The sequence below is a fragment of the Vitis riparia genome, chromosome 14, assembly GCF_004353265.1.
Source record: "Vitis riparia cultivar Riparia Gloire de Montpellier isolate 1030 chromosome 14, EGFV_Vit.rip_1.0, whole genome shotgun sequence".
NCBI lineage: Eukaryota > Viridiplantae > Streptophyta > Magnoliopsida > Vitales > Vitaceae > Vitis > Vitis riparia.
This window is the reverse complement of record NC_048444.1, coordinates 8,819,014-8,891,102: the sequence shown is the minus strand read 5'-3', so window position 1 is coordinate 8,891,102 and position 72,089 is coordinate 8,819,014. Positions and strand designations below refer to the sequence as shown.

Sequence of the window (72,089 nt, the reverse complement as noted above, 5' to 3'; positions counted from 1 at the left end):
TTGGGGCTTCTTAATGTAGAAGAAATACACACTAAAACCTACCAAAAAAGAAAATAACATTTCAAGCTATGTGCAGTCATATCCTTATCCACAAAAAATACACACAAACCCCCAACCCCAACCACACACACACATTCGATTTCCCTCTCCACCTCTGTCTCACACATTTCCTGGTTCTTTTCCACGCCAAAAGTTTGACTGCCCACAAAATTTGTGTACCATAAAAACAACAAACATTGTAGAGGTTTATGTCCACATGCATCCATCCATTGACCATAAACACAATGAACATATATGAATCACAAGGTCCCATGGACTCACTCTTTCTCTAGCACAAAGCTTTTCTTCCAATTCAAGTAATTCCTTCTCTTTAATCTCTAAACTCTGTCTCACAGCATCAGTTTCCTGCACCAGAATAATCAGCTATATTAAAAACATGACTACAGATTCTGAGACAACTGAGCTTGGTTGATTGAGAGAAAAAAATTGCCTTCTCTTTTAGAGTTAGGTTTGATAGCCTGCCACTTATATCATCTTCTTTCTTTTTCAAAGTTAAATGAGTCATTTCATTCTTCTTCTGTGCCTCTTCAAGGTCCTTCTCTTTCTGCTTAAAGATCTTATCATTTTCATTTGCCCTCTCCTCCCTTTGATTGAGGATTCTCCGACCTTCGCCCAGCCTCTCTTCTTCCTCTTGTAATTTCTTTTCCCATTCTCGTAAGTCTTCCCTCTGTTTAGATAAAGTAGTCTCATGTGCTTCTCGCCTGAAATAAAAGGAACAAAATTCGCAAGTTAAGAAATGATACTTAAAATGTTGTAATACTCCTAAAAAAACTTAGAGCAAATATATTGTCAGAGTACATAAATTCAGGGATGTTAAGGCCAAGAGATTAAAGTCCTTGAGCATACTCTGCATTGAAGGATAACCGTTCCCTTCTAAGTGCATTTTCTCGAGCATCCACCTCTTGTGATTTTCTCTCAATCTCAGAACTCTTTCTGCTCACCTCTGCAAGCTTAGCATCAGCAGCATGTAACTTTGCTTCTACCTCAAAAGATCTCTCCTCAATGCTAGTCACCAAAGCATTTGCTTCAGCCAACTTTGAATCAGATGTAAACTTAATTTCTGCATACTCTGAACGCATCTCATGCAAGGCCTTCTCTAGCTGCATCAACCACAATATTGTTTGTGAACACAAGTACACGCTAACCACAAAAAATTTCTAGGGACAGTTTTCACAAACTTAAAAAGTATATGCTAACCCACCCACAAGAGAAATAACTTTACAAAAGAAGTTACATGAATGAAATTTCCACAGGCATACACAGAACAATTAAGAGAATCAGAATAGCAAATTTCAGCAGAAAATCCAACAATAAGTGATGCCTATAGATATGTCATATATTTCAAAAAGAATTAGGACAACTTTTTTTAAGTGTATCTGGTTTACACATACACTAAAGTAGAAGCTTTTGCAGCCTAAAAACTCATTTCAGCAAAGGTGGGAGCTAGAAGATTTTGCAGAAGAATTACAAGAAAGAAGATTCAGAATTGAAATTTTTCCACACATTAGATAGAAATCTCTTCTTCATGAAGATCTTCTCAGAGCACTTTACAACTGCACTAAATTGCTTTTAATCACACCTTTCTTGTGGATATCATGCCACCACCACACCAATGATAGGACAGGTTCATTCCAGATGAAACAAGTCTTCTAGAACAATTTACTGCTGCAGCAGGATTGGAAAACCTGCACAACATTCTTCAGTTATTTAAATACATTTGGGATTCCATTCAAGTTTCAGGATATAGGCTTATTGGATACTTCAAATTAATCATCTTCTTTTTTTTTTTCCTTTTTTTTTTTATAGAGTTACTACAAATTAACCACAAACACTTCCATACTACTAAATATTTTACAGACATTCTGAAATCTGCATGTTGGGAATGCTACTTTGAGATCATCACTTTACTAGAAGTCCTGAAAAGGGCGGCTTCAATAGATAATAATAACCTTAAGATGGTGGGGGATTCAGAAACTGTTATAGCTGGGGTTTAGAGTCACAAGAGATATGATCAGTGGCTGCATCAGATTGTTGATGTCTTCCATAATTTGGGATATTCTTTCAATTGGAAGCCTAGATTGGCTGAGCATGAAGCTGACAGAATGGTCAAGAGGACGCCACCTTCACCATTAAGCCCCTAATAAACCCACAAAAAGGGAATTTTAGTATAATCTAGGTGTACGGGTGATGGCTTTTCTTTCTTGATGTTGGGAGGCGCATTATTTTCTTAAAATCTTGCATCCCTGCTTTGTTTCACTGGAAAGATCTCTCATCCTTGCTGGTATAATCTTCTACATTTTAATAATATTTCAGTTTCCTATTCAAGAGTTGAATCTTTTACAAATTTCTGGACAATGTTTTTCTACAGAAGTATCATTTAAGTTTTGAGATGAAGCAATCAGTTAAGAAAGCAGGTCCCAGATAATTTCTAAATCAAGATTTTTATAAAAAAAAAAATGAAAAAAAAGGCAAATTTATTCATAATTATATCAAATTTGAACATTTCCAATTCTTCAAATATGACAAAAATGGGCTAACTAATAATTACCATAATGGCTTGCAGAACATTCTTTCTAGAAGATGTTTCCAAATGCATGCTTAGAGAATCTAGGCCTCAAGGACCCACTTGAGAGTAGAAATGAATCTAGTCTTTTCACTTTCAAATCCATTTTGAAAGTTAAGGCACAGCGTTTTTTTAAAATGCAAAAAAAACAGCACTTTGACATTTTCTGAAAATGGTGCATTGGCTGAAAACATTTATTTTGGTATCAGATATGACCAATTCATTAAACTGAATCAATACAATGAATGAAAAATTATCCTTCACATTGGAACAAAATCTGACCAAAAAGGAAGAAGCAAGCCAATGAGTGATCCTTCACATCAATATAAAATCTCACCAAAAAGGAAAAATATAGGCAAGATCTCCCAACCAAAGCTAAAAAAATAGACCCAAAAAGAAAAGGAAGAAACATATACACACACTAGAAGAAGCCAAGGCTACAAACTCAACCAGAAGAAAATCCAACACTTAGGCACTGTACTTAGCCAGCTTAACCTGTCTGATTAATTAAGCAAGAACAGAGCCAGAAACTTTTATTAGGAGGGGGCAATCTTTGAAAAAGGAGGGGCAATCCTTTTTTTTTATATAAGTAAATTTTTGTCCCCATTGGGACTTGAACTTAGAACCTCCCACAAATCCTCCCCCATCCCTTTACCACTTGAGCCAGGCCTCAAGAGCACAAAAGGAGGGGCAATCCTTGAAATTAATACTCTAAAAAATAGTCAATTAATAAGTGATATGGATGGGTTTTCATATTTGGGATGCAACACATGGTCATTATTAATGAATCAACTAAATTTTGAAAGGTTAAAAAATATATATATAAATGCATCACACCACAAGTAATGCCAATAGCATGTTATATACTGTACACATGACCTAATGATCATGTGTACAGTATATAACATGCTATTGGCATTACTTGTGGTGTGATAAAAATGAATCTTTAAAGGAAATTTTAAAAATAAATTTAAAAGGATCTAGTGAGAAATTTTCTTAAAAAATTTCAACAATTTCATTAATTTTTTGTACCGAAACTAAATTTTTTTAATTTTTTCTCAATTAACTGAATATGAACAAATGAGCTGTGAGAGATTAAAATTTTAAGTTAGGAATTACCCTCAGCATGCTAATTTTGCAAACTAAAATAATTATTTTTATCTTCTCAAACAATTAACAAAATGGTTCATTAGTAAGAACTTTGATGATGGTATTTAAAATATAAAAAATAAAAAACAAAAACTCCTATTTAGCTTTCTTTTTTGAAAATTTTCAACTAAACTTGGGTTATTTATTTATTTTTCTATGAGAGAATCATATAACATATTTTTTTTACAGGTGAGAGAACCATATAAAAAATACTTGTCTTCCAAGGTTGATGTTTTTCAAACAACTAAATATAATTATTCTTGCCTCCTCAAACAATTACAATCAATCTTTTTTTTTTTTTCTGATAGGAAACCACGCATGAATATATTGATAGAAAAAGAAGTACAAAAGGAGGATGAGGAATCCTCCCGCCAAAAGTAAAACTAAACAACAACAATTACAATCAATCTTTGGTTCATTAGTAATAACTTTGATAATGGCCCTTTGCCCATGTTGGACTTTATTGATTGGTGGAGCTTTAGGTAGTGGGTGGCAGTGTTTTTCAGCATTTACCATGATCTCATGGCGCCTTTTGAGCATGATTCAAAATCACGGTATTGGTCATTCACTCAAAGGGTCTTGAGGCACATCGGTCTTAGCGTTTTGGCTCGATATCAGGCGATTCACAAATTTATAAGTTAAAAGATTCAAAAAATTATAAAATTTAAAAAAATAATAATAAGTATAATTAAATAAAACAAAATTGTGATATAAAACAAAATTGTGATATAAAATGGTGCAATTGTCATCAAATTGATGAAAAATAAATATGAAATTGTCTCCGAGTTTCAATTCCAACATCATCAGCCTATATGGTAAATCAATATAATTCATATCACATATTTTAATATAAAATAATAAATCATCATCATATAAATATAATTCATATCAAACATAATCATTTAAAATAATAAATTATTCTTTCTTTTTTTTCTTTTTTTCTTTTTTTATAACCGAGGAACCTTCCATGGTCGAGCCCTTAGGACTCTCCATGGGGCCTCAAACCTCAGGATGTTGACCGCCCCACAACAACGAACACCGGGTAAATTCAGGAAAATCTACAACATCCTCTCATATCCCATCATCCAACCCTGAATCAGAAAATGAAAATACTCATTCTAGTGTCTATAATGATTTGTATTGGCCCATTGCATTGAGGAAAGGCACTAGAAAATGCACTCAGCATCCTATTTCAAATTTTACCTCATTACATCATTTATCATCTACATACCGAGGCTTTATTACACAAATGTCTTCTGTTGAGATTCCAAACACAATCCAAGAGGCACCCAGAGATGAGAATTGAAGGAAAGCAATTAATGAGGAGATGCAAGCTTTGAAAAAAAACAAATGAGACTTGGGATATAGTTGAGCTTCCCAATGGGAAGAAACAGTAGGTTGTAAGTGGATTTTCACAATTAAATACAAGGCTAATGGGACAATAAAAAGGTATAAGGCTAGATTGGTAGCTAAAGGATTTACCCAAACTTATAGCATTGACTACCAAGAGGCCTTTGCACCAGTGGCAAAAATGAACACTATTCGTATTCTATTGTCTTTAGTTGCTAATCTTGATTGGCCTTTGTAGCAATTTGATGTGAAGAATACTTTCTTACATGGCAACTTAGAAGAAGAGGTATACATGGACACTCCATCAGGGTTTGGTGACAAGGCTTGGAAGAACAAAGTCTGCAAGCCTAAGAAGTCTCTTTATGGACCTAAACAACCTCCAAGAGCATGGTTTGGGAGATTTACAAAATCAATGATAAGAATGAACTACCATAAAAGCCAAGGAGACCACACATTGTTTATCAAACATAACTCATCTGGTAAGTTGATTGTCTTGATAGTTTATATGGATAACATTATTGTTACTGGAAATGACGAGGGGGAAATTCAAAGACTAAAAACTTATTTGTCTAATGAATTTGAGATCAAGGATCTAAGGCGTCTAAAATATTTCCTCGGGATTGAAGTGGCACGTTTAAAAGGGGGAATATTAATTTTCCAACAAAAATATATCCCCGATTTGCCAAGGGAGATAGGGATGTTAGGATGCAAACCAACAGACTCCAGTTGAGCAAAATCATAAATTAGGAGGAAAAATAAAGGATGATATGGTAGACCATGGCCTCTATCAAAGATTGATGGGGAAATTAATTTATTTATCTCACACTCAACCACACATTGCATATGTTGTCAGTGTGGTAAACCAATTCATGCATTCACCACATGAAATACTCTATCTTGCTCCATTATCTTCTTCAATCATTTAGCAACTACCATTTCTATGTGTTGGTAATGATCTAATTCCAGTCATAAGCTTCGCAATTTATTGTAATATTTAGTGACAAACTAGCTTCCTTGTTTTGTAGCATGAAATCGACAATTCAACTCATATACTTGTGTTGTTATTCCACTCTTGGAATACGTTTGACTAATGGCATCCAAAATCTCTTTGGCAGTGGAGAGAAACAAGTATGTTTGGCTAATCTTCAGTTGCATGAAGTGTAGTAGCCAAGACATCACCATGGAATTTTCCTCATCCCATAATTTATATCGTGGATCATTGGAGTCGGGTTTGATTTGGCACTCGTGACATAGCCCATCTTCCCTTAACTTTTAATGAAAAGTTTGGCTAATTGGGACCATTGTAGGAAATTCTGGCCATTGAGTTTTTGAGTGGTGATTTGGAGTGTAGGGCTATCACTATGATGGGTAGATAAAGGTGATAAGGTTCGGAGTGTAGAGGAGGGATTGAAGGGTAGGGTTGTTTGAGAGGACATTTTTAGGGAAAAAACAACAAGGTTTCTGGCTTTTTTTTTTTTTTTTTTTTGGAGTAAACAAGTAATGACCTTGAGGGAATTACAATGGGAACTAAGGAACCAACAACCAAGGCTAGTTAAAAGAGGGAACAAGCTACAACAATGAAGGTTGTATGTGACCTTGGCAGAGTCAAACTTTTGGCTCTAATACCATGATGAAAAAAATCTCCTGTGTATCTTTACATTCTGATTTACAATACATATATACAAAGGATGAGATCACCTAAATTAGGCTACTTACAAAAAAAATCACTAAAATCAAGCAATCCAATTGCAAGAATCCTATATGGAAATTTACCTTAGGTTCCTATGTAGAAGTTACCCAGATTCTTGGTACAAGAATCATGGGTCAGCTTTTACAAGAAAGGAAAAATATGGTAGGAGAAATTAGATATATATGGAGATAAAAAATTGCTGATTTCTTGGCTTATTCTTCTAACAATTTCAAATCTCAGTTAACCAAACAAAAGGAGCAGAATGCCAATACAAATGAGTCACATGAAAAAAAAATGGGACAAAGAAGGACAACTAGATTTTTTTTTTATAGACAAAAGAAGGACAACTAGATAGCATATGCTAAATCAGAACCATGCAGACAAGTCAACAAATAATGTTAATCAGTGAACATCACAGATGAGAATTAAACATCTATGCTAAGTCTGACAAAATATCAAATCAAAAGATGTGGTAAAGGATATCCACACTTTAAACATCTTCCACGATTACAACAGAAAAGCAAAGTAACTAGGGGGAAATGAAATCACTTCATTTGACAAGATCAACCAGAAGACAATTCAAAAATATCAATTTAGAACCTAGCTATTTGATCAGCTTATAGCAAAGAGGCACATAAACATACCTTTTATTTTATCAGAACACATAAACATACTCATAAGGGAGGAAAAACAACAACCCCACTAAAGCGTTAGTCATGCCATCCAGAGTATTTTCCAAAATGGAAGTGAAAAATATAAAGAAAATATGAAACAGTGGGAAGAAAACGTACATCAAGCACACACTGCTTCTCAATTCCCAAGGCTTTCCTCAAATTCTCCTCACGCTTCTCAACTTCAGACATTGCAACCAAATGTGCATCTTGTTCTCGTTTGAGGGCATCTTTTACATCTACCAATGCTTGCCTGAGTTCATCATACTTAGAAGTCCACTCCTTTTTCTCAATGAGAAGAAGCCCCATATTGTATTGGTATTCAAAAATCTGTTCACAAAACAAGTCGTGATAAGATTAATGTATTTTTTTTAATATCAAAACCAAAATTTGATCACTTAGCAGGAACTGAAACGTTGAGAATAAATGAAAAAGAAAAACATCGAATGGCTTATGGAATAGATAGTAAAACAAACATAAAATGACCAGAGTTCTCCACACTCTAGGCACTGGTCTGCTTTGGGCACAAAAGAAAAAAGGAAAACAAGCCTAACAGGTTACAAAATTAAAATAGTGGCTAAGTGAAAGAACAAGATCAAGCCAGAAAAGATGAAAATTAATAAGATAATTTAAAACCACCCTAGAAAGATTATCAGAAAAAAGGAAAGAAAGAAAGAAAAAGGTTATTTGGACACATGCTAAAATAACTGTCAAATTGCAAAAATGACCTCCCTCTCTAATCTTGTTGAAAGATGACACTTTTCGGACACTTGTATCCTTTTACATTTTGTTTCCCTCCAAAAACATATCTTCCCACCTATTTTAATCATTTAATCATTTCTCTAAACTCATTTATCTCTCAAACTTAATTTTTTCCCTTTCCCACCTGAACTTTGATACTAGCAAAGTTCGTTTCACTGCTAGGTCTTAATCTTTAAGTGTGACTTCAAACTTTCTTTCATTATTGCCTCATGTTGTTAACTTCATTTTTCTCTCTCTTCGCAACGTTTTGAGAAAAATCTTTCTCATCTCATAATGTGCCCATTCTCTTATCTTTCACACAACTCATTTTCGTTCGAGGTGTTCACCTAAATTGTGTCGAGATTAAGTTCTATTTATAAAAAACTTAACTAGGGTTAAGTCCTATATCATAATGGTCACTTGAACTGCACTATGGTTAGGTTTGATTTACAACTTACTTAATTATGGTTAAGTTTTCATTTAAGATTTTTACATGAAGTATAGCAAGATTAAGTTTCATTTACAACAAACTTAATATGAGTTTACTCATGCTCCAAAAGCCATTGCAATATAATTAGATCCCTAAATATTGCTAGAAATTTAAAATGAAAAACACTTGCATTTTCAACATATTCTTTAATATTCTTTATTGAAAGTTCAAAGTCGTGTCTTCCTACAATTAAAACTTCATTTCATGTTAACCACTTTCAAATAACAAAGAAATGAATGAAATTTTAGTTGAAAGAAGGATGATAGTGGGTTTCAACTAAGAGATAGAAAAGAGCAACAAGAGAGGTGAGTTGAACGTTGTTACAAAGAAGTGGAGTTACACAAAGAAATGAGTGGAGGCAATGAAGAAAGAGAGAAAGAAAGAGATTTGAAAGACAATGGAAAGATAGGAGAAGAAAGACATTTGATTTCACAGGTTTTTGGTAGGTTTTCTTTTCTATGTGGTTTAAGGGTAATTTAGTTCAAAAAGGGTTATGTATCAGCAAAAAGATTGAGGAGGGTTATTTTGCAAATTAGGGGTTATTTTGCCCCTTTTGACCAAATATTCCAAAGAAAAATGGAAATACCAAACAATAACAATCATGGAAAGAATCACTCAACCCATCCCCACTCTCGTCATAGCTGAGAAACTCCAAACCTAGGAAATAGAAGAGACCAAGATGCTGCCCACAACACAGAAGAATAGGGTGTGCCAGCCCCTCTTCCTTTTTGAATTAACACCAACAGATCACAAGATGAGCAACTCTACACCTCAACTAGCCTAAGGAGGGGAACTTTCTGGAACTATTTTCACATGAAGAAGCGTGACATAGGCAGCCCACAAGAAGCCTAGACAGCTGAAGCTAGAAAATTCTAGAATGGCCTAGGTAAGAGCATGCCAGTATGGAGAAGAAAAAGGAGACCACAAAGCTAGCTCTTATTCAACAATTTCCAACAAGGACCATCTAACTTCTCCACATTAGCTCACTCCCATGGTTTTAAGCACACCTAGGCCCCAGGTGTAACCACTCCCTAGTTATAACGTCTTGCTTGCCAAAGCATGTGCCTTGTTGAAAAAGTGTGCCTCGCATGCTTTCCTTTTTTATACAACTTTATTCTTGAAATTTGTAACTACATCTTAAAATTTATATAATTTCATTACTTTTTTTATTGAATGTTTCTTTTAAATGTTTAGAATATTAAATTTTTTATTGATTGGATTAGATTTGTATTTTATACAATTAATATGCATCCTCGTTCACATTTCACTTGGCTCAAGCGCACGCCTTGTGTTGTGTCTTAGTCCTAAGCTGTAAAGACTTTTGTACCTTAGGTGCGCCTTGCGCCTTTTAAAACTATGCTCGCTCCTCATAGAATCCATGCCAAAAAAGCTGTCAACCCAATTCCCAGTCATGCAAACTCCTTCTAAAGATCAAATACAATGGCTAAGGCTCCCTTCCCCATACCAATTAGCCAGCTACCCAAGTTCCTCTCACAACTGCTAAGACATACACCATTAATGCCCGGAGGCAGGACAAGGGGTTTTTAGTATGGCCCAATTACAACTGAATATTCTTCATGAATGCCAGAAAGCAATACAAAGCAGTCAAGGAGTTCACAAATTTAACTGTCATGTTACCATTACTAATTATTAAGAGTTAAACAAGGAGGCCGCCCTCCAATGAAAAATAAAAATACTTAAGAAAATAAGGAAGGCCACCTAATTTCAGGATTACTACTTTGCTAGTAGAGAAAATCACAAATGTCCTTAACAATTACAAAGTAATCAACTCCTTAATTCATTTCTCACTTTCTTATTTATTTGAGTTCATGAAAGATGGAAAACTATTATCACCAACTCATCAATGTCATTACCCATAAGTTTAAATTCTCATCCCAATCAGCGGAAGGTGGACAGCCTCCCAATTAAACTGTTCCTCTATCATCTCTAATTCTCAGGAGGAAACATGGCAACTATTGCATTACTTGGGCCAACATAATCCATAGAGAGGAACATAAATGTTCTCGATGATTTGTGACTCAACCAAAACCTTCACTTATTATATGCTTGTTTCATCATAAACCCAAAATAAAAACCACATTTATATACCTTTACAAGGCATCAAACAAATTATACGTTAAAAACCATAAATACACATGTTCCCTTTCCAAACTTCAAATTGATGCTTCAACTCTAATCCCTCAAACGTCAAAGAACGATTTTGATCTTCAGCTCATCGCAATCAAGTAAAATTAAGAAAATTTAAAAAATTCAACAAAAAGACAAGGCACCATAATTGGCCTTAATAAATCACCAATTTCAAATAATTACCGTATCCAACATAAAAACAGGCAAGAGTCAAAAAAATTTACCAACCTCGCTCTCAAGCTTTGAAACCTTTGCAACCAATGCTTCAAGGTCCGACGAGACCTCGCCCGGCCGCTCCACCATATTCCCACCATTCTCGCCCGGCGTCACCGGTTCAACAAAAGCTGCACTCTTTCCCTTCGAAACACTTCCATCGCCGACTCCGCCATTTCTAGGGCTCAAATTCGAACCCGACCCAGCAGCGTTCTTCTGGGCATCGCTCCTGGGCGTGAGAGACCAACCCGACCACACCTTTCTCTGCGGCGTAAACATCACTACAATTTCCACAACCTGCCCTCACCAAGCCCCGAAATCACAGATCGTGGGCTCAACTTCATAAGCACAATGAATTCGAACTCAACGGTCGGAAAAAAAAAAAAAAAAAAGGAATAAAAAAACCCTAAAGATCGGCGAAAAAGCAAACCCTAAGTGTTGGAGATGCAGAGTGAAGAGAAAGATGGAACAGAAACCCTAGACGGACGTGAACGGAGTTCCTAAATTCCGGCGAGTTCGGAATTTGAAATCCGGTAACGTCTCGAAACCAACCTCCCCCTGTTTCTCTCTCTTCCTTCTCTCTCCTCTTTCTCTCTCTGACTCCCTCCCTATCTTTTTAGCCCACCTTTCGTGCTTTTGCGCGGATCACTCACGTTCCTTACTTTTTTTTTATTTCCGACAGCAATTCCATATGTTGAAATTACTATAATACCCTTGACTTAGGTTTATTTTTGGTGCGGTTGGTAGGGTCTTTTGGGAATTTAGTCCGATGGCTTTTATGATTGGAACGTAGGCGTCTGACGTGAGGACTGAATTGGCCTTTGGCCTCTGGCAGCAATGTGACTGGGCGAGTGGAAATTGTGTAAAAAAATAGGGGTATTTAGGTAAATTAGGATTTAGAAGGGAATGAGAATATAGGAGGAGCTTAAAAATGCCACGGTGTTAAGGAGCTGTTAACTTGGGAATGAGGCTATTCGGATTTTAGAAGATAAGCATCTCTTTTGCCCCATGTGTTCTCCTCACCTCTCTCCTGACTTTCCTTTTTGGAATTTTCTTTCTTTTTCTTTTCTTTTTTTTTTCTTTTTCCCCTAACAAAAGCAGCCAGAAAAAAGTAGTATATTAAAAATAAGGCTATATTTAACTATTTAAGAAGTGTTTTTTAAATCAATTTTTTGTTTTTTAAAAATTATTAATTTTTTAAAAAAATAATAATTATATAAACATGTAAAATGATTAAAAATAAAATATTAAATATAAAAATTATATTTAAAATATTAAAAACAATTTAAGTTTTTTAAAAATTTTTGAAAATAGTTTTTAAAAACTATTTTTAAAACCAGTTACAGGTCTTAAACATTCCACTTTCGAAATCATTACTCAAAAGAAAATAATAAAAAGCAACAGTTTTAAATCAATCTTATGATTTTATTTATGGTTAAAAAAGTTGAAAATTATTGGTTGATAATTAATAATTAATTTTATAACTGCTATTGTGATGCACAAGTTTCTGGTGACGCATTGGTGGAGCCCACCAAAGCCCATCACAACATTTTTTCATAGGGTGTAGTCATTTATTTGTGGAATTTATAGTAGTTGGTGGGAATATTTCTTGGTGACTCAGAAGACTAATTATCAGTATCAGAAGACTAATTATTATTATTATTATTTTATCCTCAAGATTAGTAATAATTATACACGTGACATTATATCAATCCCACATAATTTTTTTCTTATATCTAATTATCTGATTAAATATTTTTAAAAGGTTAAAGAAAATAAAATATTAAAAATATAACTAAAACAAATATATATATATATATATATATATATATAAAAGATTAATTCCTATTAAGAATTAATCTCACTCCTTTGTTTATCTTTTTATCTTTTTTTTTAATATCTATCTATTTGTTTTGTTGTTTTAAAAGGTAGAAAAAGTGAAATTGGATAATATTTCATTTTTTTAAAGTTATTTATTGTTTTAAAAATAATAATAAAATTGAAAAGTGAAATTAAAAATAAATTTATGTAAAACTTTATGAAAAGACTTATGTGCCCTAGTAATACGAGAGGAAGTAAATGGGTGATTTTTAAATATTATAATATAAGAATTAAATTATATTAACCCAATTTAAATCAAGTGAAAATAGGAATAATCAAAACAATCAAATATTAAAGTAATGAAAAAAAATCAAAGACAGAGAAATTTTAAAACCTTTAATACTGTGAAGATAGAAAAATTATGGGATTTAAGATTTCTAATTTATAATCTACTATTTGAAATCAAAATACACAAATTTATTTGATCGGTCTACGATCCACGTTCTTTAGAATATTTTTTTGAGGCGTGATAGTGCAAATTAGGTTGAGTCTCTCAATGGTTTTCATGAAACACATTTAGGTGGTAAGATATGTATAGGAGAAAACCTAGCGAAATTGGAATTGATTTATAAATTATATTTTATTAAAAACAATTTACAAGCCTGATAGTTTTAAAAGGATTTTGAAGGATTTCATACTTTTAATTAAAAAATTATGACTTTTATTTTAAATTCTTTATTTTCAATTCTTTTCCAAATTATTTTTATTATTTTGAAATATTTTTCTTTTTAAAGCCTTAATTTAAAATTCTTTCAAAATGAACTAAGACATTTTAACTCATTTGAAACTTCTTATTCAATTCTACCTTATCAGAAAAACTAACTTGTCTTTACTCAAGGTATGATAAAACGTAACCTTTAATATTTAATGGAGGGTAAGTAATTATTTAAGAAAATTTGTAAACAAAAATGAAAATGAACGAAATTGCTAACAAATAAAGTACAGGACTCATTGTCCCAACACTTTAACTTTCACATAAAATATACTATTTATGTATACTTATCTTAAATTTTTTCATATAGTTTTTTTTTTAATTTATCAATTCATTGTCGTAATTTTATTTATTTAAATAAATTTTATTTTATATTAAAGATTCCGTGGGGACATGAAATTGATATCATAGCCAAAAGAAGATTTTATATAAAATATTTTGATATATTACTATAATATTAAATTTCTTTATAGAATAAGAAAAATTATTAAAACATTGAGCGAAAAATTTATAAGATAGAAACGAGTTTATAAAGATTATATGATATAAATAGATATGTGAGGAATAATGAGACATAATTGATGTCTCACTGAGGCTCATGGTTTGGACATGAGATGTTTTGGGAATCTAATTATATTTAATTTTTGTACTTTATAATATTTTCTATGGTATAATGAAATGATTCTCTTAACCTAATTGTATCCAATTTTTTATAGTTTGTAATATTTTATATAATATAGTAGAATAATCATCTCTCATATGTAAATATAAATAATTTAATTGAACCAAATTAAAATCTCGTATATCTTTGTGTGAATTATCATATTCTTGTTTGAAAACTAACATTGTTTGCATTAAAGTATCTATTGGTTAAATTAATAAAGTAACAAAATTTAAATTATCATATTATTTTCTCATGGATGATCTCACATATTATAAAAAAAAATTAAATAAAAATACACTCGCCATTATTATTACATGAAGGGAATTATCATTTACATTTAACTTCCATCATCAAATAAAAATAAAAATACCTAATACCACTATAATTTACTAACGAGGTAGAGGCACTACAAATATATATCATTCATATCAAAGTATTTTGGGGGTAAGAAATCAATATTTTATTTTTGCATTATTAATTATTTTTTAATATTTTATTTTTATTTTATCCTTGAGGGTGAGTAATGACATTTTTCTTTCGTTTTAATGCTAACAAACAAGAAAATAGGTGTTTTAATAAAGAATATTGGATTCATATAATGTCAAGTATAATAAATCAATAAAGATTTTTCCACTTATAAGAAGAGGATTTATGCTCATTCAATAAAATTTCATAAAGATAGTTCTTTTAGATAATATTTGAGACATATTTAAAGCCTACTACATGATGTTAATTTTATAAAGAAAATGGTTTTATATTTAACATTATAGAAAGAAAATATAAATTACAAACACGTAAAAATTATTTATAATAGGATGTTTAAAAAAAAAGTAGGGATAACAATGAGGCTGATTTTTTTAGTACTCTGTCCCGCTTCTAATGCAACGAGTTTGAAATTCAAATAAATGTGTTAAGGATAGATTTATGATTTTTTTCTAAAACCTAAGATGGGTTTAAGGTGGGTTCGGGTATTGTCTTGTCCCACCCCACCCTACCCTACCCCAACTTACCCCAATTATATATAAAATTAATTTAATTTAAAATTAAAATAGTTTTTAATAAAATAAGTTGTAAAAAATTATAATATGTTAATTATTCATAAATATATATTTATTTTAATATAATTTCTTTTTTTTTTTTTTAAGAAAAAAAAGTTAGTAGAAATGAGAATTATTTTGAATAAACAAGACATAGTTAGTATTGGGTAAGCTGTCTCAAACATGCTCCGTTACCATCCTTAAAATAAAAGAAATATTTATAAGACGTATTTGTATCTTTGTTTTATTTTAATTTTTATTTGCTTTTATACAATCAAAGTAGGATGCCCATACTTTTTAATCTTTTAATATATAAGATGAAATCCCTTTTTCTTTTCTTTTTTTAACATACACGTAACATAAAAGGACAAATTATATACTTTTTATGATTGAATCATCATTTTAAAAGCATGTTAGATAATTATTGAGGACAAATTATCACCAATCATCATATCAAACTTGTAGTACAATTTATCGTGGGTGAAATTTCATGTCATATAACATTATTACACCAATAATAAAAAAAAATTATCTCAAAAAAAAATATAACAAAGTGTAAGTTTAAATAAACTTGAGTTGTATGAATTATTCAAATATAAACATTTTACAATTTTTTTAATTAGTAAATTGTTATTTTGAAGATATTTTTCACGTAATTTAATAACATAATAAATAAGATAAAAAGTAATTAAATATATTTTATTAAAATAATAATATTATTTACATTCCTTTATTTAGTTAATACATCTTCTTTGGTGCCTTAATATTTTCTTCACATATTTCTAATGTGATGACATTGTTTCTAATGATTTCATAATTTTTATAACCTAATATCTTTGTTAAATTTTTCCCGAGATTATAATTTTTAAAATTTAATATGTTTATTATATTTTTATACCCCAATCGCATTCTTTATATCTTAATCTCATTTTTTTGTACATTTGTCTTATTTTTCATACGTACCATAATTATATTCTTAATACCTTGATAACATTTTAATATTTTAGTCACATTTTTGTTCCTAAATTATGTTTTTTATCACATGATCTTATTTTTATATGCAGATTATATTTTTCATTCCTAAGTCACAATTTTCGTACCTTAGTACATTTGTCCTATTTTTTGTATGTTAATTAATTCCTCTTATTTTTACTCACATATTAGTATTTTTTTGTTTCAAAAACAAAAAATAAAAAATAATAATAACATGTATATTAAATGTGGGAATTCTTATATATATATTCTTATAATCATTTTTAAAATTTGAAGTAGTAAAATTTTTTGATGTCTTAAATTTTTAATTAACTTTCTAAAAATCATTATCATAAATTTCTAAGAGTTTGTATACTCTATTAAAGTTATTATTATTTTTTATTTTTAATAGTAGAAAAGAAAAAGTGTGTCCAAACAACTTTTAAGATATGTTCTTTTAAATTTTTGTAATTTTGAATGAAATTTAAGTACAAATATAATGTTTTAATCCATTTTTATCACTCGTTACATTGAAAAAAAAAATAAAGAAATAAAATATTAGATTATTGCTTTAATGCGTTGGACAATAGTTTTTTTAAAATATTTTTAATATTTTTAACACTCAACAATTTTTAACTTTTAATCGGTGTCAATTAAATTATACTTGTGAAATCTTTATAATATTAGAAAGCTCTCTCTTTTGTATCTTCATTTCTTCCTTCAATAGCTCCACTAGTAACAATGGCAGGTGGCAGCTGCCTGTGTCCCAAAGATGATGGTGGCAATCATCCAAGCAAGTGAACTCCATATTATGCATGAGTCTATTGCATTTGACACATAAATTAAAATTTCTAAAATAGGTAAAATATCATTTAAAACAAAAATATATATATTATGTAAATAAAATATTATATAAAACAAAAAATGGATTTATAGTAAAAAAATCTCAATAAATAAAAATTTGATAAAGTAATCATCTTACTTAAATAATAAAATCTTCTACTCCCAATTCAGACTAATGTACTAAATTAATAACTCCACTAAATATATAATATAATAATACTTTTAGAAATCCTTAAAAAATAAGGAAATAGAAATAAATAAATAATACTCTTTATAAATTAATAAAATTTTATTTATGAGTAAATTTATAAATTATTATTCATTTATCAATAAATCAATAACTCCATTAAGTTAATAATTTTTCTTGGTTTCAAAAAGTATTGATGTAGAAGGTTATATTGAAACTTATAGCACAACTTAGTTCATATTTGTATCAATTATGAAGGAAAAGTATTAACTCGATGTTAGAACACTTTTAGTGTGGTATATATTAACTTACTTTCCTCAACCTTATGAGTTTGTGGAAAGGTAAGAGGGGAGTCTCGCTCGAGCTCGAGCCCATTTGAAAGGGAATTAAGGTGGCATGGGTTAAAAACCTTTAATCCGTAACATGTTTGCACGTACATTCTAATTAAATTTTTATAACTTAATATCTTTGTTGAAAAAATTTTGAGATTATAATTTTTAAAATTTAATATTTTTATTATATTTTTGTACCTCCATCATATTCCTTATATATTAATATCTTTTTTTTTTTTTTTTACATTCATCTCATATCTTCATATCTTATTTATAATTTTTGTACCTTAATCATATTCTTAATACCTTGATAATAATTTAATAGTTTAATCACATCTTTTATACCCTAATTATGTCTTTAATACTCGTGGTTACATTTTTATATTTTGATTATATTTTTCATACCTAAGTCACATTTTTCATACTTTAGTACAGTCAAATTCTTCCTATTTTTGCTTACATATTTGTAGCTTCATCTATTTATTTTATAAAATAACTAAGTAATTATTTGGATAAACTTATTATATTTTATTTTAAAAGGAGAAAATAGAAATAACTTGTGTAAAAAATATAGGAACCCTTATATAAATATATTATTAAAATATTTTTAAAAAAATTTAAAATTTGAGGTATTAAACTATTTTTGATACCTTAAATTTTTAAACACTTTTTTAAAATTCATTACCTTTTAAAGATAATTATATAAGACTTCTTATTCTTTATATTAAAATTATTACTATTTTTTAAATTTTTTATTTTTAAAACAAAAGTCTATCCAAACCACATTTTTAAGATATGTATTTTAAAATTTTTGTAATTTTGAATGAAATTTAGGTACTAATTAATGTATAATAATGCATTAATATATTTTTTAGATCCTATTTATAAATAGATAATCACGTTACATTGAAAAAAAAAAACAAATAGAATATTACATTCATTAGTTGAAGCATTTGTAAAGACAAACAAAGATGATTTATTTTAGATTTTATTTTTTCTAAGATGTTTTTGTAGAGCCTCTTTGTTTATTTAAATTCATTTTATTTTTACAAAATTATTTAATTAGTCGGTGAATTTTAATTTTTTGGTAGGGATGACAATAGAACGAAAAAACCCCATACCACCCCTAACTATACTATACGGGTGAAATTTAAATAAACGAGTTAGAAATGGGTTTGAAATTTTTTTAAAACTAAGGATGATGTTTGGATTATATATAAACTTAATTTTAAAAAGTAATTTAATGTAATTTTTATTTTCCTATTTTTATAATAATAACAATTTTTAATAAAATAAGTTATAAAAAATTATAATATTTTAATTATTTGTAAAACATATTTATTTTAATGTAATTATTTAAAAAAAATTAAAAAATTTCAAGGCGGAAATGTAAATTATTTTGAATAAACATAGTAGCGTTGAGATGGGAGCAACCCGTCCCAAATCTGCCCCCTATTTTTGGGGCATTATTCGGGTGTTTAAAAAAAACAATTTTTATTAATTTAATCCAAATTAATAAATTTCAAATTAATAAATTTTAAATTAATTCATCAATAATAAATTAGCTCAAATTTCATACTATTAAAATAAAAGAAAATAACAATGACAATAATAATCACAGTAACAATAAAAATAATAATAATAATAAGCTGCGAGTAGCAGGCTCGCCGCAGCAATGGGAGATGGGTGCGAAGTCGGGTATGATGGAGGAAGGGAAAGAAAAAAAAAATTGGTGGGAAAAAGATTGGAAGAAAAATGGGTAGGAGAAAATGAGAAAAAAAAAATGGGGGAAGAAGTGGGGGGTTCCTAGCCGTCCAGAGTGTTGCGGGAGGAAGAAAACAAAAAAGAAAAAGAAAAAAAAAAACGAGGCTGTGAAGAGGAAAGAACAAAAAAAAATGGAAGCTCCATTGGCACCCGCCGTGTGTGAGAGAAGAAGTGGGGAGATGGGGAAGGGAAGAAGGATGGGGGGCCCGGCGGCGTGGTAGTAAGGGAAGAGAGAGGAATGGAGGGTTGTTGGTGAAGAAAAGGGGGGGGGGGGGGTTTGGAGAGGAAAATAGTGGGGCGGGCCAAAGGGAAGAAAGGAGAGTGGAGGAAGAAAAATGGGAAGAGAGGAGGGGAAAAAAGAAAAGAAAAGAAAAAGTAAAAAAAAAAAAAGGGATATGAGAGGCCAATGGTAAGAGGCATGAGAGGAGAGAGAAGGAGTTGGTGGGGTGGTTGGGGAATAGGAAGAGAATGGAGAGAGGAGAGAGAAAAATAAAAATAAAAATAAAATAGAATATTATAATAATAATAATAAAATAAAAGTAATAATGATAAAATAATATATAAAAATAATAAAAGCTATTAAACGATGAATGAGCCAAAAAAAAAATGTAATTAGAATTTAAAATTTATTGATAAAATTGGACTCAAAATTAATGTAAGGTCTACTATCACTTAATAACAACCTCTCAATAATAATAAAAACCTAAAATAACAACCTCTCAACAATAATAACAACCTAAAACAAGAATGAAAAGATTCAATCAAAAAAAGAACACCAAATATAACATGAAAAAAGGTAAAAAAATTACGAAACAAAAAAAATCCTTACATACAATAATTCAGTTCTCATAGTTTTTTTTTTTTTGAAAACTTATATAAATATTTCAATATTTGAGTTGGGAATCTATTAATCCCAAAAAACATAACAAAACAGAAATTCCACAAAAAAAGTTATAAAAGAACTTGTAACTTCACCTTTAAGCCCTAAAACAATGTCCAAAAAAACAACTTTGATTTTCAATCATCCCTTATCCCATAATACCAAAGCTCCAATGCTATTTTAAGCCCTAAAATAATGCCCAAAAAAACAACTTTGATTTTCAATCATCCATTATCCCATAATACCAAAGCTCCAATGCTATTTTAAGCCCTAAAATAATGCCCAAAAAAACAACTTTGATTTTCAATCATCCATTATCCCATAATACCAAAGCTCCGATGCTATTTATATATATGCACTTTAAAAATATTCAAATATAAAATGGCTTAATATATAAGCTTAGGAAACTTCTAGGGGTTAAGAAAGAGTCCACCCAAGATTGTACACATGGAATTTTTATTTTAACAAATATTTTAAGGTAAAAGTGGAGTCAGGGAGGGAGCCCAAGTAATTATTGAACAATTAAAAAAAATGATGCGCTCATCTTTTTTAGTGCATTTGATAATATAAATTTTAAATCACTAAATACATAGACTTCATTGATTAATATGAGTACAACACCATGAATGATTTATAAATTTTTATAACTTTTTTATTTCATTTTTAATTATTTTTATTGGTATATAAAAAAACAACTCACTAATAGAAATCTTTATTTTATAAAATAAAAATAAAATTGGAACAACAAAGTTATATTTTATAAACTATAATAAGTTTGGGTATTTTGGTTTATTAAAAAATATTTGCATTGGTGAATCTTTTTTAAATAATAGTTTTTATTGTGTATAATATAAGATGAGATATTTGTAAATTGATAATTTTAAAAATAGTGGTGTGGACCCGCGTTTTTCACGTGTGTTCATACTCGAATGGCGAGACTCGTTTTTCATTTATTTTGTGAAAATTTGATTTTTAGAAAAAAAATATTTAGAGTCGTCGCTTATTTTTATTTTATTTTTTCCTTGAAAAATAAAATAAAATAAAAAATAAAAAATCTAAGTGTGACTCCTGAAGGAAAAGTAGGTCTATGAAACACCGAGTCCGGATTCGGGGGTCAGGTTACCTATTGGAAATGTATGGTGGTGAGCCGTAACACCCCTTTAAGCCCATATACATACGATATCTATTAAACGAATTAAGAGAATTGTGACAATTAATTAATTAATAATGAATACCAAGATTAAAGAAACGAAACAATATACACAAAAATGATGACAAAATAAAATTACAAGAATGTACAAAATAAATAACAATAGAATTATGCAAATTGATTTATTGAACAAATTAAAAAAAATATTTGAAAAAAAATTAGTTTTCTGAAAATTTCAAAGAATTTTATTAAAAACAATTTTGAATGAGTGATATCAATTTATTTATTTACAAGATATTTTCTTCAAGTGATTTGATTGATTTCATTTGTATTTAATTTTTTTTAAAGTTATTTACACTCATTGTATTAAAAGAATTTATTACAAAATTTCAATTTGACAACAAAAATTATTTTTTACTTGTTTTTACAAAAAAAAGAATGAATTTTTACAATTTTATTTACAAAAGTATTTCAATTTGTTTTCATTTAAGAAAAAATCACTTATACAAATTATTAAAAAAATAACTTTATTTGAAAAAGAATTTTTAATTGAAAATTAATTTTTGGGACAACTTTATTTACAAAACAATTTTTGGACAATTTTTTATTAAACAAAGAAATTTTTGGACAATTATTATTAAAACAAATTTTCAAATTCTATTAAAAACTTTTTTTTTTTCTCAAAAACATTTTTCTGAATTTTTATTAATAAAAAAACTATCTTTTATTAAGAAGAATATTTTAAAATTATTATTTTATTAAAACATATTTACTGAATTATTCATCTTATTTAAACAAAATTTCTTATTTGTTCGACATCCAATTCTGTTCATAATAAGTAAATATATACAAACAAATATTTACAAAAACTAATAAAAATAAAACCAAATAATAGTGAAAAAATAAAACGTGTACCCAAACAAACTTACAACAAGTTCAATGTCTTCTTACAACTTTTCGAGTCTCAATATCTTCCATAAAATTTGCCCAAATTCAAACTTCAAATTAGTCCGATAAATTTCACCAATTAAAAATGGGTCCAAATTAGCAAATATAACCCAACAAAAATATTTCACATGTCATTGGCTCTAATCTAAAATTTCCAAATTAATAATCAAAATATGCAAAAATTAAAATAAATCTCATTGAACCTAGGTTTAATATCTTATAATTCAAGCTCAATTTAATATGCAAACCTAAATCCGCAACCAAACTCAACCCAATTTAATATGCAAACCTACATCCAAAATATATTACAATATTATATCATATTCAAATTAAATAATTTAAATAAGAAGAACCATATAAATTATCAATTAATCAAACTCAAAACATGATAAATTAAAATAAATCTCATTGAACCTAGGTTTAATATCTCATAATTCAAGCTCAATTTAATATGCAAACCTAAATCCGCAACCAAACTCAACCCAATTTAATATGCAAACCTACATCCAAAATATATTACAATATTATATCATATTCAAATTAAATAATTTAAATAAGAAGAACCATATAAATTATCAACTAATTTAGCTCAAATTAATAAATTCTAAATTATTTCATCAACAATAAATTAGCTCAAATTTCATATTAATTCAACAATTCAAATTTCACAAATAACAATTACTATTAAAATCAAATTAAGAAAAGTAAATAATAATAATAATAATAATAAATGAAAATGGGTTTGATTGGAAAGCCAAGGAATGAGAGAAAAGAGAAAGGGGTCATTGGTTGGCAGTGGCTCGCCGACGGAGACAGGCCGGTGATTTAACCCTAAAATTTAATTTAATAGTAATTAATGGAGCATAGTTATATTTGCTCAACTTCCATTTGTGATGTGAATGTATGGTATGGTTTTTTACTTTTTTTTTTTCTTTTGTTGCAATATAATGGATGAATGTGTTAAATGTCAAAGAACAGTCAAATATTAATGGTGGTGGTAACAGTAAAGGTCTCAATGTAAAACTTGATTTAGGATGTTTGTAAAAATTAGAATTAGATTTATCCTCTAAAAACTTTAAGTTTATATTTGGTTGATCGAATATAATATAAGATAAGATAAGAGAGAATATTATATCTTATTTTATATTTGATTGGTGTTAGAATATGATAAGTTATGTCATCACTTATCCTATCTTATGTTCAACCCAACTTAGAATACGATAAGTGATGAGATATATCATCTACCTTTTTTTTTTTGTTATCCTTTACATATTAAATATATATTTCATGTATCAAAAAATTATTTTTTTATCAATTTTTTATTTTTTAATATACTCATTTTACAAAATTATTATTTTTAATTATAAATTAAATTTATGATAACCAAAAAATATTTATAGAATAATATTAATATATGATATATTAATTATTTTTATATATTAAAAATGATGAGTCTAATCTTTTTAAGTACATTTTGATAATATAAATTTTAAATCACTAAATCAATTTATTAACAAAGACTTGACTGATCAGTTAGCAGGACAACACCATGAATGATTTATAAATTTTTATAACTTTTTTATTTCATATTTATTTATTTTATATAAAATAAAGAATTTTATTGGTATATAAAAACGATTCACTATTAGAAATCTTTATTTTATAAAATAAAAATAAAAATAAAAATGGAATAGGAAAGAGTTATATTTTATAAACTATTATAAGTTTGGGTATTTTGGTATATTAAAAAATATTTGCATTGGTGAATCTTTTTTAAATAATAGTTTTTATTCTTTATACTTGTAAATAAATAATTTTAAAAAATAAGTAGATTTAACATATTTTCAAATATCTCAAAATATCAAAATAAATTAGATTAATAAAAAATTATAATAACTAATTATATAATTAATTAGAAAATTTGTAATTGAAAACAAATAGGTTTTTAATTACTTTTTAAATTTAGTTTCATTGATTACTCATTAATTTGCACGTGATGTATATTATTGGGGATTTATGGATCTGTGATTAAAATATGTGTTTGATTATTAAATCTAATTCATTCATGTTTAGATTTTCAATTTAGAAATTAAAAACATCAAATGCTAATGTTTATTTTAGTAGATAATTAGATGAGTATGAAATATATTTTGGAATGCTAATCAAAGAAAGTAAACACACTTGATATAGAATTGTTTCGTTATTTAAACACACTGGAGTTAGAATTATTTTCCTATCCTAACTCTTGTTGATTTCTAATCCTATTAGGAATCAACTCATAAACTAAGTCTATATATACAAAACAAAGCTTATACTTTACCATACAGGCTTTCCTAATCAAACTTCATCCTTTTCCCAATCTTTGCCTTTTCTTCTCCTTTGAGAGCTTTCTTTCACCATTCATGGCTCCATTAGTGGGGATCAAGTCTGGCGGTTTCATGGGTCCCAGTGGTGGCGATCACGTAGAATACCCAGGCAAACTTACTTGGTCCGTCTTGATAAGTTGTGTGTTGGGTGCCATGGGTGGCTTAATCTTTGGTTACGATATTGGAATTTCTGGTAAGTTTATACGTGTGTTTTTATAAAAGATTTAATTTATTTATCTTCTTAAATATATAGATACATATTTTATTATTTTGTAACATGTACATGCATACAAATAGATTGATTTGATAATTTGGTAGGCGGAGTGACTTCGATGCCCACATTCTTGGAGAAATTTTTCCCATCAGTTTACAAGAAGGAGGTATCGGATAAGTCAACGAATCAATACTGTAAATTTGATAGTCAAATACTAACATTATTCACGTCTTCGCTCTACTTGGCGGCTTTGATCTCTTCGTTGGTAGCATCATATGCCACTAGAAGATTTGGGCGCAGGGCATCCATGTTGGTTGGTGGCTTGATTTTTATGGCTGGTGCCATTTTTAATGCTTTTGCCGTCAATATTCTCATGCTTATTTTTGGACGTATCCTTTTGGGCTTTGGAGTTGGTTTTGCCACTCAGGTAACTTTTTTCTTTCATTATTAATATTATTATATCAATGAAATTTTTATATTTTGATATTATTTTTCTTTTGCATGTATACTGCATAATATTTTGACTATTTTTTTTATTGGTTGTGGGTATATGGTTATTATTATTATTATTATTATTATTTTATCTTATATATATATTTTCCATATCTTATATATATATAAATTCATCATTATTATATAAAGTAAATGATGAACTTTTATTTGAATCGTATGCAGTCGGTGCCAATCTACGTATCAGAAATGGCTCCATACAAACACCGGGGTGCTCTCAACAACGTATTTCAGTTGTCAATCACCATTGGCATTTTGGTTGCCAATGTGGTTAACTACTTCACCGCCAAGATCGAGGGTGGATGGGGATGGCGTGTTAGTTTGGGCGGCGCTGCAATCCCCGCCATCTTCATATCAGTCGTAGCATGGATTCTTCCCAACACCCCCAACTCCATGATCGAGAAGGGTGAGCTTCAACAGGCCAGAGAGATGCTCTGTCGCATTCGCGGCGTCAGCGATAGGGAGATTGAAGCCGAGTACAATGATCTGGTGGCTGCAAGTGAAGCTTCAAGACGAGTACAACACCCCTGGAGAAACCTTCGCCTTAGAGAATACAGGCCTCAGCTGGTAATGTCCATCCTCATCCCGGCCTTGCAGCAGCTCACCGGCATCAATGTCGTCATGTTCTATGCCCCGTGCTCTTCCAATCACTGGGCTTCGGGAACAACGCTTCACTCTTCTCGGCTGTTATCACCGGTCTTGTCAATATGTTAGCAACCTTTGTGGCCGTGTTTGGCACTGATAAGTGGGGTAGGAGAAAGCTTTTCATAGAGGGTGGAATCCAAATGCTTATATTCCAGGTAATTAAACACATAATTAATACATCATTTTTTCTACTTCAATTACTTCAAAATTTCTTCAATAATCTTGGAATGCTCGTGTAGGTTGCAGTGGCAGTTCTGATAGCACTCAAATTTGGAACATCAGGGAACGTGACAGAATTGCCAGAATGGTACTCCATTATGGTAGTGATGTGCATTTGTATCTACGTTTCTGCCTTCGCATGGTCATGGGGTCCTCTGGGATGGTTGGTGCCCAGCGAAATTTTCCCACTTGAGATTCGGTCGGCTGCTCAGAGTATAACAGTATCAGTGAATATGTTTTTCACCTTCGGAGTTGCTGAAGTCTTCCTGAGCATGCTTTGTGGGCTAAAGTACGGCTTGTTCATATTCTTTTCGGTTTTCGTGGCTATTATGACAGTGTTCATCTATGTCTTCCTGCCAGAGACCAAGGGCATTCCAATTGAGGAGATGAGGGTGGTGTGGAAGAGGCACTGGTATTGGAAGAGATTCATGCCCGACCACGACGACCAACAAGTTAATGGAAACTCTGTCTAGTAGTGTTTATGATTAGTTATTATACATACCCTCGATTTTTCTGGTTAGGAGTAGTTTTTTGCCTTTTATATATTTTTTTTTGTTTTAGTATTGGTTTAATCATAAAAAATTGGATTTGATACTACTTAATGAAGCATATGTATGGTATGGTTTTTTACCTTTTTCTTTTCAATATAATGGGTGGATGTGTTATGTTTGGTAGATCAGTCAAATATTAATGGTGGTGGTAACAATAAAGGTCTCAGGATATCAGCAGCTACTTCTCCCTCAACCTAAAACTTGATTTAGGATGTTTCTAAGAGCTATAATTAGATATAGATTGTTTTGGGAGTGCCTGTTCTTCAACAGGTTTTAGTGGCAGTGTTATTAGAAGAATCACCAATAGAGCATACAAAATCATTTTTTAAAATAAAAACTCTTTTCAGAAATGCGTGTTCGAAATGTTTTTAATAAAAGTGTTTTCTCTAAAAGTGTTATTAGAAAATCACCTATCAATATTTCTTTGAAAAATAGTATTAGTGATTTCCTAATTTTTAAAAATTTTAAAAGTATTTCGTAAATTTTATCAAAACACCTAATTTTATTTCAAAAATATTTTTTAAACTAAAAAGTTCCTAAAATCACAATGAACTCTTTATTCTCTTTGAATGTAGATTTAGTTCCTTGGTATAAAATATTTTTTTTATTTAAATAATTGAATTCAAAAGTTTATATATTTTGTTATTAAGAGGTTATATATTCTTACTAAAAAGTTTTTATTTTGTCAAGTTTTTTTATTGAATTAATTAAGTTCATGATTATAGGTAAGTCATGTGTTTACTCTTTGAAGAACTCAGAGTTTTGAAATTATTTCTAATAAAAAGTTAAAATTTTTGGGAGGTGTGAGTGAGTATACTATTAAGTTAAAAGGGAAAGATCTTATTAAGGTTAAAAGATTCGATTATAATAATAACCGTTACTTAATAACAACCTCTCAACAATAATAACAACCTAAAACAAGAATGAAAAGATTCAACCAAAAAAGAACACCCAATATAACATGAAAAACTTAAAAGTAAAAAATCATAAAGAAAATTTCTTACATACAATAATTAAGTTCCGGTAGTTTTTTTCACTTTGAAAACTTATATAGATATTTCAATATTTGAGTTGGGAATCTATTATCCCAAAAAACATGAACAAAACAAAAATTCCACGAGAAAAAAGTTGATAAAAGAACCTGTAACTTCACCTTTTAAGCCTTAAAATAGTGCGCAAAAAACAACTTTGATTTTATCCTATAATACTAAAGCTCTAATGCTATTTATATATATGCGCTTTAAAAATATTCAAATATAAAATGGCTTAACATATAAGCTTAGGAAACTTTTATGGGTTAGACAAACTTAAAACAGAGTCCACCCAAGATTGTACACATGGAATTTTTTTTTTAACAAATATTTTGAGGTAAAAAGTGGAGTCGGAGCCCAAGCAGTTATTGAACAATTAAAAAAAATGATGCGCTCATCTTTTTTAGTGCATTTGATTATATAAATTTTAAATCACTAAATACATAGACTTGATTGATTGATAGGAGTACAACACCATGAATGATTTACAAATTTTTATAATTTTTTTATTTCATTTTTAATTATTTTTATTGGTATATAAAAAAACGACTCACTAATAGAAATCTTGATTTTATAAAATAAAAACAAAAATGGAACAAAAAAGTTATATTTTATAAACTATAATAAGTTTGGGTATTTTGGTTTATTAAAATATATTTGCATTGGTGAATTTTTTTAAATAATAGTTTTTATTATGTATAATATAAGATGAGATATTTGTAAATTAATAATTTTAAAAATAGTGGTGTGGACCCACGTTTTTTACATGCGTTCCCACTTGAATGGCGAGATTCGTTTTTCATTTATTTTGCGAAAATTTGAATTTTAGAAGAAAAAAAAAATTGGAATCGTCGCTTATTTTTGTTTTATTTTTTAAGGGAAAAACAAAATAAGAAAAAAAAACTTTAAGTGTGACTCCTGGAGGAAAAACAAGTTTATGAAACACCGAGTCTGGATTCGAGGGTCAGGTTACTTATTGAGAAGGTATGATGGTAAGCTGTAGTACCCTTTAAGCCCGTATATATACGGTCTCTACTAAATAAATTAAGAGAATTGTGACAATTATTTAATTAATCATAAATACCAAGATTAAAGGAACAAAACAATATACACAAAGATGATGACAAAATAAAATTACAAGAATGCACAAAATAAATGACAATAGAATTATGCAAATTGATTTATTGAACAAATTAAAAAAAAATGTATTTGAAAGAAAAATAAAATTACAAGAAAATTATGCAAATTGATTTATTGAACAAATTAAAAAAAATCTATTTGAAAAAAATTAGTTTTCCAAAAATTTTAAAGGATTTTATTAAAAACAATTTTGAATGAGTGATTTCAATTTATTTATTTACAAAATATTTTCTTGCGAGTGATTTGATTAATTTCATTTGTATTAAATTTTCAAAAAAAGTTATTACACTTATTGTGTCAAAATAATTTATTACAAAATTTCAATTTGGCAACAAAAATTATTTTTTACTTGTTTTTATAAAAAAAAAATGAATTTTTACAATTTTATTTACAAAAGTATTTCAATTTGTTTTCATTTAAGAAAAAATGACTTATACAAATTATTTTAAAAAGTAACTTTATTTGCAAAAGAATTTTTAATTAAAATTTAATTTTTGGGACAACTTTATTTACAAAACAATTTTTGGACAATTTTTTATCAAACAAAGAAATTTTTGGACAATTATTATTAAAACAAATTTTCAAATTCTATTAAAAACATTTTTATTTTTATTTTTCTACAAACATTTTTCTGAATTTTTATTAATAAAAAAAACTTTATTTTCTTGAGAAGAATATTTTAAAATTATTATTTTATTAATATATATTTACTGAATTATTCATTTTATTTTGAACAAAATTTCTGGTTTGTTCGATATCTAATTCTGTTCACAATAAGTAAATATATACAAACAAATATTTACAAAAATTAATAAAAATAAAACCATATAGTAGTGAGAAATAAACTAATAAAAATAAAATCAAATAGTAGTGGGAAATAAAACGTGTACCCAAACAAACTTACAACAAGTTCAATGTCTTCCTACAACTTTTCGAGTCTCACTTTCTTCCATGAAATTTCGTGCTTTATGTGTCATAAATTCGTACTCAGCCAACAAGATTGCAAAATGAGCCAATACAAAAACAAAAATAGCTCAAGTGTAAATATCCATAAATGTACAAAGTCCAAAACAAATATTCGAACCAAAATTCAAACTTCAAATTAGTTCAATAAATTTTACCAATTAAAAATGGGTCCAAATTAATAAATATAACCCAACAAAAATATCTCACATGTCATAGACCCTAATATAAAATTTTCAAATTAATAGCCAAAATATAAGCTCAATTAATCAAACCTAAAACATGATAAATTAAAATAAATCTCATTGGGCCTAAATTTAATATCTCATAATTCAAGCCCAATTTAATATGTAAACCTAAATCCACAACCAAGTCAACCCAATTTAATATGCAAACCCACATCCAAAATATATTACAATATTATATCATATTCAAATTAAATAATTTAAATGAGCACAACCATATAAATTATCAACTAATTTAGCTCAAATTAATAAATTCTAAACTAATTCATCAATAATAAATTAGATCAAATTTCATATTAATTTAACAATTCAAATTTCAAAAATAACAATTACTATTAAAATCAAATCAAGAAAAATAAATAATAATAATAATAATAATAATAAAGAAAAATGGGTTTGATAGAAAAGTGAGAGAATGAGGGGATGAAAGAAAAGAGGAATGGGTCACCTGGTAGTGGTTTGGAGACTGGTAGGTGGTTTAACCCTAAAATTTTATTTAATAGTAATTAATGAAGCATAGTTATATTTGCTCAACTTCCATTTGTGATGTAAATGTATGGTATGGTTTTTTTTACTTTTTTTTTTCTTTTGTTGCAATATAATGGATGATTGTGTTAAATGTCGTAGAGCAGTCAAATATTAATGGTGATGGTAAGAGTAAAGGTCTCAATATATCATCTACTTCCCTTCGATGTAAAACTTGATTTAGGATGTTTGTAAAAATTAGAATTAGATTTATCCTCTAAAAACTTTAAGTTTATATTTGGTTGACCGAATATAGTATAAAATAAGATAAGAAAGAATATTATATCCTATTTTATATTTGATTAGTACTAGAATATGATAAGTTATGTCATCATTTATCATATCCTATGTTCAACCCAACTTAGAATACGATAAGTGATGAGATATATTATCCAACCATTTTTTTTTGTTATTCTTTACATATTAAATATATTAATCACATGATAATATATATATATATATATATATATTTCATGTATCAAAAATTTATTTTTTATCAATTCTTTATTTTTTAATATACTCATTTTACAAAATTATTTTTTTAATTATAAATTTAATTTATGATTAAAAAAATAAAAAATATTTATAAAATAATATTAATATATGATATATAAATTATTTTTATATATTAAAAATGATGAGTCTAATCTTTTTAAGTACATTTGATAATATAAATTTTAAATCACTAAATTAATTTATTAACAAAGACTTGACTGATCACCTAGCAAAACGATTCACTAGTAGAAATCTTTATTTTATAAAATAAAAATAAAAATGGAATAAGAAAGAGTTATATTTTATAAACTATTATAAGTTTGGGTATTTTGGTATATTAAAAAATATTTGCATTGGTGAATCTTTTTTAAATAATAGTTTTTATTCTATATAATATAAGAGGATATATTTGTAAATTAAATTAATTAATAATTTTAAAAAATTAGTAGCTTTAACATATTTTCAAATATCTCAAAATATCAAAATAAATTATATTAATAAAAAATTATAATAACTAATTAGAAAATTTGTAATTGAAAATAAATAGGTTTTTAATTACTTTTTAAATTTAGTTTCATTGATTACTCATTAATTTGCACATGATGTATATTATCGGGGATTTATGGATCTGTGATTAAAATATGTGTTTGATTATTAAATCTAATTCATTCATGTTTAGATTTTCAATTTAGAAATTAAAAACATCAAATGCTAATGTTTATTTTAGTAGATAATTAGATGAGTATGAAATATATTTTGGAATGCTAATCGAAGAAAGTAAACACACTTGATATAGAATTGTTTCGTTATTTAAACACACTGGAGTTAGAATTATTTTCCTATCCTAACTCTTGTTGATTTCTAATCCTATTAGGAATCAACTCATAAACTAAGTCTATATATACAAAACAAAGCTTATACTTTACCATACAGGCTTTCCTAATCAAACTTCATCCTTTTCCCAATCTTTGCCTTTTCTTCTCCTTGGAGAGCTTTCTTTCACCATTCATGGCTCCATTAGTGGGGATCAAGTCTGGCGGTTTCATGGGTCCCAATGGTGGCGATCACGTAGAATACCCAGGCAAACTTACTTGGTCCGTCTTGATAAGTTGTGTGTTGGGTGCCATGGGTGGCTTAATCTTTGGTTACGATATTGGAATTTCAGGTAAGTTTATACGTGTGTCTATAAAAGATTTAATTTATTTATCTTCTTAAATATATAGATACATATTTTATTATTTTGTAACATGTACATGCATACAAATAGATTGATTTGGTAATTTGGTAGGCGGAGTGACTTCGATGCCAACATTCTTGGAGAAATTTTTCCCATCAGTTTACAAGAAGGAGGAATTGGATAAGTCAACGAATCAGTATTGTAAATTTGATAGTCAAATACTAACATTATTCACGTCTTCGCTCTACTTGGCGGCTTTGATCTCTTCGTTGGTAGCTTCATACGCCACTAGAAGATTTGGGCGCAGAGCATCCATGTTGGTTGGTGGCTTGATTTTCATGGCTGGTGCCATTCTTAATGCTTTTGCCATCAATATTCTCATGCTTATTTTTGGACGTATCCTTTTGGGCTTTGGAGTTGGTTTTGCCACTCAGGTAACCTTTTTATTTCATTTTTAATATTATTATATCAATGAAATATTTTATATTTTGATATTACTTTTCTTTTGCATGTATACTGCATAATATTTTGGCTATTTTTTTTTATTGGTTGTGGGTATATGGTTATTATTATTATTAATTTTTTTTTATCTTATATATATAAATTCATCATTATTATATAAAGTAAATCATGAACTTTTATTTGAATGGTACGCAGTCGGTGCCAATCTACGTATCAGAAATGGCTCCATACAAACACCGGGGTGCTCTCAACAACGTATTTCAGTTGTCAATCACCGTTGGCATTTTGGTTGCCAATGTGGTTAACTACTTCACCGCTAAGATCGAGGGTGGATGGGGATGGCGTGTGAGTTTGGGCGGCGCTGCAATCCCCGCCATCTTCATATCAGCCGTAGCATGGATTCTTCCCAACACCCCCAACTCCATGATCGAGAAGGGTGAGCTTCAACAGGCCAGAGAGATGCTCTGTCGCATTCGCGGCGTCAGCGATAGGGAGATTGAAGCCGAGTACATTGATCTGGTGGCTGCAAGTGAAGCTTCAAGACGAGTACAACACCCCTGGAGAAACCTTCGCCTTAGAGAATATAGGCCTCAGCTGGTAATGTCCATCCTCATCCCGGCCTTGCAGCAGCTCACCGGCATCAATGTCGTCATGTTCTATGCCCCCGTGCTCTTCCAATCACTGGGCTTCGGGAACAACGCTTCACTCTTCTCGGCTGTTATCACCGGTCTTGTCAATATGTTAGCAACCTTTGTGGCCGTGTTTGGCACTGATAAGTGGGGTAGGAGAAAGCTTTTCATAGAGGGTGGAATCCAAATGCTTATATTCCAGGTAATTAAACACATCCTTTTTCTACTTCAATTACTTCAAAATTTCTTCAATAATCTTGGAATGCTCGTGTAGGTTGCAGTGGCAGTTCTGATAGCACTCAAATTTGGAACATCAGGGAACGTGACAGAATTGCCAGAATGGTACTCCATTATGGTAGTGATGTGCATTTGTATCTACGTTTCTGCCTTCGCATGGTCATGGGGTCCTCTGGGATGGTTGGTGCCCAGCGAAATTTTCCCACTTGAGATTCGGTCGGCTGCTCAGAGTATAACAGTATCAGTGAATATGTTTTTCACCTTCGGAGTTGCTGAAGTCTTCCTGAGCATGCTTTGTGGGCTAAAGTACGGCTTGTTCATATTCTTTTCGGTTTTCGTGGCTATTATGACAGTGTTCATCTATGCCTTCCTGCCAGAGACCAAGGGCATTCCAATTGAGGAGATGAGGGTGGTGTGGAAGAGGCACTGGTATTGGAAGAGATTCATGCCCGACCACGACGACCAACAAGTTAATGGAAACTCTGTCTGATTAGTTATTATACCCTCGATTTTTATTGTTAGGTGTTGTTTTTATTTTTTACATTTTTTTTGCTTTAATATTGGTTTATTTATAAAATTGGATTTGATAGTACTTAATGAAGTATATTTATATTTGCTCAACTTCAATTTGTGATGTGAATGTATGGTATGGTGTAGTAGTGCCGTCTAATATGAATAAGGCCTCAAGATATCACCTATTTCTCCATCGCTGTTTGTTAAAACTAGAATGAGAGTAGGTTTGATAATAATTTTATTTTTAGTATTTTTAATATTTAAATTTTTTTATTTTTTAAGTATAATGTTAAAAAAGTTTCTTTAACTCTTAGATTTATTCCCTAAGGTTATGTTTGGCTTATGAGAAATATGAGAGAGAAAAAATAGAAAAGCAAAGTGAAAAAAAAAATGAAGAAAAATAAAAAATAAATTTGATATTAATAAATTATTTTTATATATTTCTTAAAATTTATTTATTAAATAATTTTAAAATATATAAATTTTTAATTAATTTGAATATGTTATATTTTATTTATTTTTAACATTTTTCATAGTTAAATCAAACATAAGAAAATATTTTTTTAATATTTTTTTCTTAGTATTTTTTAGAAACCAAACATTCCTTAAACCTCTAAAAGAATAATTTTCTTTCTAAAACTTGAATATTTCATTTCTAGTGATCTATTAAGTAATCAAGTTTTAAAAAAGTTTCTATATTTTTTTATTTAGAGGTTTCATATATTTATTATTAGAAGTTTCTGTTTTATTAAATACGAATATTTATAAATAAAAAATTAATATTCAAATAAAAGTAGTGAAAAATAATAATTTTTTAATTTTTTTTTCAAAATTTCATTTTTTTACGGAATTAATTATGTTTTTCTTTCCACCTTCTTGCTCCAACCCCACAGCAAGTTGTTTGTTTCGGCTATATACCCTTTAGTGCAGAATGACTTATTTAGTAGATGGATGGTGATAGTATAGGCACGACCATCTTTCCCATAATGGTGATTTATCCTTTTATCAAATATAAAATTACTTTGAATTTATGACTAACAATTTTCTAATTAAGTTAATTACGTTCATGATTATTGCACTTACATGATGAGGATAAGTCACGTGTTTACTATTGGAGCAACTCGAGCTTTGAAATTAATTTACTCTAATAAAAAGTCGTAAATTTTTCGGGTATGTAATAGGGATGGGTTGCGCCTACTCAATTTCAATCCAAGTTCAATCAAACCCAAGTTCATGCATATCCATGTTAATACGATTTGTACTATTGTTAAGGTTGTGTTTGTTTTTTTTTTTTTTTGTTTTTGTTTTTATTTAATATAAGTCTTGAAGATGAATCTCAACAATAGGAGAGATGAATAGGTCTTTTTTAAAACACAATTGAGATGATGTCTTATAAATGGTTACAATTTGTCAATTCTCCTGTTAATCTCCAATGAATTGGATTTTCTTTTCAATTTTATTAACAAATAATCAAATTACAAGTAATAGATACTTTTCTAACAAATTGGTCAATGTAAATCACATACAAATGAATCAGAACTTCCCAATTATGTTATGTAAGATATTGCATCAACAAAAAAAAAAAAAAGCATTTTCACATGTCCCTTGACATCAGCACCAAACATTAAAATAAACCAGTGATTTAATACTTTTAATCTTATGATTTTAAAACTTGTGATTTTAATTTAAATTACATTATGATCTTAAATAAATTTTTGAAAACATTGTGTCTTTCATATTTAAAAACAGAAAACTCTTTTTAAAAATTTTTAATACCGTTTTGACCATTGTTCTCTGGAAACAATTTTTAAAAAACAAATAAAAATTATTTTCATTAATTTTTAAAAACAAAAAAAAAAAATCATGGGTTTGTATGATCATATTTTTTAAAAATTATTTTAAATTTAAAAAATAGAAAATAATTTTTGAAAATCATATCCAAACTGGCCTTAATTAATTATTCATTAAACATGTCAACGTGACCAACCATAGCTTGAACCTAACCAAATCAAGCTTGGACGAAATTTTTTTAAGGATCAACTTTCAAGCCTATCAACCCAGTCAAATTACAATCATATTTTTTTTAAATTGGGCACAATTCAATAATTTTACTCGATTAGTTTCTACCAAAACGATATATATCCCCATTTAAAAAAAGGATAAGACACTTTTTGTATATTTTGTTTATTTATTAAAAAAAGGGGAAATTTTGGGATAAGATCACATCCACAAATTTAGGTGGCAATTATATTACACTTCTGAAATCCTAATATAACGATTTCCCATTAGTAGATGAATTCATATAGAGACTCGTAGATTAAAAAAACACCTGCTCTCTTTTTTCTATTATCTTCTTTCTTCCTTCAACACCTCCACTAATAACAATGGCGGCCGGCATCTGGTTGGGTCCCAAAGATGATGGTGACAATCGTCCAAGCAAGCTGACTCGATTTGATTACATAACTTGTGTGTTTGCAGCCATGGGCGGCTTGATGTTTGGATACGATATCGGTATCTCTGGTATACATGCAGAACAAATTTTAACTTTCTTCCTCTTTGCATATGCCTTCAACTTGTGGTCAGATTTTATTCTCATGCTGTATTTTCTAACGTGTTCTTGGGATAAATTAACTGTAGGTGGAGTAACGTCTATGGCAGATTTCTTGAAGAAGTTCTTTCCAACCATTTTCCAGAGAGACCCAGTAGAGAGGTCTGGTAACCAGTACTGCAAATTCAATAGCCATACTCTAACCTTGTTCACATCGTCTCTATATTTGGCAGCGCTGGCCTCATCATTGATTGCGTCATGCGCGACCAGAAGGTTTGGGCGGAAAATATCTATGCTTATCGGTGGCTTGGTTTTCTTGGTTGGTGCGGTTTTTAATGTTCTTGCAATGCAAGTTTGGATGCTTATAGTTGGTCGGCTGTTGTTGGGCCTTGGAGTTGGTTTTGCAATTCAGGTATATATTCAAACCCTAAATCTATATATTTTCATGCATACCTGCCTACCCATTTTATGCAATTTTTTTGAGAATCAAACATAGTTTATCTAATTTTTCTCTGTCAAAACTGTTTTTGCATTCATATTTTCATGATTCATGGACCATGCCACTAACTTTGATTTCAATTTTCCATAGTCTGTGCCAATCTACGTATCAGAAATGGCTCCCTACAAACACCGTGGTGCTCTCAACAATCTGTTTCAGTTATCTATCACCTTGGGCATTTTGATAGCCAATGTGGTTAACTACTTCACAGTCAAGATTCATGGTGGATGGGGATGGCGCGTCAGCTTGGGCGGAGCTGCAGTCCCGGCCATCTTTCTATCAGCGGTGGCATGGATTCTTCCCAACACTCCAAACTCGATGATAGAAAAGGGTGAGCTTCCGCAGGCCAGAGAGATGCTCCGTCGCATACGTGGGGTTAGCGATGATCGGATTGAAGCAGAATTCAGAAATCTGGTTGCTGCAAGTGAGGCATCGAAAGAAGTATTGAACCCCTGGAGAAATCTCCTCCAAAGGAAATACAGGCCTCAGTTGGTAATGTCCATCCTTATCCCGGCCTTCCAGCAACTCACCGGCATCAATGTGGTTATGTTTTATGCTCCAGTGCTCTTCCAATCACTGGGATTTGGGAGTAATGCTTCACTATTCTCAGCAGTTGTCTCTGGCCTTGTCAATGTTGGTGCCACCCTTGTGGCTGTTTATGGCGCTGACAAGTGGGGCAGGAGAAAGCTTTTCCTAGAGGGTGGAATCCAGATGCTTGTTTTCCAGGTGAGTCTCTTCTTCTCTCTTTCATCTGTAAATGTCTTCATAACCATGTACAATACCTGATTGGATCGAGCACCAGAACAAGAAGTAGGATCAGAATTAAGTCATTGTTGTTTTATTAATCTTGTTGATTTTGTGGTTGGAAACTGTGTTTTAAAACTGGGCAACCTTTATGCTTTGAATAGATAATACTCATACAGGTGGAAGTAATTAGATCCATAATTAATACAAATGGTATCAAAGCTAATCTACAACAAGTGTGGGAGTTCACGGAGTTTGTTTGACCGGGCAAGAAAGGAGTGCCTAGTGTTTGTTTGACCCTAGAATGCTATAAGGTATGATGATGTTTGTGGGAGGGTGATTGTGATAACCTCTAGGACAAGGAAAATAAAAATAATACTATTTTTAAAGTTGTGAGGGTTTCTTGGGCTTGAAACAGACAATATTTACCTAGTTTAAAGTGAGTCTTCCATCAATTCTGCTGATCATTTGTTTGTTTATTCATGCAACTTCTTGTGGATGTGTAGGTCGCACTAGCAGTTCTTATTGCACTTAAATTTGGAGTAACAGGGACAGCGAGCCATTTGCCTCACTGGTACTCCACCGTTGTAGTGGTGTGCATATGTGGCTACGTTGCTGCTTTTGCATGGTCATGGGGACCTCTGGGATGGTTGGTGCCCAGCGAAATTTTCCCACTTGAGATTCGATCGGCAGCACAGAGTATAGCAGTTTCAGTCAACATGTTATTCACCTTTCTTGTTGCAGAGGTCTTTCTCATCATGCTTTGCGGCCTTAAGTCTGGCTTCTTCATTTTCTTTGCAGCTTTGGTGGCTATTATGACAGTCTTCGTCTATGTGTTTGTGCCAGAAACTAAGAACATACCAATTGAGAATATGACAGAGGTGTGGAAGAGGCATTGGTACTGGAAAAGGTTCATGCCTGAGCAGGACAATGTTTTGGAATTTTATCGTTCTGTTGTGAATGCTCTTGGACTGCCTTTGGATGTCGGCAACTGCCCGGGGAAAGGCAACCCAAAGTGAAGGAAAAATAGAGAAAAAAAAAGAAAAAAATGACGTCCCACTAGATTTCTCTTAGTCATTTCTATATATCAAGTCAAATTAATTTCCTTCTATGTAGACAAATTTTACCCATGATACAATGATTATTTTTTTGTGATTATAGCATTCAAATTACAATGAATAGGGAATCCTGATGATTTGTACTTTCTTCAATGTTTGATTAAATAAGTGTTTGACGACCATAATCTAGTTTTACAAAGAATGTTTGAATAAGCTTGAAAGATGAACAATTGAGTAATTAAAAGGAGAAGAAATAGAATGAACATTCTACATGAATCAAAAATGTTATGGGGATCCTTTATTTATGGTTGTAGGTTGTGGTTTTTTGAGTGGACATATCTGTCGTATTCCCTTTTCCCAACAATCCTCTGCATAAATGGAAATTGATTTGATATATGCAAATGGAATGCTAACAATTAAGAGAGTACAATTTGAAAAGTAATTGCATCAAGATTTGTAACTTGAGAATTTGAATCTTCCTTCCTGAAATATTATCAGATATAATGAATAAACTATTTAGTTGTTAATGCAAATCAAGACAATCATGTTCATATAACTCATTTTTGAACATAGTTGATTGTCATAGTTATGTTCGTTTTGACCTTATACAAATTCTAATTTCATGAGTGCTCAAGAGAATTTCAACTCTAAAATTTGAATTACTTTAATATTTCAGACTCACACAGGTGATTCTTAGTCATGTCATATCCCATTTGGTTTTCCAAGCTATACGATGCATTAAACTAAAGTTTAATCTAGTTCATGTAGCAAATAGCAGTACCTTCATTCTAGGAATAGGTAGGAGAAATAACTATTCTTATGCTTCTCTTAAGTGATGTTTTTTTTTTTTTTACTTCATTTTAAATAGAACTTTAATGTTTAATAGTGTTAAGTATTAAATTGTTTATTTTTTTAATATTTTATTTATATTAAATATTAAAAAGTAAAGAAAAATCAACACAGTATTTTTTTCTATTTAGAAAAAGCAAAATATTTTAGTTTTTTATATTTAGCAAAAAGTTTATTATAAGTCATGAAAAAGTAAAAAAAACAATTAATTTAAAATCTAAAGATAAATCACTTTTAGTAAAAAAAAAAACTGAAAAAACAAATGCCCTCTTAGTCATCCCTTTGAACATAGTTTTCGTAATTTCTAGTCAACTAAGTTGGGTTACAATTATGAAGACTCTTTGGTCATAGGCTTTAATTTCATTCCACTCAATGAGTAGTAAGCTTGGTCTCTTGATAAATTTTTAGCAAGAGGATTTGTTTGGACTGTCCTTTGATTTGAAATAATCAAGGCATATTACTCCATTTGAAAGTAACCGCCTTACAATATTGTGTCTTTGATATACATGTTGAGACAACTTACCATTGTAAATGCTATATTATGCGTAGTTGGTTGATTATCATAGTGTATACTTATTATGGACATGGGTTTTAGCTAACATAGTATGTCCTCTAGAATTGTGAAGCCATTCTACTTCTTCTCTTGCTTTATCTAAAGCTATAAATTCATATTCTATTGCGGATCTAATAATGTTTGTTTTCAAGAGACTTCTATAAAACAACTCTTTCTCATATTTTGAATACATATCCACTTATGGAATTGGTGTTCTTTATATCACTTATAATATGGAGTAGATTTTACATCTATGTTTAATTTTCATGTCAAAAGCAAAAATAATTTTGTCTCCTTGATATATTAATAAAATCTATTTACTGTCAGGAGTCCTCTTTTTCTATTTGGCTGCTGAGAGAAAAACCATTTGGGGTATAAATAAAATTGAAGATCTGCATGTGAAGTTTTTATTTGTTTGAAAATATCGAGAGTATGTGTTTAGTAGGTGTTTGTGATGATTTTTTTTATGTTTAATGCACAATTAGTTTGATGACATGTTTGTGGATTTCAATAAGTTAATACATGAGGAACCTAGAAATTTTTTACTAAGAAACCTAAAAAATGTTTTATGAAAAAACTTACAAATTTTTTAGAAAAATGTGAAAAATTAGGTGTGGAAAACCCATAAAATTTTGTGAAGAAGCTTAAAAAGAATTATCATAAAAAACAATGATGTTAAATTTGAAATTGTTTTGATTTGAACTTCATCACCTTGGATTTCAATTTTCATTATAAAATAATTCCTATTCAAAAAATGATTTCATGGTTTCTATATTAATTTGAGGACTTTCGAGAAGTGGTTTCGGGCCTCCTCCATTCCATAAGTGACTTTGGAATCCCAAGTACATTCTTAAAAAAAATAAGTACATCTTTAAAAATAAAAAATACATTTGCTCCTAGGGGGACCAAGACTCCCCATCCCCTTATCATAGTCCATATAATCATAAACTTTTAAATAACAAAATATAATTTTTAAATTTAAATATTAAAATATGTTATTATAATTAATATTTAAAATCATGAAGTATATTATTTATGAAATAATATTTCATTTTTGTCCATTATATGTTTCAATTTTATTTAATTTTTTATTGTTAATTATTTATTATATCTTATCATTTTGAGTTTAATGTATCCAAAAAAAATGATTAAAATCAATAGATAGTGAAAAAAATTGAAATTAAATAAATTTCCTCCATAAAATAACCCTGTAGGAAAAAACAAGAGGGAGTTGTAGAGTTTAAAATTTCAGTTCGCCGCGTGTCCAATAGTGGGGCGCCATTTCCCGAAATTCCAAACCCTCCAAATCCAATTCTCCTGTCCCGCCCTCCCAGTTTCAAAACCAGCATGGCAGCGAACGGAGTCTTCATCCGACAAAACTCACCCAACTTCTTCTTCCAACAAAACTCACTCACTTCTTCAGCTCTCTACTCGAGAAAAAAAGCAAGACTTGGGGATGCCGCCAATTCCTTCAACCCGTGCTCAGAGGAACGGGAAGCTCACCAAGAAGATGGTGTGTGCTGAAGCGCATTCTGATGTTAATGGCCAACACCAATTGCTGCCCACCTCTATTTCTTCACCTCCCCAGGCCAACAAAAGCTCCCGAATTCGCGTTGTCGGCAGTCGAATCTACGATTCCGTGAATGGGAAGAGCTGCCACCAGGTGATTTTTCCTCTACTTTTCTTTCTCTTCTTTTAAGTCCAAAAATCGTGGAAGAAACACATCGAGGTTTACGATGTTTTGATTTTAATTACTTTTGTTATTTCCTACACTTCCTCAGAAAACCAAACAGGTTTGAAGAGTATTCAATTTGCTGTTCTCTTTCTTTGTTTTTTTTTTTGAGAATCTTACTCTGATATTTTGATTGGATTAATGTTGAAGTGCCGGCAAAAAACGAGGGACTTTGTGGCATCATGCAGGAACCTGAAAAATGACAAGCCTTGCTCTATAAACTACTGTTTCAAATGTCTCTCAAACAGGTTATGTAATGTACCCTTTAATATTTTTTTTTTTAGGTTTTACATAGTTTTTCTACCAACTGATTTGGTTGATTTTGAATTAGATATGGAGAGAAAGCAGAAGAGATGGCATTGTTGGAGAATTGGAAGTGCCCAAAGTGCAGAAACATTTGCAATTGCAGTTTGTGCAGGTCAATTCCTTTCTTTTTAGTACTAGTTTGTTATCATTGCTTTGGAAACAGAGGGAAAGATGGAAAATTTTGTATTTTTTTCTCTTTTAGTAGGGTCAGTTGCCTATTTGACCCTGAATTTCTGGATACCGAATTCCAAATACTGAGAAATATATTGCAATTTTGGTTTCTCTATTTCTTCCTTACTTTTCTTCCCAACCAAATGCGGTCTTTTATTTGATATTGCTAGGCATATCTCATGAAACCTTTCTTTTTTGTTTTGTTTTGTTTTTGTTTTTGTTTTTTTCCTTATTTCTTCAGGAAGAAAATAGGTTGCAATCCTACTGGTATGCTTGTGTATACTGCCAAGGCAATTGGATTTTCCTCAGTTTCTGAAATGCTGCAGGCTATAGATCCTGATAGCAGTTGCAAGAATGTAAAGGACATAGTTTGTAGTCCAAGCAAGGTGTGATAGGGGTGTGTTGTTGTATAATGGGATGGAAACATTTGAGTTTTAGGGTGTTTTGTTGGTGAGACTTATGTTTCTTCCTAATGTATTCATTCATGCTTCTGACAGGAGTCTCTGGTTGTCTCTCCAAGAAAGCGAGGGAAGGAAAATTCCTTTGATGGAAAAAAAGATTCAAACTTGCATCCACAGACGTTAATGTTAAGCCCAGATGAGACTAAACCTAAGAAAATAAAGAGGGAACAATTGAAGGAGCATGATGGCAACAAAGATGGTGGTGCCTCTTTGAAGAAGAGTAGCTCAAGAAGGCCTTCTAAAGATGAAGTGAAGGCTGATGGGAAGGAGGATGATGTACTACAAGAGAAGGGTTGTGGGGCGTCAGTATCTCAGAAAGTGTCCTTTGATTCAAATGTAATAGGAAAGAAGGGAGAACAAGGAGCCAAGCCCAATAAAGTTGGTGTTTTAGGTAATGCCATAATTGATAATGTGGGAGCCAAGCCTAATAAAGTTGTTAGATCTCACAAAGTTAAGAAACATAGAATGAAATTACGGAGGAAAGAATTTGATGTTGATGTTCTGGTGTCCCATGATTCCAATGTAACAGGAGAGAAGGGGGAAGAAGGAGATTGCACCACCTCCCAAAACATGGGTGTTTTAGATAGTGCCATAATTGATAATGTTGGAGCCAAGCCCAATGAAGTCGTCAGATCTCATAAAGTCAAGAAGCATAGAATGAAATTTCAGAAGAAAGAATTTGATGTTGATGTTCCAATGTCTCGTGATTCCAATGTAATAGGAGATAAGGGGGAAGATGGAGATTGCAAAACCTGCCAAAATGTGGGTGTTTTAGATAATGCCATAATTGATAATGCAGGAGCCAAGCCCAATAAAGTTGCCAAATCTCACAAGGTCAGGAAGCATAGCATGAAATTTCAGCTGAAAGAATTTGATGTTGATGTTCCATTGCCTCAAGGCATCAGCCTAACCACTATAGCTGGGATTGAATTGTCTCCTGAAGATGTTGGGCATGCATTGCAATTTTTAGAATTCTGTGCAGCATTTGGAAAGGTTAAGTTTTAACTCTGATTCTATAATTTTTTATCATTAGACCAATAATGAGACTGCATCTTACTAAAAAATTGATTGTTTTTTCATGGTTTCTGTTAGTTAGCTTAACAATTTTATGGAAAATATTTATGACTTGTTATTGTCTTTTATAATTACAAGTTATTTCAATTGCAAATCAGTCATCAGAAGATTAAAGATTGATCAATTGAATTTGGTTTTGGATTTATTCTAGTTGATGGAAAAGGAGATTGATATTTATTTAGCGGATAGCTTCCAAGGAAGATTGCTTTATATTCATGTTAGAAGCCACGCCTCTTATGGACTGTCATTTAGATGCTTATATAGCTTGAGACTTTTGGGTTTCCTCATCCTTTTTCAACCATTACTAATATTTCATCATTTCTTTACTTGTTACATTGCAATCTTACTACTTATCGAAGTTTTCAACATTGGGATTTTGGATCAGATTATGATGTGTTTTAGGAGTTGAAGATTGTGAAATTTTAGAAAGTAGAAAATTAGTAAAACTTGTCTCATTATGGATTGAAGAATTGTTGACATCAGAATAGGTAAAAAATTTAAGAAGATATTAAGTATCAATAAATAAGCAACCTCAATTATGGATTCGAGTAAAACATAAAACTTAAAATAAAGCACACACAACAGCATGCATTAGGAAACACGAAAGTCAGAGAAGAATAACACTCTATCACTAAGGTTCCTCATTTAGCCAGTTAATCTGCAACCTTGTTGGCTCACTTGAGCCTCCAAAAAGTGAGCAGCCCATATCCCTTGAAGGATTAATAATCTTATCATTCAAGCATCCAGTTTTCAAGGTCCCCTCTTCCTTTCAGCCACCTGAGAGAGAACAATCAAATCACTTTCCACTTGCAGTTCTATAGAGCCCAGGGCAGTTACATTAATCTGGCCTTCTATGAAAGCTTGGACAATGTCAATAGCTAACACTGATTCATCTTGGGGAATGCTTGATTCACCTTGCACCATTCTTCTTCTCTTTTGTGACACTGCCTATTCTGATGGGTCTGAGGCTGCCCATTGAGCAACCATTGAAATTAAGTTTAAACTGCCCCTAGTGGAATCCATACTCATGTCACTCTTCCCTCCAATATGTTCATGCTAAATGGAATTCCCCTAAGGCTCTTTAGCAACTGACCTCCACAAGGAAGCATGGTAGTGAGCAACATCCAATAAGTGCTCAACAAATTGCTATTCACTTTTATATTGAGAAATCTTGCTTTCCTCACCCCATTTGTTTTTTCTTCTGTTAGGTTTTTGGTCTCAGGAAAGGGCAATCAGAATCTGTATTACAAGAATTGGTACATGGCTATAATGGGCCCCAAGGGCGACACTCTCTAACTGCTCAACTTCATATCAAATTGCTGTCTCTGATATTAAAGGACTTGGGACAACAGTATGCATATTCACCCTAGCAAATTTTACATACGATATCAAATTCATTTCCTTATATTGGAACAGTTACTTATCTTCAAGCCCTTTGTATTCAGTTCTCAGCCCTTAACTTCAACAAAAGGAAACAATTCATGGTTGAAAGCTCTAGGGAAATGCATCTCCACATCCCCATGTGCTTTGAAAGAGCTGCCCTTAGATTGCTTTGAAAGTGGCAGTGATGGATATGACATGTTAGACTTTTCAAAAAAGCTGAGACTCCTGAATTTTCTATGTGATGAATCTCTGTGTACCGAGTAAGTCATAATGGTTTTATATGGTACATTTTTAGTCAAAATGGTTTAAAGTGGCATTTTCCTGAACTTCCCTCACATTCCGTTTGCATTTTACGTAATGATGGACAAATATGATAATTTCTTTTCTTTTCTTTTTTCAGAAGATTGAGGCGTTATATTGACACTCAAAATTCCAAATTTGTTGAGAAAGAGAAGGAAGCAAAAGAAAAAGTTCTTGCTGCAAAGGATAAGGTAATGCAATAAATAAGAAATGGGGGTTTTAAATTGCTATATAATTATTATATTTTGTGGTTCACTGTTTTAAAAGTTGATATTTGGAACAGACGAAGCGCATGAAGCAGAAGTTGCAAGATGAGAGGGTCAAAGCTATCATTGCACAAAATAGCACTCCTCTTTCAATTTCAAAGCATGAAGCAGTTTTTTCCCAAATAAAAACTGAAGTTGAACAAGCACATGCTGAGATGCTGGAGGCCATAAACATGCTATCCAAGAGTATGTTCTGAATTTCTACCTGTAGTTGTGGGTTATGGAATTGTGTGCTTTGTAGATATTTTCAGTTGTTGATTGGACTGCTATCCTCTTGAAAAAAATGCTGCCTAATCTTTATATTTTGCCATGTTATTTTATGTTTGTTCAGATGGTTCAGAAATAATATATTGGCTCTCTCTCTCTCTCTCTCACACACACACACACACAGATTTTTATTTTCTTGGTTTCCATTCATAATTGGAAATTACTTGAGGTTGCTTCATTGTGTTGCAGTATAGATATTGCCTTTTAGTGTGAGATAAGGAAAAGAAAACTTTCATCAATGTGGTCCTGCTGCTTTTAGCTTTAATTCAATGAATGGATTCACCCATTGAAAACAATTTCTGGCATGTTAAAGAATTTTCTTCTGCCTGTCTTCATTGCTTTGAAGATTAAATTTATGGAAGCTAAAAACATTCTTCTGCACCTTGCTAATGGAGTCGTTGTGCCTTCTGGTGTGTATGGTTGTTAGAACAGGAATCTCTTTATCAAAAGGGATCTCCAAACTATATTTATTTTTATCTATATATAAATTTATGTCTGATTACTAACTTTTTTTTAATCAGAAACCTTTTTGTTGCATTCAAAATAAAGCTCAATTCCATGCCATTCTCTGGGAAAACCTTTCCAAATGGTTGTTTTTGATTGATTAATGCCATGTTGTCTGAACCATGTTCCCAAAAGTGATATTTCTGAACTGTCTTAACTAGTTTAATTCAATAGTAACCAACATGGGGGAAAAGCTTTGTATCTATGAGATATGTATTTTAAATGGTATATTCTGACCTCTGAAAACAATGTCCCTAGTGAAACAAAGATCTGATGCTGTTAGAACGGAGTCTATCCTCTTGGATGTTAATGGTCATTCATTTTGGAGATTAAAAGTGTATGCTGGTGAACCGGATATTTTGCTTCGAGGTAAGTTCTATATGGATCATTTTGAACTGTAAATAAATTCCAATTTACGAGTTTTCGGATGCCATTACTTTTTCTCTTTTCCAATCTACAGATATGGGAACATGGATTGCAGATGCACCTGATGAGAAATGGTTTTCCTATGATCTTGAGCAGAAAGATTCTATTGAGGAGTATATTTCTTTAAGGTGAATTCAGCTACTGTCCTGCAATTAGTAACATAGTGTTTTCTAATTTTTCTCCACTAACAAAATTATCAAACCTACCTATATCTTGAACATGTATAGAGGTCCCTTCAGCAACTGCCACCAGCATTAGAAACTGTAATCATTAGTTGCTCATATTTAACACATGTAACACACGCCACCCTCTTGTTGGAAATTGTGGGAGGATCAAGTCTTTCCTGCATATTCACTTCCTGTAAGGAATTGAAAGACCACAGATAGTGGTAATTTTTCATTTCTACTTGGTCCATCTTGCATTTATTCCTCAGGTGCTATTTGGATTACGCTGAAGAGATGTTTGAACTATTTTAGAGTGCTTTTAAGTGTTTTTAATAGAAGTGTTTTTAGGAGAATCACATATCATTATAAGTGATTTTTCATATTTTTAAAAGTGTTTTCTAAATTTTGTCAAACACCTATTTTTTTTTTTTTTTTAAAAAATGGTCTTCTAAAATAATTAAAAGCGTTTCCTAAAATAATTGTCAAATGGACTCTTAAAGTGCATTTGACAATGATTCTAAGAAGTGTTTATAATTTTTTTAATACTTGAAAATTTTTATCTTTCTAGTATTAGAAAAATTAAAAACACTTTTTAGAATCATTTTCAAGTGTACTTCCAATATGATTTTTGTCATATTTTGTGCTGTTACTTGAAATATAAGTATTTAGTTCATTGACTTAAAAGTGGATTATATCTCATGTTGAAGTAATGAGACTGAAAGTGGAATAGTATAAGAAGTGATGTTAAGAATTTAACTGTATATGCTGGACTATTTGGAATTCATAGAAAAGTAAGTTCTTTGCATTAGCAATGGAATGAGTAGGAAACCCTCCTTCAGTATCCATCATGTGTAGGTATCCTGGTCTTGGGGGCATCCATACTAAGATGTCATAAAGCCTAGTGTTGCCCTAGCCATGGAAGGAGATCTTTGGATTGTGGCTACATGAACCGCATGGAAGCCAATGGTTATACATGGAATGTAACTGCTGGTGGTTTACACTAAGTAGAATTTGTGTATAATTGAACTTGTATCTTGTGAACAGTTAGTGGGTGCTCCTAGATCAGTATGTCAATATGGAACATACCCATCTGTAATTTGATCTCTTTACCCTTGTTCCAGTCATTTGAGATAAATGAAGAGTAATGAACAACTAAAGCAGAGAAAACTCTTCCCAGTGATGCAATTCTACTCCTTTAAAGAGTGCAAATCCACTGCCAAATCATAAATACTATTGCTACTTATTCTCATATCCAAAGTTACTATCTAGATTGATCTAGATGCATTTGTACTAATGGAAAATGAACTGTCTCTTGTTTTACTAATGGATTTTTCATTTAAAAAGGAAGTCCCTGAACTGATATTTGTCTCCTCTTTATCTTGATTTATGGTTTTGTGTTTATTTGTTTGTTGATGTTCTTGACCCTTTCAACACATCTATTGGTTTGGTTGCAGAGAAAAGAAGCTTAGGTTTCATAAGGTTCCCAAAATGCGTCCTATAGAAAGTACTGAAGCAAAATCATTGCATAATTCTATGAATGATCTGGAATGTCCTAGTAAAATTGAGGTACTGTACTGGTATTCCTTAGTTGCTAATTGCTTCCAAGTGTGAAATCTCTAGGTCACAATCAAATTTTGTGAAGAAATTTTCATCCGCATTACACTATATTTAGTTAACATTAGGTTTGTTTGTTGTGGAGCAGGCAGCTGGTGCAAGGAGCTAGAGGCTTGGGACTTCTTATATGCTACTTGGTTTCCAATTCCGATGGTTCAAACATATATCAAACGGAAATAGGTCACACCTGCACCATCCACCAAGTTAGATTTTCTGAATACTACAGAGAAAGATGGTTAGATACAAGGTCAGCTTTCCTCAGCTGTGTACTTTGTACTCTAGGAATTTACCAATGTTGGGAAAGCATAAAAAGAAAAGGATATAAACTTTTGTCTAGGGGAAAGTCCAGGAAATTTTCTGGAATTTAAGTTGTTGGAAGAAGCAGATGGGACTGAAACTTCCGGCAAGTCCAATCCTGTCTGTCATCAACTTACACATTGTATTATTGTTAATGGTGTTGAAGATCTCTGCCATCCTTTTTTAAGTGGTCTGTCTTGTTCCTGGAATTTTTTATTTTATTTTATTTATCCTGTTTGGGAAAATAAAGGTAGGCACTCCTTTAAGCATGATAAAAATTTTCAGATAGAGTGGTATTAGATTCACTGATGAAACCTTATATTTGAGCTTCTTGAAGAAAAGCATCCACTGCATCTATTAAAAGGAAATTACACTGCATACCATCTCACTGGTTGGTAAGCAATTTGAATAACTTCATTTTCCTAGGTACTGGCTTAAAGCTGGAAACTAAACTTAGTTCTTGTACAACTATTCCCTTGAGTTCAGCTAAAATTTGAAAATTCAGTAAATTGGAATAACATATATGTTTAAGATAGACACTAATAGGTTATGTGCAAAAAGTTAAGTTCCTGAAACTGAGTCCACTGTACTTAGAATGCTACAGCCTACACATCGTTCTCTCTGAATTCAGTTTCCATTTTTACCAGTTTATACTTTGTGCTTCAGTCTTCAATCTGACAGTGTAATTGGACTTGCCAATGGAAAATTTGAATTCAACTTTTTACCATTCAGCAATTTGGCTAAGTGACAATGTAATCAAAACATGACTCAAAATTTTGTTCTGTTGTCTTCCATTTCATTGGCGATTAAGGAAAGGGTTCATGAAGCAAAATTTGTAACATTAAAGTAGTCATTATATTGTAATGGTTGGAGATCTAAAATGCCTTCTTATGATCCAAGTTCCATTAAGAAAGTCTATTTCTAGGATTTTTCTAGAAAAAGCAATTCAGTGACTGAGCTCAAAACTTCAACCATCATCATTTTTTCTTGAATTCCTCTGAACAAACCAAGAACTTTGCATAAAAAATACAATAGTAGAAACCAGGAAATGGTCAAGATCTACAAGAAGTACCTTAGCTCTACAACTACAGGCACTTTGAGCTAAATATGCTGTACTCCAGGCTTGTGAGGGAAAAGAAACGTGTTATTAGATCAAAGGGGAGAAAGCGTAAGAGATCCTCTCTTCAACTGATCTTGCACATCATTTTTTCCTCAAATTTGCATTTGAATACAATAGCATTAAAATGATGTGTGCTCAACTGAATCTAAATATTGTACAAGAATTTTGAATACTATCAGATATTGTCATACAGTTTGTTGTACACTTACCTATGGTGTTGAGTTGGAAATAAGACGGACTTCGTATAGGTCATTCTCTCCCTTTGCTGCACCCAAAGCTCATAAAAATTATTTTCCCCCATTAAAAAAATAACTGATACAAAAAATTTCTATATACTGTTGCTGGATATTTCTTTTAAAACATTTCAAGCACGCATAAGTTAGAACTCACCAACTTCAGCTGTGATCCCCGGTCCAAAGAATGAAGCAAATTTTGCCTAAAAATCATCATTTGGCTTGAAAAGTCAGAACAGAGTTATTCTTTAAAACTCAGGTCACAAACAGAATTATAAGATATAGGACCTCAAGCACTCACTCCAATCAAGATCGAAATATTAAGAGAACGCTTGCGCAATAATGTTAAAAGTGGTCTTTATGAAGAAAAATATATTCAAATAATCAATGGAAAGTAACCCTGTAAATTCACATAATTTTCTTTACCTGTCTTTTTTCAAAATCTGACAACTGCAGGGCTTTTGCCTCAAACACCAGCACTAAACAGTATTTACCATCTTCAGTTACCTGGGAAATTGTGGCAAAATTGAGGCAGCTGAAACAGCAATATTGATCATGACATTTGGAAATAATCAATTATGGACCATGGTTCTAATTTCTGAAGCAATCAAAGTACTTTTGTAAAACAGAGCCTTGTACGAATGACAGAAAGTGTAAGGGCCATCTAATTTGAAGAGCTCATAAAAAATACGACCAACACATTAGCTATAGATGGAAAATGAAAAAATATGCTCTAGCAATCAACATATTTGATGTTCTTCTCTAGCACAAGGTAGACATAACACATCTTAATGGCCTTGGCTACCAGTTCTGGGGAAAAAAAGAGAAGGGAAGTGAACCAACACTGAATCCAAATAGAAGTTTCAACCCACCACCCCACACCCCCACCCGAAAAAAAAGAAGAAAAAGAACCCATTGATTTAGAAAACTCAGTATAAAACAAAAAATTAACAGGTGTGGCTCCCAACTACATCTAAAAATTAAGAGAACCATACTTCTTCACGAATCATTTGTAGAGTAGGCGCACTCCTCCTTGGAATTCCACCACCCTAAATGAAAAGCATAAAAACTGACGTTAGATTAACTTGAACGGAAATATCTGATTTGTTTATGCAATAAAACACATTTACGAATACAACATTTTACCATAAACATGCAAGTCTTCTCTAATTTTTTGTTTCATATTTGTTCCTTATTAAGGTTCCATTCTTTACCAAAAAGATAAAAAATGATTAAGACAACAAACAAAGCAGATGTACATAAAGACACGTGTGTGCATATCACTGAATGCACATACTTGAAGAATGCAACATTGCAAACACATATCAGCACAGCTAGTTGCTCTCAAGAGGCTTTATGCCATTGTGTAAGATTCTGGTGCAGATATCAGCCAAGTTACACCCCTCAAGAGGCTTTGAGAAAAGCCTTGTTATTTTTATTTTCATGTTCCCAGGGCAGCTTTTCCATTTATGAATGGGGTTCCATCACATGTGATTTTTCTTCATGAGGAGCTTCTAGGCCGTCAGTTAAGAAGTGATCCTTACTTCATTCTTGCTTAAATAGTAGGCAGTCAAATTTTGAGTTAGAATTTTAATATTTTTGCTCAAAGAACCTTGCCATTGACAAGAATAGGGCAACAAATTCTAATCACTAAAATTTGCACACAAAAAGGTCCTTTGGTCAAACTAAGCTTTGCCCTAGGTAGTAGATTGTTGCAACCAAAGCAAGTAACAAGAATAGGGCAACAAATTCTAATCACTAAAATTTGCACACAAAAAGGTCCTTTGGTCAAACTAAGCCTTGCCCTAGGTAGTAGATTGGTGCAACCAAAGCAAGTAACAATAAAATAAAAAGGTATGATCTCTCAGATATTTTATGTTGATAGAGAAATATCATCCAAAAATTACATGTAGCATAAAATGAAGTTGCAGAACCTACCAGACCATACTGAAAAATCCGTTTCAATGCTTCTTCCAGATGCTGTTCATCCCCATAACGATATCTTATAACATCATTCCTGACCTAGTTAAAGTAACCAAAGTAATAAAAAAATTGTTCATAAAACAATAAAGTATATTGTTCACACATTGAAATAATTGAGGCAAAAATCAGCTACATAAGAATATGCATTTGCATGTAGATAATATTGACAAGAATATTGTCCATCTCATGAGGGCAGTCAGTACACAATGGATCTATTTAAGCTGGATCATATAACAAAACATCTTATGTTCATCCTCTAGTAACTCTATATACAGATTAAAACTGCAGCAGCACATATACCATACAATAATTACTGGCAGTGGGGCTTCTCCACTTGCCATGCAGTGTTATCAGGATAACAGGGAATTTCTTAGCCCTGTATAACCTGCAAGAACTTACTCCATAGTTTCCATTAGTCAACCCAAAAAGGGTTTCACAGATTACATGCCTAAACTGGAATATAATTTAAATATTAGTGATATCATAGCTAATCTAACAGGGAAGGTAATTGTAAAAGTTATTCTGAAACATTCTCTACCCCAAAATAACCTAATCATATCTCCTAGATTTTACAAGGATAAGGTGTACCACAGTTCACTATTTTACATGACCACTCTCCTCAACAAGCAGTGGCCTAATTTGAGAGACTACAGAATCAGGGGTACTGCAAGGCCTTTCATTGTCAGTTGGTGAGGACCAAGAACCCTTTATTGCCAGTTCACCCTTTTCCCTTTTTCTTTTCATTTTTGTTATTTTAGTAACCTGTCACAGAACCTCAATATATGAAATATTGACAAATTTGCATATTGAATAATGCTCAAAAAGGCTTTGTGAAAAAAATTGATGAGACAGGGCTTTGTTAAGCCAAGTCAAGTTGTACATATTTTATACATCTCCACTTTTGCCTTCTGTATTACAAAATATAATATGGTCAGCCCAACAACTGAATTTTTCATCAGTTTCCTTGAGTAGATACCATGAAACAAAGGGGTAGCATATAGAAATTATCATCATATTTATAAAAACAATACTAGCGAAGATTGCTAAATGAAAGTGCAAGGATATTCTTGATGACAAAAGAAAATAAAAAAGGGACTGATGTGCAGTTCTTAAAGAATAAAAATTTCATTCCATGCATAGAGATCCAATCCTGCTAAGATGCTATCAAATGTTCTTGGCTTGAAAGAGCACTTAAATAGAAGGAGTTTAATACAAAAGGAGTGACCCCAAAATGTTTTAAAAAGAATAGTTCTCGAGAGAAAAAAACAAAATTTTCTGAGATTCTGTAATGAAAGAAAACTTACCAGGAGACTTTGTAATAAAAAGAATCTATAATAGATAAAAATTTCTTCACACACATGAAAATTCAACCCTTTCTAGGATGATGTCAAATTTTCTTGGGTCAAAAAAGAGGATTAGAGGATTTATGCTGAAGGAGTTCACTTACCAAAAGCAACCAACAGAATGATTACATAAATCAGTTTCATAAGAGAAGATATCTGAGATTTTATACAGTGAAAGGAGTTTTCAAGGGAAACAACCAGTTGATTTAAAAGTAAATAAATTTCATGAATGAAATTACTATCTGAGATTTTCAATGAGAGAAAATGAGTCAATTCCAAGAACATTACCTGTTTAAGAATTGGGGTGGCACTTGTTCTCTTAACTTTTGAGCATCTGAGTAAGTCAAGCATGGAACTGGTTTAAGTTCTGCATACTGCAAAACAGTAAAAGGGCTATGCCATCATGCATGTGGAAAAAAAAAAAAAAAGAAGCATAATTTGATTTCCATCACCATTAAACTAAAGAACTCAGTGGTGTACCACTTTTACCACAGAAGATCTAACACCAACCTGGAAAGGAAAGCCAGTGAACTACATGGAATGCAGGCCAAGTGGGAAAACAAAAAGAAGAAAAAAGTTAAGTCTCCAAATGGAGAAAATAGCTTAAACAGCATGACAGGTGGTTAGATCAACGCAACTGGTGAAAATTGAGATTTTAAAAATACAATATTTGCTTGCTTTTCAGCTATTACAGATTTTCAACCAATTTTTGGCATTTCCTATAGCAGTTCCAAAAATCTCAATAAAATGTGGAATATGTTTCATTTCATGTAGATACATTAAACAAAGATGAAGAGAAAGTTCATCCTCAAAAATGCGATAAATAATTAGCTGCAATTGGGTTGCCCTTAAGAACACATACTGAAAAATGACACAATAAAACAAGCATGACTTGAACTATAACATAACTTATAGGGTCATTTTACTCTAAGAATGCACAATGTTATGTTGTTAAATATCCAACATATAAGAAATTTTTTACCTGGAGAGCCATACCAATTATTGCAAGAGGAAAGCCATATGTTAGCATTATTGCTGACCATTCAGATCCAGGAAGGATATTGAAGTATGCCCCAAAACCATATCTATATAATGCACAATACAGCAATGTAAGCATCACAGTAAACTGTGGAGTATCAGGTACATTGGAAGGAAAAAAACTCACGAGAGTAGTGTAATTCCAAGACCCAGTCCAATAACACCAAATGAAACCTGCAAACATTTGACAACATGATCTTATTCATCAGAACATAAAAGGAAAAAACTTGTTAAAGTATCAAGCTCAAAACTGTCATTTATGATAGCTAGACTTTCCAACTTCACCCAACATGCCCATGTCAAAACAACACAACATGGATGTATGGGATCCTTATTGGATATTCCCATTTTGAATTGGTTGTTGGTATTTAATTTTGATTTTGATTAATTTATTTTCTCGTTTTCAACTTCTTTACTAGATATTTAGGGATATGAAACAACAGATTAGGATAAAAAGAATTTTTTTTTTTTACTTCTTATCAAAGATATCTTTGCTTTGAATTGATTTCTAATTGAATTTTCCTTTTTTCCCCCTTGTCATGTTTTCATTTGAGTCCCAGAACCCTATGAAGGATCAGACGCCAAGGCCTGGTATCCACATTCTAACCCATGCAACATGGATCATCATGCATGACAAAAAAACCAAGTTCAGATGATTGACACAACTACAGACAATCTATGTTGTGGGGGTTAAGCCACAAGACTATTAGATGTCAGATAATTCCACTGCTCATAAGCTTTGCTGCTTACAAATTTTTTGTACAAGCAGTTGCCACCAAAACTTTTCTAACATACAATTTAAACCAAAAAATCATGGAGAGACAGACAAGGGAATGGATTATAAGATTAAAAAAATACTAAGTCCAAAAGTGGGTCATGTGTAACAATGTCAATGTAACCAACCCAAAAACCTTTTAGCCCCCAAGACTGCAACAAATTCTAATGCCAAAGGAATGGTCAAACCAATGTTCCAAGGGACATAAAGTTGTCTACAAGCAACTGAAATCATTGTATAATTGTGGTCCAAAGAGATTAATGTTTTAAGTTCATACTTTTCAGGTACAGATTAGTAAAGAAGCTAAGCCTGTTAGTTCTCAGTCCTTTTTTTTTTGTCGAAACTAACATAACATGGTCAGCATATGCGAAGAAGATTTGGAAAGGCAAAGGCAATAATTTTGAAAAATTTTCTCCTTAGTAGTCTATTTTTTTCTTCTTAAAACTAACATAACATGATTAGCATGTATGGAGAAGATTTGGAAAGCTAAATACATAATTTTGATTAACATTGCTTCATGGTACAATTGCAAGTTGAGTAGGGTCAGCATGTGTGAAGAAGATTTGGAAAGGCAAAGACAATAATTTTGAAAATTTTTCTTGCATTAGTAGTCTATTTTTTTTTTTCTTCCTTAAAACTAAAATAACATGATTAACATGTGCGGAGAAGATTTGGAAAGTCATTAGAAGTCTATTTTTTTTTCTTCCTTAAAACTAACATAACATGATTACCATTTGTGGAGAAGATTTGGATTTTTTTTCTTCCTTAAAACTAATAATAATATAACAAGATTAGTATGTGGACTTTTTTTCTTCCTTAAAACTAATAGTAGTAATAATAATAATATTATTATTCTTATTATTAATATTCTTTCATGGTATATAACAAATTGAGTAGTGAAACAACAAATAACAACAACAACGACAACAACAACAACAACAATAAACAAAGCTATATACAATAATAATAATAATAATAAGTGAAACAACAAATAACAACAACAATAACGACAACAACAACAACAACAATAAACAAAGCTATATATAATAATAGTAATAGTAATACTAGTAATAATAATAATAATAATATTGTTTCATTGTATATAACAAGTTGAGTAGTCAAACAACAAATAATAACAACAATAACAACAACAACAATAATAATAAACATTGCTGAGATGAGAAGATCGGAAGTATACTAGCTCCTGTTGAGAATGTCAGTTGGGAGTCATGAAAACTGATGATTACAAGGATAAAGGAATCAAATGGTGCAAATTAATCATTCTGCAAGATGGAAGGCATAGTTTTAGGTATAAGTAGTTCTCCTCACCCCTCCCCCCCAAACTAAATAGTGGCAGTTGGACTTGGTGCCATGTGATATGTAGTTATACATATGAATAAAAAAAGAAAAGAAAATTTGGACAAACTAAAATTTTTCCAAAACACACAATAAATTAAAGATGCTTGTTGCCAAAATTAACAGAATAAAATTGAACCAATTAAATATCTGAGGCAGTTTTTCTGCAAAATTAATTCTTAATTCTATTAAAAAGGCGATTTTCTTTCTTTCTTTTTCTTTCTTAATTCTTTGGGTTAATAGGGGAAAAAAAACCTAAGGTTGGATTGTCCCTAACAGCACCCTCAAACTAGTTAAAGAAATGTAGATCATGGTCAGTCAGCCTGAGATCTAACATTGGTATCCTTAGCTCAACATGAAACCACAATCAACTCACCATGCTTTTTTCCTGTCATTTTGCATAGGAAAGCAAAAGTAATCACAAACTGCTTTGCCTTGAAAACTTATATTGGTTATTACTTCTACAGTTCACATGATTCCCATTAAAGAAGAGGAATTAAGCATGTCTTGCAAGCATATGTAAAACCTGTACCACAATATCAAGGATTGTTTTACCCTCATGCAAAAAGTTCATGATGTTCCATGTGCAGCGCCCAATTCTATCTCAATTATGACCATGTTTTTGTTAGAGTGCATGATAGACGTTATGGGTCCAAATCCTACAAGCTTAAACTTCTAAGAAAATTGGTCATCAAACATGGTATTAGAGCCTTATTTGGTGGGGAGGTCATGTGTTCAAACCTTACCATTGTCAATTTATTAATTAAGCCCAATAAGGCTGATTGTGGTTGTTTGATTGTGAACCCAAATCCTATAAATTTAACGGAATATTGATTTCCTCACATTTTTAATTCAACATTAAAAAAAAAAATTTACTTTCCCCCTTGTCCTCGATCAAATCAAAACCTCGACCTCAAGTGAAAGCTTTATCTTTCCCTCTGCCATTCCTCATCTCTACCTTTTAAACTCCACAATAAACCAAGCAAGTGCCGTGCATCAAACTGTAACCAGTGAAATCGTATCAAACATACCACTTTAACCATAACTCTGCAATCCACAGACCCTTAAAAATTGGTTCAAAACCCAGTAAAAACTTAATTAAATTCAAATTTGCATACTGCCACCAAATTCAATTTACCCTAAGGTTTAGAAAATGAGGTCCATTTCTTCTATTTATCCAAATTCCACCAGAATTCAACTTTACGGACTAAAAATGAAGACAAATAGGACAAAAGTATTAAAACAAAATGGAAGAATATAAGATGAAAAAAAGAAAGAAAGAAAGCACCTTAGCTAACGAAAACTCCTCATCTACAACAATCGTCTTGTCCGACAAGGAAGAAGGAGAAGCGGCGGATGGAGGGGGAGTGGATTCGGCAGCTCTGGTGAGGAGCAGTAGAGGTTTGAGAGATCGAGGGAGAGGGTGTTGACAGGGGAAGATTGAGGGCCTGGATCGAGCGTGGGGACGGGGTAGAGGCGATTGGTGTGGATGCTGTAGAGAAAGAAGGTGGCGGTGGTTGCAGAGGATGGTACCTCCGGCGGCTGGCGTTGACAAAGCTCTCATCGGCATAGGCATTCCACACTTTCTCTCTCCACTCTCCCTATCTGTTTGTGATAATATGATATAATCCCTTCCTGCTTAAACGAGAGGCTCTGATTTGAAAAAGCGTTGCAAATCCCCCCACTATCAACCGCCAAATCTGTGATTACGTGTCCCTATATTTTCTACTACTTTTATACTTTTTCCTTTATTTATTATAATTTTGTGAAGAGATATTTGTTTAGAAACTCCAAATACTAGAAATTAGTAATTACCCTCCACTTTTTTTCCTTTTTCCTTTTTTTTTAAAATTTAAATCACTCGTTTGTTTATGAGATTGTGGTTGATTATTTATTTATTTATTTATTTATTTTTGGGATTTTGGTTAGGATTTTTTTTGTAGTTGTCTTTTATCTTTTATTGGGATTTTTTGCAATTTTTATTTTTAGTTTTATTTATTTATTTATTTTTTTGTGGTTTCATTTAAACTTTTAAAATGTGAAGATGAAATCATAAATTCTTACTATCTAAAATTTAAATCCAAATATTTAAGTCTATATGAACATTAATCTAATTAAGTGCTTTTAGATGAAATGGAAACTTAACTTTAGTTACGTGTTTTTTTTAACAAAATTTAACAACAAAAGAGTTTAGGTCATTATAATCAAAATCTCTATAGATACCATAATAATTAAGAACTTAACCTTAGTTAATTTTTTTTGTAAATCAAACTTTAACTCCTGTGCGGTTTAAGTGAACATGAAATTAATATTTATTAAATTTATAATAAATAAAATTTAATCTAAATGAAAACAAGAATGAATTGCTTGAGAGATAAATAATTAAGAAAATGGGGAAAAAAGTGAATTAAAGAGGGTTATTTTTCAGCAAAATTAAAGAAATGGGTCATTTTTATAATTTGAGAGTTATTTTGACTAATGTGTCCAAATAACCCTTTTGTAAACTACTAATGCACGAAATAGATACTCATCCAACTCTTTGTATCATAGTTCAATTTGTGATTATGAATCATGATATAAATAAATGAAACTAAAGTATAAAAATACAAATAAATAAAATTGAGATAGAGTCAAAAAATCTAAAAGTGTACTTATAACATGAGGTATTTGCTTCGAGACTTGTTCAAAAAAATACCTTTTAATATAGTAATAGGATTCTATAATATTTTTTTTTCTTTTTTGCAAATTTAAAATTTTTAGGAGCCTTAGGCCCTTTCTTCACATATTTTAATATCTTTTTTCCCCTAATTATTATTTTTTAGTCATTAAATAATAAACATTAAATTATACCAAACACTCTAAGTCTTAGGCTGATATATTTAAAAAATTAAAATAATTAAGAATTTAAAGATTAAAGTTAAGACGATTAAAAATTAGGTCATGGCTTAAACTTAAACATAAATATTGATCAAGATGCGTTGATGACACTTTTCATTGTCCTTACACTAAATTAGTGCTGTAAAGAAGATTAGTTTGTTCGGTTTTTTTTTTTTTAAAATTGATCAAATCAACATAACCATAATTTAATTGGAAAATCAAACCAAATCAAACTATTTGACGTTGATTTAGTTTGGTTTTCCTAGATCAATTTTAGTTGAACAACATGTTGAGCCTTAGACATAATTGAATTTTAAAGTAGATTTACTTTATTGTAAGCATAAATGTCTATTATTTTGAGTTTACATTATAAAAGAATGTTTTCATATAACTATAACTCATTATAGTAAGCACAAAGCCTAAAGTCTTTTTTTATTTTTATTTTAAGGCTCAAGCCTAAAATGTAATGCGACTTAAATATCAAAGTAAAGCATATTATTGTTCGTATATTATGTTGGAATGATGAAAAGATAAAATGAATAGATAATAAAACCATCAAACCTTTGATTATAGGGCCTATACTTATATGTTTTGGTTTCTTGAAATATGATCGATTCTTATCTCATGGTTTCACCTTCAACTTCTCACAACTTTTCATAATTTTTTATCAATAATGTATACAAACAATAAACCAACATAAAAGAAAAGTAGCAAACCGATACTGTCCAAAATCCATTCAACATCAATAATTATACATATAAACAATTACACAAATGCTAATCTCTATCCTATGGCAACAAACATTGTCCAAACTCCATAACATAATCCTCTCCAATGCCATCCAATAACTAGTTATACTCTAAGAAACAAGGTCCAAAGTGTTTATATATATTTCATCAGTATCAATGCTTAAAAACAAAACAAATACTCTATTAATATAATATTTTTGAATAAAAAAAGTATCAAATGACCATGAATTGAGTTTAGTGTACACACACATTGTGATATCTTGCTCAAGATTTTAATTTCTACCATTGTTTCATGAAGGTTAATAGATATTGAAGCTAATTTTGTACACAAATAGACATCTCAATCATTTTTGGAGACAATGAACCATGAAGTGAATCGATTATTTGACCATAAATACTGAATGCAAACTTTGAAGCAACAATGAAAATGGGAATTGTAAATTTAGGTAAGGTCCTTAAATTTAGAGCATGTGACATTTCACTAACTCAAAATATCAAAACCATCATAAACTCTATTATTACTTTATAATAAATATCAATCCAACTCCGTCTTACTTTCTATGTTGTCTTTCTCATATATTTAAAATCATCTTACTTTCCAAACCCACTCTCCATATGCTATGAGAATTATCCCAAGCCATGCACTTGATCATTGAAGTAAATAAGTTCATATTCATCATATAATTTCCTTAAAACATCAAATACCTTATTTGACATATCTTTGACAGCCTCACTAGCTATAATTGATTAAGACAGAATTGCAAAAACTTCAACTAATATTGTGGGTTAAGAACAAGTGAAATATATGATAATAAATGGCTTATTCCAAGATTCCCTCAACATTTGTTATATTTAGCCTTTAAATTTTGTGTTACATCGCTTAAAAGCAAATAATTGCATTTTAAGTATTTTTGAATAAAATTATAAGTCAAACATAGCTCATGAGAATGTACATTTGATATTAGGACTTTTAATGTAATATCAAAGAATATTTTCAAGAATTTTACAAATACATGGATATTATCCCAATCTTTAGCCATGTGAGGACATTTTTTTTCTATCATTACCAATAAATTTCAAATCATATTACGCATCTTATTTTTCCAATCATTTAAATGTCTTTTAAAAATTTTCAATTGTTTCCAACATCAAAAAGATTGAACTCTATCTAGTAGAAACATACAAACATTCAAGACATTCGCTCGAATTTTTTTCTTCCTCCGCACAAGTTTTAAACCTCAAGAATCATGTTGGAGAAGGCTTGCTTTACATACCTCATTGTATTATGAATCTTAATGATAGAGTCATGAAAATCTCTCAAAGCATCAGTTATAATAACATTATGTATGTGTGCGTAACATCGTACAAACATGGAATCATCATACAAACCAACCCATTTCAATGTCAACCTTTTTCACTAAATAGGAAAAAACAAGAAACTAGAACTTACATTATGAATCGCCATAGTAAATAAAATTTCAATTACCCACTCAAGTAAACATTTTTCAATTATTTTTCCAATTGTGTTTCCTTTATTATGATTAAGAATTTGGCAAAAATTCAAGATCTTCTTTTGTAACTTCCATTCATCATCAATAAAATGTGCAATGAGAACCATATGATTAAGATTTTGCAATGATGTCCACATATAAGTGGTTAAACAAACCTTTTAAGATGTTTTTGTCAAAATATTTTTCAAAAATTTCTCACTTGAATACAATTGAGAGCAATCTTTAACCATTGTTACATTAGATTAGATAAAAATTAAGGTTGAAGAGTATTATGAAATGCATAAAACTTTTCTCCTTCAACAAACCTAAAGGCTAATTCATCCATAATTATCATCTTAGCAAACATTATTTTCCCATAATGCTTTGATTGGTGGCAAGTAATGTACAACCACTACTTCGCTCTCTGTATCTTTCTTTGTTCTTACTTTGGAATGTTACATCTTTTGTTTTGGATTCTCACCCCTAAATAGGTTTTTTTTTTTTTTACATTTATTAAATAAGTAAGCCTCCATATTGGTAGTTCCATTTATTTTATTATGACATGCATAATTAATACCATTATAATTTCATGGGACCCTTAGATAATTAGGATCACATCATTTTGTTTTAGTGAAGTGATCCCAAACCTTTGAAGATGACTTGGAAGACTTTTTCCTACTTGTACTCTTTGGTGGCAATGAAGAGCTTAAAGTATCTGTTTGTGCTATCGTTGGTATAAGGATAAAGTCTCTAAAAGGAGAATTAATCATTTAGGTGCATAAATTCATTTTGGTAAAAATGTAATGTTGCATAGGAATTTATGATTAATTATCATGAGATTTTTTGGATTGGATTAATTAATTAATTTAGAATTCAATAGGACTAATTAATTAATTAGGACCTAGTGGGTTAGATTAAGTTACTTAAGTCTTAGTTGGACCAAAGTCACTCAAGCCTACAAGAGTGGTTGTATAAACCCCTTTAGGGTTTAGGATTAGTTAACCTATTCATTATATTCTTCTATAGAGAAAGAGAGAGCCTTAGTCTCTATTTCTCTCTTTCTCAAGTGTGTAGCCACTCTACACATGTACCAAGGATAAAAGATAGGGTCATTGGGTGGAAGATTACAAAGATTTTGAGATCCTTATGTCAGTTGGAATAGGATGTGAGATCGAACATCCAAATCCAAAGGTATAGTTTTTATAATACCTAAATATAAGTTATTTAATAAGAATGCTTCTATTGTGTTTAGATCTAGTAGCCTATGATTTCTAGATTGGGTGTAAATTCCATAAGGAGTACAAAATTAATTTTTAATGTAATTCTAAATTTTTATTGCTTTCATAGATGGGTTGTAGACTTCATAAGAAGTCTAAGTTTTCTTATTCAATTATGTAATATTTTTTATATCATCTTTGGAGATCCTAAGAGAGAAGGAACAATCTTAAAAGGCTCCTTATTCAAGATCTAGACATTCCATAACATTTAACAAGTTCAAGGATAAGATTCATGGAGAAAATAGAGTTTTTGTAAAAGAATCCTGAGGAAAAATGAGGTTTCAAAGTAGATAATGTAGTGACAATGCTTGAGTGCTTAGATTAGCATTTGAGTGGTTGTAGCACTAGAGATAGTGTATCCCCTTAAATGATTCTAAGGATTTGTAATCATAAAATTTGTGTCACCATAGTAATTCCTTAATTGAGATTTGACATATACCTTTTATGGATTAGAGTATATCATTTGATCACAAAATAGGATGATTTAAGACTCAAAAATGGTAAAGGTAATCTTGAGAGATTAATAGTTTCTACTTTATTAGATTATGAATACCAATTCAAGAAAAGTTTGCATGTAGTGGATAGTAGGTCATAGACTTGTAGACCCTAAAATTTGTCCAAAAACTCCATTTTTATATTAACTTTAAGCCCTTTGGATTTTAAATTTTAGACCCATTTATTTTAAGTTTTTAGCCTAATTTTCAAGCCTATATTCATACACTCATTAGGAAGATCACATTTTGACCTTTTATTTATGGTTTCATCTTGACCATCCATTTCATCTTTTGACATTTTCAAACCCTAAATATATGATTCTTTCTTCTATCCCATTATTCTCCACTCATAGTCGCCACACATTTTTTTTCTTTTTCTTTTTCCATTTCTTCATTTTTCTTCACTATTTTGCCTCCTAAACACTCATTTTCATTTATCATCAATTTTTTTTTCTTATTCTTTATTCCTCTTGAGAAAATAAAGGCTATGCTTAAAAGAGAAAAACACCTAAGAGAATGGTGAATTGGGTTTTTCAAAAAAAATTTCAACACAACAAATTTAAGCATAATATAATAAAAATAAAGAGATAGAGTTAGAGAATTCAAACTCGGGATTTTATAGTGGTTCGACACTTCCTTACCTACATCCACTCTCCTCAAGCTCCTAACAGAGTAAGGGTTCCACTAGCTTGAAGCTTCAACCAAGCTTCCAATCCTTTACACTTGGATTTCGACTCCAATGGGCTCTTACACAATCTCTTTAAGATTCAAATCTCTTGAATGCTTTAACACTTAAGTTTTATAAGAATGAATCCCTCAACTTAGCTTAAAGATAGCTAAAAAACAAATTAAAGCTAGGATGACTCACAAGGGTGCATTAAAAGATATGCAAGTAAGGATTTAATGCACTAAGAAGGAAATGAGAACTTTTTAAGACAAGAACAAGTAGGTAGATAATTGATTGCAAGTGTTCTCTATATCATAAATGAAGTGGAGCTCTCAATTTATAGGTTTGTAAACTCGAGAGCCAATAACATAAAAAAGTAGCCTCAACCGGTCGAGTTGGGGGTTGACCGGTTCACTAACCATTGGAGCATTTAATGCTTTGGCAGGTTACCATTGCCTCGACCAGAGGTCGACTGGGAAGGGGGAACCTCAACTGGGAAGAGAAGGCTACTGGATGAGAGAGAGTGTTTTTGACACTCCTTAATTGGACCTCGATCGGACAAGGGCAACCGGTTGGCCAGAGCCTCGACCGTTTTTGTTTTTTGGCCCCGAAAACCTATATTTTTCACTTATTTTCTTTTCTAACACTTAGGCAAGGTCTTTATGTAAATTAATATGCCAATTTTGAAACGTTTTGCCTAAGGTGCATTTGATAAAACTCGGGTTTTAATGAAATCGTAATTTTAAAGAATAAACCGAGTTTTCAAAGATGCATGAAAAGATATGAAAACCCTAAGTGCACCAATGCATTCATTTTACATTTGTTTCCTATGATTAAAAGTCTTTCGAAAGTCTCGATCTTGTATCCATTTGGTCATTTGATGAATTTCCGAATTTATACCTAAGATTCTTTACCATTCCAACCAATTAGTCACTTAAGCATGGTTTGTTATCATCAAAACCAGATTAGGAGAACCCTTGGGCTAACACCTCTTATCCTCTATTTTCTTGTCAGTTCCTTCTTCCAAGTTTTCCATCTCCACACCTAGCCTCTATGCGCCACTACGATCTTCACATTTTTTACTACTCTCTTTCTCTTTCTTTGTACCCACGACGCACCCATTGTCACAATTGTGTCATCGACTTGATATTTTCTAACAACACTGTTGGGGCAACCTTGGATTATAAATAAGGATGAAAATATCGGTTTTACCTATATATCGATAGTTTGATCTTAATGATATATCGGGAAATATCAATGAACCTTTTGATATATAAAATAAAATTTGTGACATTCGACAATAATATGTCCAACTTGAAAATATATTTAATATTAAAATAATGATATATTTAATTCAATGATATAAAATAAATGATGATATATGAATAAATTTTTTAATATTTATATATTTTTTATATTTAATTACTATATAAAATATATAAAAAAGACATGTTAAGAAAATTATCATAATAGTTTTTATATTTTTGGTAATTAATTAAATGGAATTTAAAAATAAAATAATTTAGAATTAATTAATATATTAAAATATTCTTTTAAATATTTTGTTTTTATAATGGATTTAAATATATATGCTTTTGTGCATATATATATATCATTAAAAGCGAATTTGCCTCAATGGTTATTAATGGTTCACTTTAAACATTTTGTCTTTTCATTGAACAAAGAAAAAACAAAGAGTGGTTGCTTAACCAATCAAAAATTGGGAAATTGTTAAAAAATTGGAAATCTTTTCAATAAATACCGTGTGAAACCAAAGTTTGGTTAATCTTGGTTTTGATGATAACAAAATAAGGTTTGGAACTAATGATTATATTTCAAGTGTGATTAGGCAAGACGATTTCCAAAGTGGCAATCACAAAGACAAAATCAAGCCAAAGAGAAGTTGATAAGAAGAAGAATACATCAAAGAGAGGTATTTTTTAAGACCTAAGTTTCATAAGATCTCTTTGTTGTTGGTGCACTAGGTCTTTCATGCATTACATTATTAATTTATGTACCAAAATCATCCAAAATTAATTTTGTTTTAAATCCTTTAAAATTGGATGATTGTATGTTTTCAACTAAAACCTTGTGTCAAATGTTTTCTAAACTTGTTTAAAAGGTTCTAAGTTGAAAATGATGATTGTTGAGCCAAAAATGACTTAACTGGTTGAATCGAATGAAGAATCGATTGACCTGTTTACTTCAACCGGTCGAATGGTGCAAAAACCTTCTCTCTTTTCTAGAACACTTGTTCAACCGATCGAAGTTAAACCTCAACCGGTCGAGGTCTGATTAAAGGGCGATCGAGGTCCAACGGTTATATGCCAAACATTAAATGATAATGGTTAGTCAACCGGTCAACCCCAAGCTCGATCGGTTGAATCCCTAATAGCTAGTTTGGTCATTTTCCTCTATAAAAAGACTTCAATATTCATTGTTTCAAGAACTTAACCTTCCTAAACATTGTTTGAATATATTTGAGCCATGGGAGAGTGTTTTTTAGTGTAACATTGTTCTAAAACTTGCATATCTTTAGTGCACCATTCAATCTTAGTTTTCTTGTATCATTAAGCCTAAAGTTTTGTACTAGGATTTTGTGAAAATATTTCTTATCCTTATTTGTAAATCTTATAGAAGAAAAGTCCAAGTATGAGGTATCACTTATGGATTCTCAAGAGTGGGGTATCACTTGAGGGGTTATTCAAGAGCGAGGTATCTCTTGAGAATTGTAAAGGGTGCTTGGAGCCAAATGTCCAAAAGGGTGGATTGGAATCATAATCCAATTGTATTGCTTGAAGGCTTGTGTTGGGAGCCTTGAATTAGTGGAACCTCAAGCTTGGAATTGAAGTTAGAGAGGAGTGGATGTAAGTCGGGTTGTGCTAAACTGATATAAAAATCTTGTTTTTGTATTCTTTCTTCCATATTCTTTTACTTTATATGTAATTGTCTTTATCTTGTTTTATTATATATTTACATATAATTGTCTTTTACATTCATATAATTTAAATTTGTAAAAAAAGACCATTCCCTTATTCACCCCCTCTCTAAGGTAATTACCTTAGGTTGGATTAACCTAATTTTTTTAACATACCAAAATATCGACAAGAGTTATGAAAAATAGTTGAAAAATTGGTTGTTTGATAATTCTCCACCATTATTTTCTTTAATGATGGCTAAAATTGAAATTTTGATGAAATATCTCCGTTATCTTATGATTTTTTCATTCTTGATCATAGGTGTATAATCTCTATCAACATAAACTCGCTAGATCTACGCAATGAAAGTGAAAAATTACATCAAAATTGTAGATCTAGGTATTAAAAAAACACTTACCTTTAATCTGGATGCTCCTAAATAAAAATCCAACTGAAGAAGATGATATTGTTTACCGCGATAATCTTTCTGTTAGGAAATCCAAACTATGGTAATCACCCTAGAGAGGGGAGGGGGGGGGGGGGGGGGGGGGGGGGGGGTAAATAGGGTGATGGTCTCTTTTTCACAAATTTAAACTATGCAAAAATAAGAGACAATTATATGCAAGTATATAATAAACAAAATAAAGACAATTGCATATAATTAATAAAGACAATTGCATATAATTAAAAGAGTTAGGGAAGAGAGAGTGCAAACACGAGAGTTTATAGTGGTTCGACACTTCCTTGCCTATGTTCACTCTCCTCAACCTCCTAACCGGGTGAGGGTTCCACTATCTTGAAGCTTCAACCAAGCTTTCAATCTCTTTACAATTGGATTATGGTTCCAATTCACCCTCTTGGACTTTTGGCTCCAAGCACCCTTTACACTTCTCAAGAGATATCCCTCTCTTGAACAACCCCTCAAGTGATACCTCACACTTGAGAAACTTCATTTCAAAGGTTTATAAATAAAATGATCTCTCAAAAATCCTAGTACAAGAACTTTAAGCTCAAATGATATAAGAGAAACTAGGATTGAATAGTGCACTAAAGATATGCAAGTTTTGGAATAATGGTGCACTCAAAAGACACTCTTCCAAGGCTCAAATATAATCAAGAAAGATTTGGGAAGGTTAAGCTCATGAAACAATGAAGATTGAAGTCTTTTTATAGAAGAAAAAAGCTAAATTAGCCGTTGGGGGTTCGACCGGTTGACTAGCCGTTAGGAAAAGTGACCGTTGGACCTCAATCGGACCTCAACCGGTTGAGGTTCAACCTTGACCGGGAAGAGAAGGCCACTGGGAGAGAGAGAAATTTTTTGGCTTCCTTCAACCGGTCCTCGATCGGACGAGCACAACCGGTCGATCAGTTGAACTGGTTGAGCCATTTTTTTTGGCTCAACACTCAACCTTTTTCAGCTTAAAACCTTTTAACACAAGTTTGCAAATCATTTAACACAAGGTTTTAGTTGAAAACATGAAATCATCCAATTCTTAAGATATTTAAAACAATATTACCCTTGGATGATTTTGGTGCATAAATAAAGAATGAAATGCATAAAAGTCCTAGTGCACCAACAACCTTACAAAGAGATCTTAAGAAGCTTTGGTCTTGAAAAAAACTCTTCTCTTTGAGGTGGTCTTCTTCTTCATGATTTCTCCTTGGCTTGATTTGTCTTTGAATTGCCACTTTGGAAGTCGTCTTGCCTAATCACACTTGAAATATGATCATTAGTTCTAAACCTTGTTTTGTTATCATCAAAATCAATATTAACCAAACCTTGGTTTCACACTTTCCTACAATCACTTTGATCTCTAGCTTTTGGCACTTGCATAAGGTGGATACACAAACCTTCTTGAGGGAGAAGAGGATGGAGGCTCTCTCTAGAAGACAACAGTCTAAATTATGAAACCCTAAATTCCTAAGGGGGTTTATATAGTTTTTCTTTATAAGCTTAAGTGACTTGAGCTTATCTTGGGTTTGAGTCACTTACACTATTCCACTAGTCTTAATTAATTACTTAGTTCTATTGGGTTCTAATTAATTAATTGGCCTAATTTAGAAAAGTTAAAAATAATTAATCATAAAATCTTGTACAACCTTACCTTTTGTCGAAACACTCTTATACATGTAAATGATTAATTCTTCATAAAACCTCACGTCTTTGTACTAATAAAAAAATATGAGCTCGAGCGGGGACCTATTAAACAATTACATGAAGTTAAATATGAAGTTAAATTAATACTATACTAAATAGGGTCAATTGCACTATAATCTCCTATAAAATTATATTGAGATGCAAAGCTTAGGTTTATGACCTATTAAACAATTACATGTAAACTTCCCATAAACTAGTGTTTATAATCTAACAAGATGGATGCTATTAATCTCTTAAGATTACCTCTACAATTTTAAATATCATATTCTCCTATTATGTGACCAAATAATGTACTCTAATTTACAAATAATATATGTCAAATTCCACTAAAGGAATCTGTGACAACAGCTTACACGATCACAAGTTCTAAGGATCACATAAGGGGACATACTATCTCAATCATATGAGATATTATGATGCCTATTTTAAGAATATTTATTGCAACTTGCTTTAATCAATAGTAACCCAATTTGTATGGAATATATGATCACCTTAATATCTCACTCATAGGTCAACGTCATAAAGACCTTAGTAGTAGCTAAAAATTCTCTCAAGATTGAAAACTCATATAATATAGTAACTTGGTGAATCATGACTACCTAATAGCCAATGTTATAATTCATTGTAGGTCCAATTCAATATGTAATCATATATATTAGTGCACTAACTATAGGAAAATAATTTGAATGATCAAAACAAGTTATCCCTTAAATTAGGAGATACTATACTACAGTCTTTAATCGATTGCCTAATGTCATGAATCAACTATGAACAACTTATCATCTTGTAAGAAATATATAACTTGTATATTTTGTGTAACTTTTATCCTAAGTCATGGACAATGTAAATAATATAAGTTCAAATATTAGATTACAAAGAATGCAATCAAGGATATTAATGGGAACAAAAATCATTATAAATAAATTTATTAATAAAAACTTATTTTATTACATCATATGATGCTTTCTAGACCTCTATCATAACATATCCACCTAGACATTTCCAGGCATACATAGTAAGGACAAGATTGTTAATATTAGGTTGGTCTCCAAATGCCCATGTCCACTGATCATACACTCTAGCCTTGTGCACTGGTGTTCGGACATTGTTAGGCACACAGATTCCGATGTTTGGACATTGTTAGGCGCATGGATTGATCTTGTGACCTCAACTTTAGAGAAAAATAAAAGACTCAATGTGTCAAATCTTTTGAAATTAATATATCATTTCGACCTCTACATCCCATTTCTGATTCTGCCCCTGGATACAAATATGGGCCGTCTAGTGGTCATCGAGTCCATAGTGTTTGGCTTAGTCAGACAGACTGCGCCTGGTCCCTCGAGTGTTATTTTGAACGGATGAAGAGAGTAGAAAAAAATGGAGAAGTTTTAACAGTGGGAAAACCCCAAATACGTTAAAAGCAAAGTAAAAAGAATGGGTGAGACTCATAAAAAACCGAAATGGTTACAAAGAAAGCTGTGGATGAACACCTGAACTTCATGTGGATTTCACATGGATGTTGGCCACATCAGACGCATCAAGTTTATAAATATTGGAGAGGACTCCCACTACTCCCAAAATTCTATCAACCTTTCACTTGCAGCCCACCCCTTTTCCTTCCACATCCTCTCCATTTCCATCCACTTCTTGTACCAATGGATCAGGTAATCCTCCAACCAAAATCCTCATCTCCCCTCATTTATTTTTTTGTCTTTTGAGTATCATTCTACATGAATCTCCTAGACATACATCATAGTTAAAAGTAGAGTGCGCAAGCTTCAATCTATTCATTTGTTCTTGTTTTCGAGAACAAATTAAAAGGACAGCTTTTCATATTCTCATTTTAAGCTTCATGCTCATACTTGGGTGCCAGGTACAGCCTTCTAATGCTTCCATGGATGCATTTGTCCTTACAGCTTATATAAGCAAGTTTGGCACAAATGCATTGATTTTTGATAAAAGAAGAAAAAATCTAAATTGAGTTGTCTTATCAAAATATCCATGGCAGTAGTACTTGTCTGTCACGTT

At 31.1% G+C, this 72,089-nt stretch overlaps 5 protein-coding genes and 1 pseudogene across 7 annotated transcripts in view; 4 read left to right on the top strand and 2 right to left on the bottom strand.

Annotated features, from left to right (window-relative positions):
• The window catches only part of LOC117929714 (protein CROWDED NUCLEI 1), a 16,261-nt gene extending 4,570 nt beyond the window's left edge, over positions 1-11,691 (bottom strand). The window contains exons 1-5 of one of the 2 annotated variants that reach the window (XM_034850095.1): positions 11,091-11,691; positions 7,604-7,813; positions 907-1,160; positions 491-761; positions 322-405 (exon numbers count right to left, since the gene is read on the bottom strand). In XM_034850095.1, the coding sequence (XP_034705986.1) occupies positions 322-405; positions 491-761; positions 907-1,160; positions 7,604-7,813; positions 11,091-11,354 (1,083 nt within the window). In that variant the 5' untranslated portion in view covers positions 11,355-11,691. Of the gene's footprint in view, positions 1-321; positions 406-490; positions 762-906; positions 1,161-1,639; positions 1,772-7,603; positions 7,814-11,090 lie in introns of those variants that run through there. The other variant, XM_034850096.1, reaches the window with a different exon arrangement.
• Positions 11,692-24,847: 13,156 nt separating this feature from the next.
• Positions 24,848-26,872, top strand: LOC117929496 (annotated as a pseudogene).
• A 5,485-nt stretch (positions 26,873-32,357) lies between these two features.
• Positions 32,358-34,344, top strand: LOC117929495 (sugar carrier protein C-like). The gene is made up of 4 exons (XM_034849799.1): positions 32,358-32,514; positions 32,638-32,960; positions 33,184-33,819; positions 33,892-34,344. Exons 1-4 carry the CDS (start codon positions 32,358-32,360, stop codon positions 34,342-34,344), a joined length of 1,569 nt encoding a protein of 522 aa, XP_034705690.1.
• A 2,407-nt stretch (positions 34,345-36,751) lies between these two features.
• Positions 36,752-39,177, top strand: LOC117929491 (sugar transport protein 12-like). Its single transcript, XM_034849790.1, has 4 exons — positions 36,752-36,887; positions 37,005-37,327; positions 37,505-38,140; positions 38,665-39,177. Exons 1-4 carry the CDS (start codon positions 36,752-36,754, stop codon positions 39,175-39,177), a joined length of 1,608 nt encoding a protein of 535 aa, XP_034705681.1.
• Positions 39,178-41,947: 2,770 nt separating this feature from the next.
• LOC117930364 lies at positions 41,948-49,770 on the top strand. Of its 2 annotated transcripts, XM_034850983.1 has the most exons (14): positions 41,948-42,281; positions 42,501-42,598; positions 42,682-42,768; positions 43,069-43,213; positions 43,325-43,679; positions 43,818-44,281; positions 45,571-45,713; positions 45,808-46,005; positions 46,146-46,236; positions 46,329-46,497; positions 47,341-47,451; positions 47,543-47,636; positions 49,127-49,238; positions 49,375-49,770. In XM_034850983.1, the coding sequence occupies exons 1-14, from the start codon at positions 42,075-42,077 to the stop codon at positions 49,393-49,395; spliced, it is 2,295 nt and encodes a 764-aa protein (XP_034706874.1). In that variant the 5' UTR covers positions 41,948-42,074; the 3' UTR covers positions 49,396-49,770. The 2 variants fall into 2 exon arrangements, with proteins under 2 accessions (XP_034706874.1, XP_034706873.1); XM_034850982.1 differs by having other exon boundaries at positions 43,325-44,281.
• An 805-nt stretch (positions 49,771-50,575) lies between these two features.
• Positions 50,576-59,045, bottom strand: LOC117930365 (thylakoid membrane protein slr0575). The gene is given in 10 exon segments (XM_034850984.1): positions 50,576-50,968; positions 51,094-51,139; positions 51,363-51,443; positions 51,932-51,985; positions 52,875-52,958; positions 54,551-54,573; positions 54,576-54,636; positions 55,245-55,347; positions 55,428-55,474; positions 58,720-59,045. Coding segments are annotated over 10 exon segments (843 nt in total). The 5' UTR covers positions 59,008-59,045; the 3' UTR covers positions 50,576-50,912.
• Between the last annotated feature and the right edge of the window lie 13,044 nt (positions 59,046-72,089).

Excerpts from the sequence above, each read along its gene's own strand:
- LOC117930364 (XM_034850982.1), top strand. The coding sequence starts at position 42,075 with ATGCCGCCAATTCCTTCAACCCGTGCTCAGAGGAACGGGAAGCTCACC. Across the intron at positions 42,599-42,681 it reads TTCAAATGTCTCTCAAACAG|ATATGGAGAGAAAGCAGAAG; the intron begins GTTATGTAATGT and ends ATTTTGAATTAG. Across the intron at positions 46,237-46,328 it reads TTCTTGCTGCAAAGGATAAG|ACGAAGCGCATGAAGCAGAA; the intron begins GTAATGCAATAA and ends TATTTGGAACAG.
- LOC117929495 (XM_034849799.1), top strand. The coding sequence starts at position 32,358 with ATGGCTCCATTAGTGGGGATCAAGTCTGGCGGTTTCATGGGTCCCAAT. Across the intron at positions 32,515-32,637 it reads TTACGATATTGGAATTTCAG|GCGGAGTGACTTCGATGCCA; the intron begins GTAAGTTTATAC and ends GTAATTTGGTAG. Across the intron at positions 33,820-33,891 it reads TCCAAATGCTTATATTCCAG|GTTGCAGTGGCAGTTCTGAT; the intron begins GTAATTAAACAC and ends ATGCTCGTGTAG.
- LOC117929491 (XM_034849790.1), top strand. The coding sequence starts at position 36,752 with ATGGCGGCCGGCATCTGGTTGGGTCCCAAAGATGATGGTGACAATCGT. Across the intron at positions 36,888-37,004 it reads ATACGATATCGGTATCTCTG|GTGGAGTAACGTCTATGGCA; the intron begins GTATACATGCAG and ends AATTAACTGTAG. Across the intron at positions 37,328-37,504 it reads GAGTTGGTTTTGCAATTCAG|TCTGTGCCAATCTACGTATC; the intron begins GTATATATTCAA and ends AATTTTCCATAG.